This window comes from Anopheles ziemanni, chromosome X (assembly GCF_943734765.1).
Source record: "Anopheles ziemanni chromosome X, idAnoZiCoDA_A2_x.2, whole genome shotgun sequence".
NCBI lineage: Eukaryota > Metazoa > Arthropoda > Insecta > Diptera > Culicidae > Anopheles > Anopheles ziemanni.
The window spans coordinates 5,288,896-5,360,984 of record NC_080707.1 but is presented as its reverse complement, the minus strand read 5'-3'; positions in this window follow the sequence as shown (position 1 = coordinate 5,360,984).

Here is a 72,089-nt window from a genome sequence, read left to right as displayed (position 1 = left end):
CAACGTTTTAGATAGGTTCTTCTTCGTCATTTGGCCCTTTTTCCGGAAGCGTGTGCCGACCCCTGCTCGTGCAGGCCTAGGTGGTTTGTTTTTGCGCTACCGAAGGCTCTCGGTCCAACAGCGTTCAGGCTAAAAAACGCTGCCGGCGAACGTATCGGCGATTTATTTGCATCGTAAATTTCTCCATTCGTCACGGTTGACCGATTTGAGCATTTTTGGCATCTATTCTTGCCACCGGCCGAAAGAAGCGGTAGTCACTAACTTACCCGCGCACACGGAAACGCTTCCTCACTCTCTCTCTCTTACTCTCTCTCTGTTTTCTTCATAATGTCTTTCCCATCTGCAGGAACCGGTACGCCTCAATCCTTTCCGTTATCCTCCAGCGCACCGGCGGTTCGGCCGGTCGGGAGTTGGAATCCGTCCAGGCCTAGTTTAGCGAAACGGTGGCCATCAGCAGCTTCGAGCCAGCGAGGTGGAAACGCGGATCGACTAAATCTTCCAAGAATGGGCCCCGAAGGAAGCCTGCCGCCCGAGCGGTGACCTCTGGTGCGCTCACTGTGGTTGAGTGGTGCCAAGCGTCGGGTGCTGGCGTCAGCACCCCTCCCCCCTCCTCAGCAGCCCGCAAGAGTTCGCCCCGGTTGCCGATGCCAAGTGCAGCGAGGTGTGAAAGTTGATAATCGTAATAATGATCCCGCACAGCACCGCCACGTCTGGCATGGGGAGGAAGGCCGGGGGGGGGGGGGGCGATGTGTGTGACGGTGGCCCTTTTTTCCGACCTGCACCGCGAACTGGAGCGCCAGGCTGTGCGCCAGCTTTTCCTGTGCTTCGGCTTCTGTTGCATAAAGGTCTGGGCAGGGTCTTCCTTCTAGGTGGACCTCTGTCCGGTAGGTAGTATAGGGGGTAAAACACACATTCATAACTCTTCCCGGGTGTCGTGTCGATCTGTCGTCCCTCGTTGGTCGAGGAAAACGCGGGGGAGGGAGTGTAAAACCCCACGACCCACGGAGAGGTCGCCGAAGAAAACTCGCCGATGAGCGTGAACCCATGAGCTGAAATCGGGTTCCCGTCCTGGATCAAGGTCTTTTTTGTTTTATCGCCCCCTCAGCGTTACGGGAAAGCTCTCGCGCGTGGGGACATTACCATTAGTGATGAGCATAACCACTCTTTTTAGAGATTTGAATCAGAGTGAATAATCATAACGATGATTCGAATCTTTAAGTCACTCTTTTGTGATTTAAAACGTGTAAAATGATGTATTAACCTTCGAGGTGATTTGAAACCTTAACTGGGATTCGAATCCCAAAAGAATGAACGAGTGGGTAAAAGAGTCACTAGTCGCCATAGAGATTCGAATCCCAAGTTGTGATTCGAATCCCAATTTGTGATTCGAATCCCAGTTTGGGGATCACTATATGGGATTCGAACCCCAAGAATGAGAATAACAACTTCTCTTCTCAAACTTGAGAATAACAAAACTCTGAAGAGATTTGAATCAGAGTGAATAATCATAACGATGATTCGAATCTTTAAGTCACTCTTTTGTGATTTAAAACGTGTAAAATGATTTATTAACCTTCGAGGTGATTTGAAACCTTATCTGGGATTCGAATCCCAAAAGAATGAACGAGTGGGTAAAAGAGTCACTAGTCGCCATAGAAATTCGAATCCCAAGTTGTGATTCGAATCCCAAGTTGTGATTCGAATCCCAGTTTGGGGATCTCTATATGGGATTCGAACCCCATAAGAATGAACGAGTTGGTAAAAGAGTCGCTAGTCGCCCATGTAGTGATCCCAAACTTGGGATTCGAATCTCTATGGCGCACTAGCGACTCTTTTACCAACTCGTTCATTCTTTTGGGATTCGAATCCCAGTTAAGGATTCAAATCAAAGGGAGTCACAAAAACTATCTGTTAGGATTTAAATCGTTCATTCAATATTAAGATTCGAGTCACTCACTCATTCTCACTCAGAGCGCACATCACTAATTACCATTGGTGCAGCTTTTCCTCACACCGCACACACACACACACACGCACGGTTGGAAAAATTTACTTCCTGGTGCAAATATACACACCGTGGTGCAAACTGCATGCAGGAGAGTCGGGTTGGGGGACGAAGTACATGACAGGACGGTACATGACCACCGGCCCGCGTGTGTGTGGAGGGAGGTCTCGGAGGACTAGGGCAGGGTCGACCGACATCCGTTCGGTCCGCAAGCGCAGCACTTCTTGGGCCCATTCCTAGTGCTCGCTTGTTTCCTTCTGATTTGGGGCAAGTAACACGAAGCCGAATCGCTACCTAGCCTGAGCGCTGGCTACCCACAGACTGCTGTCCACTGTCCGGTTGCCTCGAAGGATTACCCCGGTCCCGGTCCCGGGTGCCCAAGACTCGGCCCTGCGAGCCGGAAAGTGTGAGTGGAGGGAAATTAATTACCCTGACCCTTGTCATAAGTCAATTTTAATTAAGGCAACAAAGACAAACCGGGACCTGAAGCATACGCGGCCTGCTGCCCCAAGTGCCGGAGAGGAATGGCCGCGCACACCCATCACCACCGGGGGTGAAAAAGAAGGTTAGCACGCAAAAAGGTACCGGTGAAAAACCGGGCCGGCAGCGAGAGGAACAAACACAGCTACCATATGTCATACATTACACGCGCCAGTCTTGGGCGACATCCAGGTCGCAAAAGGAGAAGCGATATGTTTTACAGCACGCGAAACCAATTCCGGCGGACCGGCGGACGTTGGTTGTTAAAACGGTTCATGTACCCCAAAAGCCATTCCTGAGGGTGATGACTGGCGCAACGCGCTAGTGGAGGTGATTTATAATCTCACCAAGCAACCGGTTCTCTGGTCCAGTTAAGAACTTGAACATAATGTTTATAAATGGTATTTATTGCCCTTTCACTGCATCAATCAGCCGTCAATATGATTGCTGTCACTCGGGGTCCACACTGCAGCGCGACGTCCCGTTTCAAAAGTAGCCCAGTTTCGGCAGAACAATCGCGCAAGCCAAGCGCGACAAAGGTAGGATAGTATGTGGAAATATGTATCACATTGGGGCGCAAACTCGGCTTAAATTTTCTAATTGAATTTTGAGGTAGTAATGCATGATATTTATTTAGCTGCGTATTTTATGCACCCTGAGTGAGTTTGGCGCTTCCACATTTGAAAAATCACTGAGAAAACAAACTTAAACAAACAACGACGATATTTTGGCCCGCCGTAGGAAGTATATATTTCCACATCATCTCCTACTTGTTGAAGAGCAGTTTGTTTACGTTTCGGCACCCGAAAAAACTTTGGTAAAAATATCAATTAAAACGGTGTTTGATAACTGAATTACATTTGTGAAGCCTAAAAATTAGTAGTACAACGAAAAATCCGATGTTTCGTAAAGAATATTGTTCGTTTTGTTCGCGTTTGTGTTTCGGCTTGTTAACGTTTTGTCCAGCTGTCGGTTTGTTTACGTTTCGAATTGACATTTGACAAGAGCTAGCGTGATGTCGCGTTTTTCGCTGTTTCTACACTAGCGCGATTTGTCGCGTTTCGTGACGGGACGTCGCGCTGTAGTGTGGACACCGAGAAAGAGAGTTAGATTTTGGTAACGCCCTAGTATTGTGAGAGTGATAATCGTAATAATAATCCACCTTACAACCGGTGAAAACATTCTGGCAGCATCTTAATGCACTTCCGAACCAGTTCCGGGCACATCCGCGAGCAGGAATCGACGGAAGCTAGGATCGCGTTTTTGGCAGAACCTTCGCAAAAAAAAAAACAATGCACATAAACTCCGTCCCCGCCAGCTCCCCATCCGAATCCCTGCCCTCTTTAATAATTCTTTATGAAGTGTCACGCGGCGCCGTGGAATGGTGCTTACCGCACCGGACCGGAAATGGAAAAAAACGGGGAGGTGAACCGGGTGGAAATAGTATGGAAAATGATGATGAAATTTCCCAACGATCCCCCCGTCGCATGATTGATGCCGGGAGGTTGCTGAGGGATATTTATCATTAGTGTTTGTTCCTACCGCTGGCAGCTTTTCTCCCTTTTGTGTTTTTTTTTTGTTTTAAGCAGCGAAGGTAGCGAGAAGCGGTTTGCGTCCCACCTCGGTTTCATGTCCGGTTCATTTTCTTTTCCATTTGCCGAACGTTCTGCCCCGTTCTCGTTCGGTGTTGGCGCGTACAGCTTTTCCTTCGACCAGCGACGACGAGGGGGAAAGGCGTGGGCAGGAAAATGGAACACGATAATGCTCCTCAACCATAGCATCACGTGAAGTGTAGCGGTAGGACTGTTACTTATGCCCCACGAGCAGCACGAACGACGGGAAGTGACAATCACAATAATCACGACCATGTCAGCAGCAGCAGCAGTGCTGAAGCATTTGGAAACACCGCCCGAAAACGAGAATAGAAGGTCGGTGTGTGTGTGTGTGTGTGTGTGTGCTTCCCAGGGGGATTTCGGTGGTCGTTCCGTCCATTACTCGCTGGCGAATGAGACCGGTTTCTAAGGGCGCCGGTATTCGGCCCACGGTGGAAGGAATGGATTGGTCCCGGAAAACCACTTGCTCCGACGCCACACAGCAAACCTGGTAGCGACGGTTTGGATACAGCCCTCCTCTGCCACACCTGCCCGCGAAGATTGCCCGACATTCCGCACGTCTGGGTGCTGGAAAGCCAGAAGAAACAATACTTCATCATCCAATTAAATATTTTTCAACTGGATTTATGATGTGCCATTTGTTTTCCACTCGCCCGGTGGACTGGTGTAGGATGTAGATAAATACACATTCTGTCCCTGGTTGGAATCCTGTGTACCACGGGTGACCCCTCCACCTCCACCCCAGGGGGGGGGACGGGTACTATGGCACACACGCAAGAAACACTCCGACTCGTTTGCAAAGTCCTCCGACTCCGGGAGATCCAGAGGGTGGTGTGGTGCATAAATTGAGCGGCTAGATTCGGCGAGTGGCGTGGGCAGACCGACGGCAAAAGGGTCCTTCCCATTGACCATCATCGTTCAAGTTATTCGAATCACGGAACTGAGACGCCGACCGCTTCCCGTGTCCATTACTAGCAGCTTATCACACGGTACAACTTTGCCTCGCAAACCTTCTGATAATCTGAAAATAACTACAAAACCGTGAACCACAGACAAGTAAAGCGTGAAGTTTCAAGGGTATCACTTTCGACAAGATTTGAACGGTTTCTGGAAGAGAAAAACCAACTTTCTAGTCTTCTAGTAGTTCTTACCTAGTCCGGTGGTCATATGATTGATTTGCGGTCACCCGGCAGCGGGATACTTCCCGGTTAGCAACCGATCGGCACGAATTCTATAATTTAAACATTTATGCCTTACGGTTAGGTCTTAAAATATTAATCTAATATTAAATACAAGTGTGCTACACATAATGTGCGCCACAAACACGTTTGTTAATCCGCTTCTAGTCGACTATGTGTGTGATTCAAAGTACAACAAAAGCTAAGTAAAAGTGAAAGTTATGGAAAAACTCAACCCGTAGAATAGATAAAACTGAACAGACACATAAAAGAATTACTAGGAACAGCATTCCCGATGAAAAAAGAATAAAATAACGGACAAAACTCTGGTCCCAGTTGAAGCATGAAGATAGCACGTAGCGACTCGCAGTTTATTAATGTTGACAATATTTTATGCAGCTTTCCAAAAAAAAATTCAAGTAGTTAAGTATCTAAGAGCAAAGAAAAAACAACACAGAAAAAGCAAAACTTCTGCAAAGCAAACAAACAGCAAACTTCTATGTAAAATATATGAATTACACAGATAAATGGTTGTAGATGTAAAAGATGAAAGTTTTTGGAACCTCAAATTAACATACTGAATGATTTTTTTAAAATTGTAAAAGTTATACAATAATTTGGGAAACACCCTCAAGTTTCTTCACTGATAATTTCAAATCGATTCGACTAAAAAGATATTTAGTCTTAAGTACAGAAAAACGGAATCTCCCATACAAAATGTATGGACTACCCTGGTAGTCCGGTTGAACGTTTGCGGGGTATCAACCGACGCAACGCAAATAAAAATTATTTAAATTCCTTGGAATTTTTTTCTCCTGTAGCAAAACGATAGAAAATGAGTTTTTCTAGGCATTCTAAAAATTTCATGCCGATACGTCTAGCCAATCAAAAGTTAGAACAAAACAAAACTCCAAAAACTACCCGGGCAAGGCGGTTGAACGGGTGACGGTTCATCGTCCTATGCGCCGAATCAACTGGATTGAATTAATCTTTCCGTACCCACTCATTTTGGCCAGACTGATGCCTTAAATGTCACGTTCGAAGCATTCAATTAAAAAGTATTAAAACGATGAAATGTAACTTAGAGTTGTTTGTAGGGATAAACATTCTCCGATGGACGCATCATATTTTTTTATATATATATATTCATAAACATAAGCACCGCAACAATGATTATATATATATATACATAAACATAAGCACCGCAACGATGACATGTAGTCATTCCAGAAGATTCCAGAGATGACATGTAGTCATTCCAGAAACAGGGGAAGTTACAAACCCGCTGTGTCATTGCGTGCCTAATGAGCTAAACCCGCGGGGTGCGTCTATGACGTGCATTTCAGCACTTTACACGCTTCACTGGGTATCGTTTCATAGCACCTAGGAATATGTGCATCAACAACTTAATGGTGTGAAAAGTCAAACCGTATTTATTAGCGTAGTCGAAGGCCTTTTTGAAATCGTAGAAGGCCTTGGCGACCAAAGATCTGCCTTTTCCGTCGCGTCCGTCGAGCCGAGCAGTTCGTTCGTTAATCACGGTTATATTAACAATTGTAAGTATATTAACACAAATTTTTAACCATCCTTTTTTATTTTAACCACAAATTTTTAACATGCTTTTTTTATACATTAGATACAGCAACATGAAACGAGTGGCGGAATTAAACCCAATGGGTAGAACACTAGCTAAACGTAAAGAAGCGGAGCGGCTAGCACTGGAAAAGGCGAAATTGGCCAAAGCGTGCGGATACAAGGCCAAACGGACCATAAAACTGGCTAGAGCCAAGCATTATCCTACGTTTGAAATGGTCTATAAAGATGTAAGTATAAGTGTAATCAAATAGCTCGACATCTTTTCTCCAACCGAGCACCGTGCACTGTTGGTAGTTGCGTATCCCAAAGCAACGCCCCCGTGTACTTCTCGCCCGGTTGAAAAGAAGATTGGTATGAACCACACTGGGTGATGTCCAGTCGCCCGGCAATTATTATTAGGGTAAATGATTAATTTTATTTTTTTGTTTTTTTTTCCTTTCCACCAGCCGAATTCAACATCGTACATCAAATATTGTGCAATATTAATGATGGCTTTAATTGCCATTTTTATTTATTGGCTGATTTATGTATACAAAAATTAAATAATGTATCCATAATTTCGTTAAATCAATAAACGAACCATAATAGAAAACTAGCTGATTAGCCCGATTTCGTCCAGGTAGAAAGAAATTCCAAACGAAAGAAATTTTTCATTCAGTATCTTGATTTAGCGTTTTGAGGATGGTGGTATTTTTCAGTATTACCTTTAGTCGACGAAATTCGCTATCTGATTGTGCTTCCACCTTGGTTCAACTATTTGAAGTTTATCGATTGAAGTAAGTACGAGAAATACCCTTGTTAAACCGTCACCGTAGTAATGTGGCATCATATTGTTTTACTTAATTTCGATCGTCCAGGTGATGAGTGTTAAAGGCAGGAAGGAGGCTTAAAATGTTGGACATTTTACTCTCGAAAAGTTGTCTTTCTTATGATTATGTTTATTATAAATTGATTGGACCTATTTTGTGAAATTGAGAATATTTGATACGTAGGACAAGATAGAAGAAGTCTGGGATGTCTGGTTTCATTTTATTGTATTATAAAATCTTATTCCATAATTGTTGATTCATTATTATTTTTCATCATTTTGAGGGATAGGGGTTCGGAAGGGAGACAGGGTAGGATGACATACGAAAGAACAAAAAATTAGCTACATTCCAACCATGTATGGTACAGATAGACTTATTAAATTTTGCGTTGCATACATGTGATACGAATTAACGCTTTTAGTTTTGAGCTTTGCTATTTTACTGCTATTTTATTTTTTGTTTTACTGAAGAGAAGGAGGGTAGAGGGAATCTGGGCTAATATCAAACGTTCAGAGTAAATCCATTTCATTTAGAGATCACAAATACTGCGAAATTGATACCCATATTGCATATTTACCATTTTTAACGTAGAGTGTAATATGGGAGCCCCCTTTTCCCCTTCCCCTAGAAAGATGAAATTTTAACCCATGCTATGTCCCTACGTAAGGAGCATGTGTACTAATTTTTGTGAAAATCCGGAACAATAATCGTTGAGCTAAAATTATTTTTCATTATTTTTAGTGGGTAGGTGTTCGGGAGGGGTAGGGAGGGATGGGGATATCAACAAACGAAGTTCAGATCATTTAACCTTGGAAAATTAGCTACCTTCCTGACAAGTTTGGTGCCAATCGGCCTGGTAGATTATGCGTGATGCGATCATATTCATGCATATATATACATATTTATATACAGACAACGGTGACTTTTATATATAAGAATTAATTTAAAAATTGTTAAACTATTCATTACAGCATTAAAAACCGTCATCATCTCGATTATTATTTTCTCGCCATCTTCTCGGAATTTTCTTCAGCGATACGCTTTCGGGCCATCTGTAAAAATTTCGCCAAAACTCAATCGATCTCTCGCCGTCCGCTAGCATTTCAAATATTTAACCACACTCAAAAACGCTGCAACACTTTTACCATAATTTGCGTTCGACCGCTAAACGAAGGGGGGGGGGGGGGGGGGGGGGGGGGGGGGGGGGGGGGGAAATCGTAAAACCACCGGCCGACTAAGGAAATCCTTAATCGCCTTATAAATTATTTAAGACTATAATCGAACGCTTGCCTTCCTGCGCAAAAAGGTGAGGTGAGTGTGCGAACGGACAAAAGGCGCTGAAAGTGTATTTAGAAGCGCGGGTGGAATGGGTGGAGGTTTTCGAAACGCATTAAATAAAAATGACCGAATGACAAAAAGGGGGTGGCAACGAGTGGGGTCTAAAGGACGACAGGAAGGTTGGAAATAAAATCGAGAAAGTGAAATGGCGTTTGGCCGTTTGCGAGAGATCCCCGATTCTCCTCGCCCGGGATGCTTGCTGTGCCACAACCGCCCTCCCCCTTTCCACCCTCCCCCCGGTCGTCGGCCCTAGTGGTGGTGGAAAATATCTTCGCCACAAAAGCCAGCGTTTTGCGGCGAGACGTGTGTGCGACGAGTGTTTTCCGGCCCGAAAATTCGAAACCGACTCCAGCCAGCCAGCAATAACGATAATCGATTAAATGAAATTGTTTCAATTGTGTGTACGGGGGTTCGGGTACGGGGGCCGGCAATAAAATGGCTTCACACTCCCCCCCCCCCCCGTTACCGTTCACACCGCCAAGCTGCTTTCTATTGAACCGCCCGGTTCGGTTCTGACCGCGGCCGGCGGGCGCCCCACTCGTCCATTTTCCGAAACAGTAACGGTTGCATAACATACATAAATGATCGTTCGCTTCCGTATCGGCTGGCTTTCCACCTTCGTGGCGTGGTTTTTTTGTTTTTCTCATGAATTGTTTTCTTTTAGATTTTACTTCTTCATCTCGCAAAGGTGTTTCGCGCGCGCTCGGTTCGGACAATATCCTGACGTGTCGTTTGCTCCACGGTTGCGGACATGCTTCCGGCATGTTTCCACCGACGCTCGCTCAGTCCCCCCGGAGAGCTATTAGTTTTGTAGCGAGCTGGTGCAATTTTTAAGTTGACCTGAGTTGCCCGAACAAGGTTAGACACATGACAAATGATAGCTAAGAAGACGGAAAAAGTAGAATAATATAGAAGATTTAAAAAAAAATTTGAAGAACTCCTTGCATCATTCCTAAAAGGTGAACGAGTTTTGGTTACCACCTAGCTCCGTAAGTCTTGTTGTATGCTAAATAATATAAAAATATAATTCCGAACTAAATAATCGTACATCAGTTTCCAATTTTCGTTACGCATATAAATATTAAACAAAGCGTATGTTTATCATTGCTGATAGGTACTTTGTTCATACTAATAAAATTAAAATGCTATTAATATTTGTTTATATTACAATAATTCATAGCCTAGTACACCGTTTCTATGGTTGATATAAACTTCCCAAGCCATTTATGCTATTTTTCAGGAGGTAAATGTAAATTTCCTTCTTCCTCTACATCACTTCTGTACATGTTATTATTGTTCTTGCACAACATACTTATCCTGCCAATACCAATGCCTGTAATTGTAACAATTTAATTATTGAAAGTTACTTATATGATTCCATTCCGTGATTTCCGCATTTTTTAATGCATTTCCTATTTTCATGTAAGAACTATTGATGGATCGTCTCTCAAAAACCATTCCCTCTCTCTTTTACGAAATTTTTTAAAAGTTAAATTTAACGCAACATACTGGAACGACAAGTACCTGGCGTCTCCATTGGAAGGAAAAGTTATTTTTCACCATTTTAAAACGTTGTGTAACATTTATTGAAAAAGCAAGCACCCAATTAATGTGGAATTTTCTGAAACAGTGCCGAGGCTAAGCTAAAAGTTTCGAGCAAAGTGCTAACGAAGTGAGAGATGCTAACGTTGAACACGAAGGAAGGCAGCGTACAAGGATGCTTCAAAAGTTTTCAGGTCTTCATTTACACCTTACCACGTGGCGCAGGTGATAGACACAGGCCGGATGGCGCCTGCTGGTCAAGCTGCCCGGTCCTCCGGCCGGGCCGTATGTAATCCGCCCTCGGCCCAACCGGCTGGCAGATGCTCAACGACCGGACCGACCCCTTGCCGACGGGGGGGGGGAGGAGGGAGCTGTGTGAGGGGTATATATTTGATTTTATTACGGCCATAAAATTGACTGCTTTTTCTCGGATCACGGGGCGGTTTTTTTTTTCTTCTTTTTTCTTGTCGCTTCCTTTCATCGCCCCCAAAAACCGAACCGTCGCCCGACGTTTTTCATGTTTCTTTTCCTTTCGCCGCTTCCCATTCCTACGTTCCGTTATCTGTCTTTCGTCCACCTGCACCGGTGGTTCGACTTTTAACTGCCACACCACCAGCTATCGGGGAACCCGATGATGGTGGTGGTGACAATGACATTTTAACGGTGCAGGGAAGATGCGGCACCAGGTTGGAAGAAAAAAACGAACCCCCGTAAGCTTTCCCTTCTTCTCTCCGAAGTCTTTCGAGCCACGCTTTGTACCCTTTTTCCCTTTTTACCTTAACACACATGCACACCTTCTTAAACGACTCCGAAAAAGTAAAAACACTTTGGAGAAGGTCACACAAACCATTTGTGGGGAGGCGATTGGGAGGGTTCTGCTGGGATGAGGGAGGGGGGGAGAGGGCACGAGATTACCCAACCGAAACCGGTGCTCACGTTCCCCCTCCCCCAAAACGCTAGGCCGAGGGCGCCGACGATGACAATGATGAAAATTGAGCGGAAATTGACGGGCAGTAACAATTTTTCGGAAATTACACTGTCAAATGGCGATAAAAGCATTCCGCGCCCCGGGTCCAGAGGTTGGGAGGGGGAGGGGGGCGAGGCAAGGAGGGGTTAAAAAGAAAGCTCGTCCCCGCAAGCCAGTTATCGTTTAATGCGCCCCCCCCCCCTCCCCTTTTCCCGGGGGGATTTGATTTCGAACACAAGAAAAGCAAGGGATGGAAAAAGGAAAAGATGAAACCATCCACTTCGCTCGTCATGCGGTACAGCGACGGGTGAATATGACTGATGCGCCCCCCCCCCCCCCCCCCCCCCCCCCCCTGCCTGACGGTAGGCTTTCCACCGATAAAAGAGAGGGAAAACCTCGCTTGGGGTTTTACGGGATTTTATTTGGAGGAAAACTGATTTCGCCAAGATCATACGCGGGGGACAATAAAATAAAACGGTAAATAGAATCGAATAGAAAATGCGGCCCCTGCGTTTGTACGAAACGAACGAGGAGTAGTGGAGGAGGAAAGGTGGAAAAACAGATGCTTCCGGTCGGAGAGAAAAGGCACCGATCAAAACTAACTGCGCGGGATAATGGGTGTCCTTAGCAATATCTTTTTTCGGAGGGTTGGTTACATGTTTTTTTGTAACCGTTTTTTCGGAGGGTTGGTTACATGTTTTTTTGTAACCGTTTTTGTTTTTTTTTTTGTTTTGGGAAATAAAAGTGGATGTAAATAATTCTGCGGAAGGAATTAGTAATCTCTGCAGAAAAAGATTGGCATTAGGGTGAAACACGGAACGATTGTTAAGACATTCGGTATCTCCCTGGAAGCAAGCAGAGTACCTACAAATAAACCAAACCACCCAGTACGGTCTCCAACTTTGAGTATTGCGTATCTAAATCCATTTTTACGATTAATGTATGTGCGTATCTCAGTTTCACTGATCTACACGCGCACGAAAGCGGGACCACACTATTTTATGGTGCAAGCGAAAACCGTCGGCTTACTTCGACAGCAGTCAATCCAATGATTGATGGCTGGGAAATTTAATTGGGAGCAATAAATTGTATTAGTGCGAACTAGAGTAGGCCCAAACCGGTCCGACGCGAGAGGGGGGGGGGGGGAGGGTTTTGGCGACAAACCGAACCCATTCATCACACAGACGCAATTCGATCGGGGGGGAGAAAGCCAATTCCGAACGTGGGGGAAGTGTGGCAATGGTTTCCCACGGTGGAAAACTGGCTGGCGGGTTCGGTTTTGGGGGGCACCGGTTTGCCCGTCAGGTGGCTGTCACTCACGACCGTTGATAGGCGCGGTCCGGGTAAAACCCCGTGCCGTAACCCGACGCTTTTCCACACGATTCGATTCGGAATTCGACCAACCTCAGCGCGGCTAACCTCCATTCCCGGGGCGGGGGGGGAGGGTTTGGGGCAAAACACCGTGAAAAATCGGTGTCAATATGTTGCAGCAGCAGCAGCAGGCCGTTCCGCCAGCCGTTCTAATTAGTTACTTCTAACGGCACGCAACCGCCCCTAAAGTATTTTGTTTTGAAGTTCATTCGAGTTTTCATTCAACCGACAATAATTAATTTTGCATTCAATAACACAACCGAAAGTTTATCCTGTGAGTACGGGGGCGTTTTTTCACACCACAACAATCAACACATTATTTGATACTGGTGTACTGAAAAATGGAAGATGTGATATTTTGAAATAAGAAAACAACAACAGTATCTACGTAGTTGGATAGAAATGTGAGTAAAAATATATTTGAATAAGAAAATAATAACCATTCGAAAGAAGTATAAGTAAAAATAAACTAAACTAAGAAAACAATAACCATTGGAAGGAAATATAAATAAAAATAAATTAAAGTAAGAAAACAATGAGTTAAAATAAATTAGAATGAGAAAACAATTACGCACCTGCGTAGTTGGCGCAACAACTACAATGTAGAATAAAGTAGAATAAGAAAACAATAACGTATCTATGTTCTACTTTTTAACGGAAAAATTTAACGCATGTTTTGTAAATGATTTCAATTCACGGTTGTTGATGATTTAATAAAACAAAACAAAAAGCAGTACGGGCGTTCAATAAAACAAAACGAAGGGTTGTATTACCCATTTGAAGGGTTTCTTTGTATTGCGTTCGCAATGGAAAACCGGCCCATTGATGTGGGAGGTAAAGCGGAGTAATTGTAATTGAGTGTGATGCAATGTGCCCAGGCAATCGGAAGTGTACTTCATGATAAATTTTTGGCCAGAGCTCAGCGAACTGCCCAAAAATTGGAGTGCATGACAAAAAAAAACGCGGGTCTTGTGTTTCTCGTGTTGTTTCGAAGCTGTAATACAGGCGCACATCTGAGTGGCGCGTGGTGGCTAACAACGTCCACATCGGAAACTGGCCATTCGGTGTGCGAGCTCGACCGTCGGCTAAATTGGAGCCCACCACCAGGAGGAAGGAGGGTGGAGATGTAATACGAAGGCTGCAGTTATAGGCTTGCGCCTCGGTCGAAGCCGACACGGCGGTGCGTGCAATTATCCGAATCGTGTCTAATTGGCTTGTTCTCGTGCGATCGGGACGAGAGGGGGGGGGGGGGGGGGGGGGGGGGGGGGAGGGAAGGTCTCATGTTTCCTTGCCCGAGCCAGCGGCATGACACGCTTCCCTGGCTGCGTGAGTGGTACTGGAATGAAATGAATTTTATATGCTCTGATTGGCGCCATTCAGCGGCGATCGACGAGTACGAGGCAGGCCTTTTCAGTCGATACCCGCTTTGTTTTTAGTAGCACCACGCTGGAAGGTATTGGCATAGTGTGTGGAAAACAAAAACGTTATATTATGTTACCCAGGGTGCCACACATTTCCAACCTTACACGCAAATAACATATGATTCTTTTATGTCAATCACTATTTCTTAACAGAATAAACATCATTAAACCAATTCTAACCCCTTTTTCTACTAGTTTCATCTTTCTGAATGTCGATAGAAATACTGAAATGAAACTGTTATATCCTACAATTTAACTCCTTGTACATCCATGAGCTAATTTTACTTGGAATGCACTAGATTGAGTGTTCTGCCTAACATTTATACCGGTTAGTTGAGTTTCTTGTCTTCACAACCATATCGTTAAGTAATACCTTACGGTAACGTCTACAGGATTCCAAGATCTTATTCTTATGTCATTAAATCAAAGAGTTCAAAAACTCTCTGAGTTGAAATCAGGGTTGATTAAAATATGTAATATCAAAGCCAGCCTATGTTTTGTATTTTAACATATACCTCTTCGACGTTTGCATGTTTTTCTTTACACCACCGATGCACCTCGACTATATCAGATGCTTTTCATTATTAACAGCTTATATATGCAAACCTGTTCTGGTTGGTTGTGACTTAAAACTACGGTTTTACGAAATTCAAGGACATTTATCCTGCGTAAAAGCATGATTCTAATTGGAAACTCTAAACGGAAACGGGACTCGAACTAACCCTCTTTAACTAAACAAAATTGAAAAGATTACTGTACAGAATGCTGAGCCTAACTAAACCAAAATAATTAACTGATGACATGAATGAGAGCTTTTCATGATAAACATCAGAACCGCCTTAAGAAATTTGCTTTGGATACGTTTGTGACTTTTAGCAATTTGACCAAACAGGGCAAAGGCTTAAGTAGCGCTTTATATAATAAAAGTTTGTTTATGAGGTATAATTAATATTTTTCGTTAAAAAGCAATATAGACATTTGAATTTTCTATCGAGTTTAACGCAAAGAATGTTAATGTGGTTTTTAAAGGTTATCCTCTTTTCTAGGAAAAGCTGTCTTGTTTCCATATATATGTCTGGGCATCTTTCCTCAATCGAACGTAAAGCATTACCCTCATCGACGTTTTCCAAACAACTACTTCGCGGCCGGTAAGTGATCAGCAAACGCGTTCTATTTGCTCGCCGAATCGTCGCAAAACAAGGCGTGTTGCCTTTAACTGGCCGAAGCATAACAATCCGATGAAGCGGAGGCAAACATTGGGCCGATTTGATATTAGATCCACCTCTTGCAAGGGCCGGACTAAGGCCGCCGGTGTGTGAGACCGGGCCGGCAACAGTTGCTGGTGAAAATTACGCCCTGCGACCCGTTCGGCGAGTGGAGAGATAGTTTTCACCCCATTTCCCGACGCCATCGTCGCCAGTTTTCATCCCCTCGTTCATGATCGGTTGATTTTCCGCCCCGGGGAGAGAGAGCGACTCGGGGCGGGATTTCATTTTGCTTTCCACTTTTTCTTCCCGCCCGTTGGTTGTTGCTTGATGTGTGTGTGTGCGGTTGTGGGGTTTCTGTATGTTTCGGTTTTTTTCCGACTCTTTGTTTCTCTATATTGAACCATAATTTGTTGACAGGAGCAGCGCGCTCCGGCGACGCCCGGTGCCAACGTGCCCAGTGAGCCGAACGATGAGCATCATAAAGTCGATTAATTTAAACTTTCCGCGCGTTAAATCATCCCCTTGGCAACCCGCAACGCGGCAACCAGCAAGCAGCCAGCCAGCTACTGCTGCTGGCGGGCGAAGCCGGGGTCGGGGTCCTGGCTGCGGCGGCACTCCGAGAAGAATTTTCCTGTCAGCTAGCCAAACTGCAGCTTCCGTAGATCGCCATTTCCAATGGCTACCCCGTTCGCCCACCACCCGAGGCCCTTGCCGACGGCGTGGCTTGCAACTATATCGTCAAACTACGAATCCCGCCACCCGGACCGATGTCTCGGGCGATCGTCGGCAGTCGAGCAGCAAATCCCATGTTGCAGCTCAACGAAACGTGAGAATTTAATAACGCATGAAAACCGCAAGCAACGGATGGACCAAGCGGGAACGGGGTTGAGACGGCGGGGCGGGCCCCGGGGCTAGGGGGACTTACGATGGTAGAATTGAAAAATATGGTACACAAACAATTTTTTTTTGCAATGAGTGAAAAGCGTACCGGATCGTTGTACAATTTCATAACCTCCCGCCCGCCCTTTTTGCCCCACCCTTTACTTTTGGAGTGAGTGGGTGGGTGGTGAGGATGCGGGGATTTGGGCTACCTTGCCGTGCTTGAAATATAACCTTTCCTTAGCCGGTCGCCAACGGTCGGTGTCTTGGAAGTGTGTCGACGACACGGGATCGTCTCGTTTTCCTACAACAAAAAAAAAAAACAAGAAAAAAATAGAATAAAAACACCAAATCGGCAGCATTAAAACGAAATCCCAACCGAAAGAAAGGCACGAATGAAGAAATTGGCAGCACAAGAAAAGCAGTGAAAAGAAAAGGGCACACGCTACTACTAATGAATCCCGCGCTCGCCTGACGGTTGGTTTTTGGCTTGAAGTTTGCGGAAGCTTCCAAGGTTGGAAGGGCGAGTCCAGGGTAGGAGGGTACACTCCGTGGCATGCCCGGTGGCCGATAGTTTGCGAACTATGCTGCTCTAAATTGATTGGTGATGATGTGGCGCTCGTGCACCGCAAGGAGGGTAAATGGTATCACACTCCATTTAAGCACCAGTTAGTGGAATTTCAATATAAAAGAATTGTGAAAATGTAGAGCTACAACCATTTTAAAAAAAACCTTCTACATATTTTATAATTGAAACTACTTTCGCCCGCAGTAGAGTGACATATTTTCGATTACGTTTACTTTTGTACGCGTAGACTACTTTTAAAACAATTTTTAAAATATAGTGTCTAATGTCAATTAGGTAGAAGTTTTGTGGGCTCAACTGTGTGTTTATCTGTATCAGTTCATGTATCAACAACCTATTGATTGATTGAGATGATATAATATCTTTGCTGTACTTCTTCATGAATAATATAAATTTGATCATAAATCTAATACATCTGAACCTTTTTTACAAAAGCTTTTTTAAGTGATTAATACTGCATGGAATAATCCATCTTTTACTCGATGGTAAATTAATTGAGTCTACTTATAATAACAATATGCGAAAAAAAAACTAAGGTTAGTTAACACAGTTTTGAAAACCCACATCAGCTCAGAGCGGTAGATGCACTTACCGGCATGTGGTACAGAGAAGAAAGTAGAATGCTCTTACAGCCTTCCCAAATCGGACGGGAGAGACGAACCGGTTCTTCAAAACGTCAGAGTCCCATGACTGATACGGATTGCTGAAAGAAAGTAATTTTATGTAAATGAATTTTCCCTTTTTTTATGTATATTTTACATGTTTTCCCACTATAGCCGATCAGATTTCTACTCAAACTCAAGGTATAAAGGGTTGGGACACGCTGGCAAAGCAATTAACATAGGCTCTCAAATGAAAACCAGAACCACCGGTGGTACCACTAGCCAATGGCCAATGGATCGGAACAATAGTGAACAAAAAATATATGTAACAAAAGAAAATAGCTCACACACCTGGTGGTTTTTCGCAAACGGTGCAGAATTGCAATCCACATCGGTTTGCATTCTTCGGGCGAGCAGGATTCTTGCGCTCCAGCAAGCCGTTCAAATTAGAGACCTTTGAAAGGGCGGAACGGGCCCTTTCCAACGGGTTGATGAAAGACACGGCCACCTGAGGGGGAGGCAAGAAGAAACCGGGTGTGCAAAAGTATGACGTACCCCTTTTCGGGCCGGGACTGCGGGCTGAACCGGGCGCGGTGAAAAGGAAATTCGATAAGAAAATAACATAAATTTCCTACGTCAGTTCACTAGACTAATGTATTACGACATCCATATTTTCCGTTTTCTTCCACCGTCGGCGTCCACCTTCCGCCAAGCGCAGGCCCTACTCTTACACCTCTGCGCAGGATCTGGTTTCGATCTTGATACGCGCCATACATCCCTACCGTGCGCCGACGTTCCTTTCCAGCAGTGTTCGCTTTTTCCCCGGTCTCGAAACCGGTTTGTAATGGTCGGCAGGGTTCCGTCACTTGCGCTCCGCGCTGCAATTGCAGTTTTTAGCTACCGCTTCCGGTTGAGAAAAAAAAACGGGGAAAATAGTGCCGCTCGATTGAACCCGCAAAAGGTTAGCCTTGTCCACCGCCGTGGCGATGTAATTCCGAGCTTATCATTTCGCTTGGACATGGCACTGGCGTGCCCGCTGCTCGCCACCGAGCCTCCCGTAATGGGCTTGCGTGTGCAAAATATTGTCCCGGTGTGTATGTATGAGAGAAAGAGTTTGTGTGCCACTGCTAAATATGTCCATCCGGCAAAGGCCAGCATGCGATGCGAGCACTTATCACCGGGCGTTTGCCTGATCGGAAACAACTACCGTTTCCCACGCGGACTCCACCGCCCGTCAACACATCCGATCGACCACTGCACACCAGACTCCCGAGCCCGGGGTCGTGAGGTTTTGCCATTCTTTCGTGAGAAAACATCTACCGGTCCGGGGTAAATCTCAAGCGCAAGAGCCTGGAAGGAAATGTTTCTTTTTAATTTCAACCGAAACATCGCACGCAAGGAAATGCATGGCTCCGAAGCTACGGAAACGGATCCCGTGTCCCAGTAAAAGCTTGCTTACTTGCTTCACACCACACACGATATTTAAACTTTTATGAGCTGCCTTCGAAGATGACCACCAGCGAACGAACAGAGACACCTCCTAAAAACGATACTCACACTTTCCTTTTCTAAACAGCGTCCATCAATTTCAATGTTAGAAATTCAGCTTTCTCACATCCGTCACTCGATTGTAGGAGAATTGTAGTGCTATTTTTCATGGCTTAGAGCATTTATCGACTGTAAACCTGGAATAGATCGAATACAATTATTTTCACATAGTTATTCAGAAACCTACTCTAAGTGAAAATGCAATAATTACAGGACATTGATATCAATCTATTTTTCAAGCACTAAGTAAACTATGAAGTGTTGCTATGGGTTACGTGACCATCAAAAGTAATTCATTGCTATGACTCAACTGGAAAATTCCGTTCTACGACAATGGCGTCTATGTGGTGGCTTGAAACTCAGTAACGCGTGTAAAGTGCTGAAATAGACGTCATAAACGCACTCCGTCACTAAACTCCTGCAGTTTAGCTCATTAGGCACGCAATGACACAGTGGGATTGTTTACATTTTTTCATGCCCATTTTTACCTCATTTTCCGAACTTAAAATAGTGCTAATTTCCTTTTGAAACAAACTACACGGAAGAAAAAAGTGAAGAAACAATCAAAGTGCCAAGAGTGGAACGAGAAAGTCTACCTCCCCGGGAGAAAAGAAGGAAATTCCCGACTTTCACTAAAAGCCCCAAAGTTTTCGGTGCGCGTCAAAATAGTGTTGCGCTAGAAAGCGAAACGGGAACGACGACCGACACGGCGAGGCCAAGAGAAAAAGCAACCGATAGTCGATGTGCCCGGAGTGATGGGAAAAATGCAATTTATTTGGAATTATTAACGGGTCAAAGCGTAATGCAATTCATACATATAAATTTCGGGGCCACAGCAAAAAAAAAAACAGACTACTTGCCAGCGGGTCGATGATCCGCTAACTCTGGTTGTAAGATCCGGCTGGAAGATCGATAGGATAGGCCCTTGGCAACAGAGGTTAAACGAAACGGGCGACGACCGTCGTAACCGGCCGGCACGAAGTGCTTTGGATGGCGCAGCTAAAAGAAGCGATCGAATCAGATTAAATGAACACTAGCTCGAATCGATTGACTGTAGGTGCGAATTAGCTCACTAGAGAGTGCTTCCGCATCCGGTAAGGATTCACAAAAGGTTCACTGGTACCATGTGGCTGTGTGTGTGTGTGTGTGTAGGTGTGCTTTGCCATGGAGCCCACCGAGGGACTGCGTTTGCTCTCTTCCAGAGGCACACATCCGGCCGAGCTAGATTGCCAATCAGCGCAATCATTCTTCTACCACGGCTACGCTGTCTCGCCCGTTTAACTGTTTATTGTGAACCGAAACTCCCGGCCGGACACTTCAATATACAACCGTTCAAGTAAGTTTTTATTATGTAATACAAAATTGTATAACGTTTTCTGGCAAATATATTTGTTTACTCTGAATGGCCTTTGTAGAATTATAAAAGAAGTGTTTTTTACATTAGGTAAACAATCCCTAATTTTGGTTTCGTTTCAGCTTGGTTCGAGATTTCGACGACCGGATGTTGATTTCCATCGTGCAGAACACATAAGCAGCCAACTCCAACGCGTCGAAGGATGAATTGTCTTGCCGGCAACATTCCAGTGGAAAGCCGACATTGAAACCGCGCGTTTACTACGAGCTCCCGAGGCGCACGTCGCATGCCGTGACGATAGTTTGTGACGGTTCGTTGGATGATAAAAGGATTCGAATAGCTTCCTATCTCGGTGTCAACACTCACACACATTGGCATACATAGCGCCTCATTTCGGTGACACGCTTTGGAGTAAGATGGGCCGCAAAACGCCGGAGAGATCTAGCGAGTTGAGCAACTCCGGGTTTTGTCAGAAACGACGATGACTTGGAAGGCGAAAAACGATCTAGAAAGCAGGACGGAACCCGCAAAACCCGTAGCGAAATGCCACACTGACCGACGCCGGGATATGATTGGAAATTCCCTTGCCAACCCACGACGCTCCCGCAAAGGTTCCGGAAAAGGTGGAGCCGATGTTTTATTCATCCACGTTCAATTTCCACACCCAATCAAACCGCAGGCAAGTAACCAAACATGAACCACCGAAAGTGGGTCCGAATGGAGCGGATGGTGGTCTTCTCGCTGGTGGTAAGGAAGGGAACGGGCATACTATAGCAACTGAAGACTGGAAAGTGGGCAGCGGTTCGATGAAAAAAAAAGAAACTTTCAAAGTTGGCGAACGTGGGTCAAATGGTTTGTTGTAAAAGTGATTTTGAGTCCCGATGCCCCCCGTTACCTTGACTCCACGCCGTCCTTCATGTCGTCCTTCATCCGGTCTAGGCTGGCCCCTAAATGGGAGCGATGGTTGGTGTAATAGAAAAAAAAACACAACCAAAATAAAACATTCACTAGCGTATCCACGAACCTCACCGACTATTGATTTGAACCGATTACCGATCAAAGCACTGTTACCCTGCCAAACCGATTATGGGCGGGACAGCCAACGAGGGCAAGGGGGTGGATTTCATTTTAAACTCGGTCGGTTCTGGTACCCGCGCATCCTGCTGGCTAGCTTTCGACCGCGCGAGGAAATAAATGAGAAAAACCGGCAAAACCGGCCCACGGAAATTAGAACGAACGTGGCAGCCGTATTTAGATAGCTCTCGTTCACGGTTTCGGTCTGTGTCAGCTGCCCGCCCGCCCGCCCGGGTTTTGTATTTGTGGCATTCAAACGGAACACATCTAATGAATTTCCATTTTCCAACCAGGGACCGTTATTGGATCCTTTCCTGTAGAATAATTTATTTCTTGTTTCAACCCTTAATACCGCCAAAATTGAAAACATCAAACAGTTCTTTGCAACGCAGTGGACTTGTATGCCACGCCCGGTGGTTTATGTTGGCAAACATTACATCGAGCAAAAAATGCACGCGCTTCAACAATAATTTCTATGTACGTAAACACATAATCTTATGTTTGAAAAGAATGATCTTTTTCAATGGCGTACAGTGTTAACTTTTGTAAAGGTACAATTCTTTTATGGACATGAAAAACCAAAATTTGCGTAATGCATCAGGATTTTTTATAGCACTTTATTTCATATGCAACTCAAGTTGATTAAAGTGAAGATACTAACACTGCTTTTTACTTCTGATTTGCTTCTACAGCTGTGCAACATTTCTTTCCATTGGATCGGGTGGCTTAGGATGGAGTTGTTTTTGGTCTAATCTGGTGGCCGGATGCCTTGGGGCTAAATGTTCTCAGGTAGTAAGCAACCAGGGTTATGTTGCCGATGCTGATGATGATGATGATGGTGATGGTGAGAACGAGCCCTAATCGAATGATGTAAGTCTTTAGGACGGCAAACAAACTGTTTGGAATCGAAATTTGTAGTATAACTTTGTTTCTGTTTTCAGTCGCACACCTTCCAATGCTTCACCGGACCGGGTTGTTTACTATTCAAACTGGATCGAACCCGATTTACAACGGAGCGAAGGTTAAAGAATGCCGTTCGCAAAAGATCTTCCAGCGTCTCTTCGGGAGCATTGGTGCTGCTGCACAAACAACAACGTTTGCGTATCCGGTCGCGGGGCGAGCTGCTTACAACAAGTACGTACGTGCATGGCCTACAAGTGTGTGCCATGTGTATGACTTTGTGCATGGGTACAAACACCGCGGGCGTTATTATTAGTTTAAACAATGTCAGCATTGCAAATGTAATTAAACATTCATGGGGGGAGGGCCGTTCGCGAAATCGTGAATGCAAATCGTTCTCGCCCTTAACGGGCAACACCAACCTCGCCCACGGACACGGTACACGTAACCCGGAAGCCAGTCCCCGCCAGGCGTTTCACGGTGCTCGCTGCCTCGTTATTATTTTGCCGCCAACAATATGCCACCCAAGCACGAACACACAGAGGTCCTTCCTCCTTCCCGAGCGAAAGGTGAATTGAATGAGGAGTGCCGGCACACACAACCGGCACTTACACACACACACGCACACACACCACAGGATGCTTTTGATGACGTCTAATTGAGGGGAGCATTAGCACAACTAGAACAGCTTTATTGAGCGCCACTCAGAAGCTTAATTAAACCGAAATAATGGCGATGCAATGCGTGGCTGGAAATTGGACGCTGCATAATATAAGGGATCCGTACAACGGCCAGAACACCATCAAACGCAAGTAGTGGCGGCACAAATGAGCCGAAGCAGGAGCGAAGGGCGGAGCAGCCTCGGTTTTGGAACAGGGGAGATGTAATTCTTCTCGTAAAGCCATTAATTATGACGTTAGTGTTTTGTCAATATCAAAACCTTTTTTCTACATCGTTTTCGAAGATATTTTCCCACCGATCGTGGACTAAATGGGGTTCAAATCCAAGCCTGTGGTGCGGCAAACCAAGGTAAACATCAGCAAATACAACCACTTTCGGGTGAAAACACTTCATGAGAGCGAAATGAGATGTGGCAGGCAAACGTTCTGAGTTGCCGTTTCTTCCAACTAAGAGTAATGAATTTTCTTACTCATGCTGACATCCCGTAATGCACCCCGGATGGTAATGTTCCTCGACTGGCAAGACTTTTTGCTTACGAGAAATTACGCAATGCCATTCCGTGCCCCGCTCGCACGGCCGCTTTTTTGTGCTGACAAAAGCCCCCCCCAGTGCCGGTTTTGGCCTGTGTAAACACTATGAAGTGCCTGCACCGCTTGACATAATCGGCGCCTGCGATACGAATCGGTGGCAAAAAAGCGCGATTGCACGCTGCAAAAGAAGCGGAGAAACGAACGGATGTAAGCAGTGTGGCAGCATGGCGCATGTGACTGGGGGAAAAAGGAAACACATCTTGCCTCCCCGTCCTTCTCCCCGCCAAAGGTGGGGACATTTTCGGGTTTGCCTTTTTGTAATGCAATCATAATGCTTTATGCCTGATACTCTTGAACCTCATTTATATCATTTTAATGACGGGGCCGTATAGCCGCAAGGAAGGCAACGTGCACCTTTCTGCCATGCTGAGCTGCAATAGACCGCTTTCCCGAAACTAGAGAATGTGTGAAAAGACATAGAGAGCGAGAAGGAGAAGGCAATGATCAACATTCCAACGTAACACATGCCCCGCCTGCTGGCAGCGTCTGCCGAAAGCGGAAGAAATGTATTCCGGAGGCCACGACGGAAAGATGGAAATGCACTGCACCCTTTCTGCCATTCTGGGGCTCGCACCATCTCTACCGGATGCTGGCCGAGGGTGGGCGGGGGGTGCTGCTGAATGGATCACAGAAAATGAAAAATAAATAAAACGTTGTGAAGTGGCGACGACGTCCGTCGTAAGAGCCAACTAGTGCCTGCCACCCGTGCATCGTCTGGCTCGAAGGCTGGAAGGACCGAAAGTTGCAAGCCAAAGTGATGCCGATTGCGCCATTGCCGAAAGTACTGCCTGCGCCCGGGATTCATGCATCCGCCATCCGACTCTCTCTCCCCGGTTTCCGGTGCCGCCCGCCCTCCATCCTGCCAAATATTGCACTCCACAGCAGGGGCCAGCCATCGCACACACGGGTTTTTCCTCTACTCTCCGTGTACTGAAAGCATGTAATACATATTTTACGAGTTTTTTTCTTTTTGTAGAAAGTTGGCCGGAAATTCCACCTTCCCACCCGCTCGAGTTCGCAAAAAGGGCCGCAATACACCGTTTATCATCTTTCGAGCGCAACGCAGACCTGCTTTACTCTCGCCGAATCCAGCCCAGGATGGCGTTCGTCGAACCCACTGCATTTTTTAAAACTCCCCCCCTTTTCATTAAAACCGAAGGAGGAACCCCTGCGTGTGTGTGTGTGTGCCTTCTTTCTGCCATCGAAATACCAACGTCAGTGACGTCAGGACGTGGATCGTGCAGGAAGTTTGGACTAAAACAAACAAAGAAAGCAAGACTAGGATAGCGCCTGGAATGGAGCTATATTTATCTGTGATAAAGTATGATAACAATTAAAACCAATTTAACTATGAAAAGAGCGTGGAGTGCAGATTTAAGACGGCAGCGAAATGAGCTTCTTCAGAGTTCAGAGGTGCTTGGGAAACTTTGTACAGTGTTATTAACCCCTTCACATTCCTGCCAAGTTGAGAAAATGGCTCAAAAAATTGTGACACTGTTTGTTTTTTACATTTTTGTATAGTTTTTGCCCTAGAACTCAACAAAAAATATATTGTCTCAAAAATTTTGGGATTTTATTGCTTAAATGATGGTCTGTCAGGTTCTGTCTGTGAAACTGTGAAGGGGTTAACTGGTTCCTTTGGCATGGGTTGGCTTTTTTTTATAAATTTGTAATGTGTTAGAATTTTATTTGAGCACTTTAAATGTCTGTGAGTATGCAAAAATATGATAAATTGAAAAGAATTTCTCTACGCAGAATGTTTCTATGTGACCCCTTCAAAACAATTCGTACTGTTTACAACGAAGTTTCATTTCCTCTACGATTGAAGTTTTCAACAAACTGTCTATCAAACTTAGCTACATGTGAAGAGTTTGTATTTAACAAGTTTTAAATTACAAGGTTAATATTTACACTCAGTTAGAACAAAGTTAAATGTTTTAGAAAATGTCTTTATAACTGTGCGTCGTTCTAAACAGGCGGAAAGCCTTCCACGGACTGTAAAGATTCCGCTAAATGTTCCTGTTATACGTTCGCCCGTCGCTGTGATTCGCAAACGACAGTTACTTCCGTTCGGGCGCAAACGGTAACACTTTATAGATTAATGATTATGCCTTTTATTGACAGCCGGGGTAGCGGTACGTACGTACGTACCGGCCTCAGTGTCAGCAGTACGACGATGTACGGTTGTTCCCGGCCACGAGCCCCGGCCACGAAGTGCTCCAAAACCTCTAACCAACGAAATTAAAATGGAAAGCAAAACTGACCGGACGGCCATGGCAGGGGAGGGGCAAAGCAAAGCCGCCGTGGAAATCATCATTCGCGTGTGACAAGGTAGTTGTCCAGGGCCCGGGAAAACTTCCCCTATCCCCGATCTCGTCGACCGTGGCGGGTAAAAACGAGCACCACGATGACGATGGCGACCTTTGGGATTTCCGGCCACTTTCCACCGGGGCTCTGCACACACACACACGCACGCACACACATAGCGGTGGGTAGGCCGGCATTCCCGGGTGAGACCCGGGACAGTTTGCGGCGATTGAACATGATAATGCTCTTAAATTCGGCACCAGAAGCGGCAGCTCATCGCTCGTCCGCTGTCACCAACGAGGAGAGGGGTGGGGGGGGAGGAAGGGGGGTGGTACCGCACTGCCATGGGAGTAGCAATTTTTGGCACCGGCAGCACATTTTCCCGGACAAGTCCCCCCCTTGTTGTGCCCCGGTACGCCATGTTTCTGAGGTGACGTTTATGCTTTTCTTCGCATCGTGCATTTGTTTTACCCCCCGGGGTTTTGTTTTTATTTTTCCGCGTGCTTTGGGAAAAGGGAGTGACACGCGGTGTGTGGGGGGGGATTGGGGTCACGGGAAAACGCGACTACACGGCCCCTGCATTAGCTGACCACAATCCATCGGGTCTAACGGTTGTCGGCCAGATGAGCTGCAATTGTTTTTCCGGTTCGGTTTGTCCTTTTTGTTTTTTTTTTCTTGAGGGGGTGGGGGGGGGGGGGGGGGAACGCACCGCTTTGCGCGGACATGACATGCGAACCGTTTCGGGGTCCTTGGTCTCGATTTTCCGCTCCGCACCATCGGTGGGAAACATTTTCATTACCTACCGAACTCGGAAAATCGGTGAAACACTGACGAAAGGAACTCTCCACGATTTCCAGTGGCCGAAGGAAAGTGAGAACGCACAGTTTGTCACAAAAGTTTGACTGGAGCTGATTGATGAGCCGGGTGGGAAGCCCTAGTAATTGGCCCGAGAGAGGCACCGTGGCACTTTCCGTGGTGACTTTTCCAGTGATTCGTTTCGGGTTTTGTTCTGTTTTTAGAAGAGCAATAAAACACACACATAATCCGCTGGAACTCATTGTTGAATCGATCACCTCCGCTTCGAGTTGTGCGATGGTCTAGTAGGCAAAAGGCTAAGTTTGGGACCTCCCCTCGTCCTTCCCTCCTTCTCGCAGGTAATTCTATCCGGAAAATCGATTACCTACGCTCACTCGCCTAAAAAGCTTGGCGCGTACGATTAACTTCCTTTGCCCGTCCGGGGGAGGTTTTTGCAAGCGGATGCAAATGATTGCACAATTATTACAAACTTCTTGGCTTGATGTTTATGGATACTGATTAGTTTGCTCGCGTGAACGTCGCGCTGCACAGGCTGCCGAGACCTTCCGAGAAGGTCAGCGGTGCCAAACCCAAGCAAGTAGCAATATATAGGGGAAACTTGTACCGCAAACATTCTAAATAAAATATAAACAATGATAACACCTTACACCTGTTTTAACTTAGAGTTGATTCTCGTTCCATTTTTTGTGGAATCGCGAGCAGGATGACTGAATCGCGTCCGAATACTGTTGAATCGTCAGCAAATTTTGACGGCCAGTATATTTCTGCCCAAGGTCTGTAGAAGAATGAGGTCTGCTGATACGATGGTATAGCAAAACCTGCCGAACTACCGCATAATCAACAAACTGACCTTCCTAAAAGCAATATTTGTTACAATATTAAAAAATATAAATGTAAAATACTCAACCGGTTAACGGCGAATTTAAATTTCGAACGGTTAACCGTGAGTACAAGAAGCTGGGAAAAGGAATGTGCTCTTAACATATCTTTAAATGGAGCTTTGAAAAACAAAACAAGAAATTTACTTAGAAAGGGAAGGGAATCCGGGTTGGCCACCGCTGGCTGACGGATGTACCTACAACCCGTGTAAGTCCGCTCCATTTTGCGCACTTCCGCCCCGGTTCGGAGTGAAGCAGGAGTGGTGTACCCAACCCATATGCCGCTGCATGCGTATTTGTTGCCTTCCTGCCTTTTAATTTTCTTCGCAACGCTAACACGCCCTGGGACGCCCAGCCTCTCGACCCAACGATGGGTTGGTATCCCGCCCGCAAAAGGAGTGTTTTATTAGCATTCATTAGATTCCCTGGTCCCCGGGAGGGAGCACCGAGATTTATTTCTTAAGGCAGCACCCCGCCGGGGAGCTCCGCGTTTGCGGCTTTGGTGCTAGAATTTCAATTAAACAACCCCCTAGCCGGTGTGTGTGTGCCAAGATGATGCCGGCTGCAGAACTGCACTCCGTTGCGCCTGCAGTCCGTGCAGAGTTAGGTTTTCTTTTTTTCCACTTTGATTTAGCCGTATGAGATTTATACCTTGTACGGCAAATTCATTTGTGAAAACCTCACGTTTACATCGAGCCGGGTTACGGTGTTGGTAGCACCATATTATTAATTAATTTAACTCGCTCGCTTCATGCAAAATGGTGAATGTTTTTCTGCATCAATTCCTGGAGCAATGCGCTGATAAATAGATGAACTTTTCTCTCGGATACAAACACAGATCCAGTACACAAATAAATGAACAATAAAAGGGAAAACTAATGGATGAAAGGCCGGGTTCTTGTGGTGAGTGAAAATTGCTATATTAATAACATAGGGAATTGCGAGCCTCAAAATCAACCAGCTGCAAATTCCCCGATGCAAGCAGCCCGATTCCTAAAATTGGCCTACGAGATTCGCCTATTGTTGGCAGAGTCCGTCGAAATCGGCCCAGCTGGAACCGTGCCTGTTCACTCATTGCATTACCATCGGCTCGAGCAATCGAGCGACCAACTTTATCCAGAACAATATCGTAATAATTTGCGAGCCGAATGGTTAAACTAATCCTTTAGCTTCATTAGAGTGTGGCTCGCCGTGCGTTTTTCCGAGAAAGAACGTGAACCCGACCATCCCAAACCCCACAACTCTGTTTCGCTGTTTGCGTCGAATGGTGAACGCGGTCGCACGGTCTTGATCTTATCAGCAAGCAGCTCGGTGGGTAAACATGCGCCCTCCCCCGCCCTTCAGCCTTCAGACACAATCGATCCCGAAATCCGGGAAGTTTTAGGCAACTCCTCCCTCGTCACGAGATCCCCCCCCCCCCCCCTTTGGCTTCGACAACCAAGGGGGTGAGGACAACATTGCGAGGCAAACGGGTGGGATTTCGACGACGATGACGACGAGGACGAGAACAATCCACTCGCATCCTCGCACGCTAAGCACTCACGCAAAGCTCGGCTGGCTGAAGGTTCCCGGCACGCCGAACGGGTCGAAGCGGCACACAAACACAGGCCGGACCGGCCGGGCTAGAGATAATTTATTGGAGCATAAAATTTACATATTTCAAAATATTGACTGCCCCATAAATTGGTCGCTGATTAATTGAATATTGATTATTTCCCGATCCCCGACGAAGCGGGACGACGTCGACGATGGCCGGCTCGCTGTTCTCGGCGTGCCCCGAAAAACTATTCCGAAAAGGCCCCGGTGAAAGCCCCCGCCCCGGGTGCCCCGGGTTTCCACAAACCCAAAGCCCCGGACGATGCGGAGCGCAGCGGAGCGTAACCAGCAAATCTAAACAGCAACCGAATCGCGTGGGTAGTGGGAAAGGGAGTCGGGGTTAGCGGGGGGGGGGGGGGGGGGGGGGGGAGAGCGATTGAGAAGAGGGTTGACCGCTGCGGGCGCACGGTGGCACTTGTCCGGTCGTCTAACCGTCCTAGCGTTTGTTGATCGATGGCCGACAGCTACGCTACGAACGGCAGCGAACCACACACACACACACACACAAAGGCACTCACAAACACACGTACATATTTTTGCTTGACCCTGTTTAGCGGCCACTACGTTGACTTCTGCCAGAACTGGTGCGTCTGCAAACGGAAGCATCTACAGTGTGTAACAAAACCGTGAAAAGTCGATGTGTCAAAGGTAGGAAAGGGAACGGAAATATTACATACGGGAAAGTCAATGAAAACGATCTTACAAGTACTAAAATTAAAACAAAACAAGTAAAATGCTAAATACAAAATCAGAATGGAAAATCGAACAAACTAACAAAAGGAACAAACATACAAGCAAGTAAACAAAACGTACACAGTACAAAGGATAAACAAACGTTCGAGTAGGACAGTAAACGTTGTACAAAGAAAAGACAAAACATATCGTAATGAAATGAACGAAAGAACACGTAAAACGTCCTAGATAGTTATTTCAATCGTAGGGCATGGTTTATTTTATTTTTGTTATAACATTTTCTACTTTTTCATTCAGTAAGGGAATCCTTTTTCCGTTTTTTGTTTAGTTTTATTCCAACTGTTGTTTTTTTTAATTTTAAACATTGTTTCATGAATATTTTAATTTTATGTTCGTTGTTTGATATTCTTTAGTGTTTTTCTTGTTTCAAATTAACTGCTTGTTTTAAAAAATTAAAGCCAATTATTTTGGGTATGGGAACGTTGGGGCCAATATTTGCTACAGCTCCGCTGAGCACTGTATTTCTATACTTGCCAGTTCGGCGGAACAAGAACACACCTACCCCGATTAGTTTGTCACGACCTTCAAACTCGGTCCAGCACTCCGTGACAGCACCTCGGCACAGACCGGGGCTGGCCGGACAGCACATCGCAAGCGGATTGCGTACGCGTCCGTTTAGCCGGAAGTGGAAAACGAAACAACGTCCCGAACGTCCCGAGGATGGAAACGGTACCGGACGATACGAAACAATTAGATCCCGAGCTCGGGACAAGGCGACCAAGCGCCCGTGCACCCACTCGAAAACATACTCCCCCCTCCCTCTCGCACCCACCACAAACACACACACACACACACACACACAAACAGTGCACGCAACACAAATGATTTAGTGCCGTCGAGATGAGTCGGAATTTCATTATTGGAACTGTCCGGTTCGATGTTTTTGCTTTGATTTGCAGAAGCGCAGCGAAATATGACGAGCGGGGAATGTTCCGGGGTTCCCGCACGGTTAGCTTCCTCCCCAATCTCGCCCATCACCACCCCACCCCTCTCTCACTGGGGTTCATCTCGATTGATTACGGCAGGTTGACGGCAGCGGGCAGCAACACCGCTTGCTGCCGTCGTGCGAGCTGATGAGAGAGTAATCATCGGTGCAATCTTCAAGTGTTTAGGGCCCTGGAAAAGGGATTATAAACGCTGCTCGGTGCTCCTGCCTGATGATGCTCTGCTGGAAATAAATTAATCGTATGATGAAACTGCAAGCGCCACTTGAACCATCGTAAGAGGAGACTTACAGAGAAGCAGCACTTTTTAGTGACGACGTTTACCCGTTTTTCGCTCATTCAGTTTATTTTCATTTGTTATCAATCTCGCCTAATTTTTAGCTTTCTCAATTCTCCTCCAAAGATCTTGTTCTTACTGCCAAATTCTCTTTATTAAAGTAACGGCTGTGGTAGAAATTGTTTCCATAAACACTTTCTTAAGTTTATAACATTGAGCTACAGTTTATGAACTTTTAAACTTGTAATTGGTAAAAAGTTAAAAGTAAAATTAAATCTTATGCAATATATCTTTTTACAACTTGTAGGAATGGTAGGAAAAGAACAGTTTGAAACTGTGAAAGTAAATCAGAACAAATTATCAGAACAGGAAAGGAAAGCGCCACGGATCAGTGATTTAAACTGAGCAAAACAGGAAAAAGCGTAAGGTGCAGAACCTGCAAAAGACCAATAACAATGTTTCTGTGTCTGTGAGAACCATAAGAGGAGACTTACAGGGAAGCAGCACTTTTTAGTGACGACGTTTACCCGTTTTTCGCTCATTCATTTTATTTTCATTTGTTATCAATCTCTCCTCAATTTAAGTTTTCTCAATTCTCCCCCAAAGATCTTGTTCTTACTGCCAAATTCTCTTTATTAAAATCAGGGCTGTGGTAGAAATTGTTTCCATAAACACTTTCTTAAGTTTATAACATTGAGCTACAGTTTATGAACTTTTAAACTTGTAACTGGTAAAAAGTGAAAAGTAAAATTAAATCTTATGAAATGTATATTTTTATAACTTGTTGGTATGATAGAAAAAGAACAGTTTGAAACTGTGAAAGTAAATCAGAACATATTACCAGAACAGGAAAGGAAAGCGCCACGGATCAGTGATTTAAACTGAGCAAAACAGGAAAAAGCGTAAGGTGCAGAGCCTCCTAAAGACCAATAACAATGTTTCTGCGTCCGTGCACCTGTTTCCTGCGTCACCTGTCGAAAACGTCCGTCAGTGTGTGTGTGTGCCACTGCAAACAAATCATTAGTTACCGCACGCCAGGTAGACTGCGCCCGGTTCGTCGCCCATCAATCGTTGCTGGCCGCAAAATCGGTTCATTGTCGTGCTGTCAGCTCCCCCCCTCCCCCTCTCCGTCCAGTTTGCCAGTCCATCAATGTCCAAAATCGAACGCTGGTCCACACACATCTCGACACCGCTCCACAAATGACAATAATGACCATTTGGACGATTAGCACACCTTCGCCGAGCTGCCATGTTACCCCTCCGCTCCTCTCCGCCGGCAGCCTGTGCACCCGATCGGATATATTGGCATAGATTTCGGGCCTTGTGCCCTCACGCTGGCCCCAAAAAGGGCCCAAAACATTCACGTACGATTCCACAACACAAACAAAAACACATTCGCAGAAGACGGCGAAGAAAGGATCCAAACTCCGTTCCTGCACAAGATCGGAAAATGGCCCCTCGAAGGTGAAGGAAAGGGTCTTCTTCCCTCGCCGTACCTTACGTGGAAGAATGTATCCGTGTGTGTGTGTGTGTGTGGGGCTGGTCAGTAGGGATCCTTTGTGAGTGCTCACGTTCTTCGCTTCCGGCATTTCTTAGGTATCGCTTGCTGCAAAGTTGCCCGCTGCCAGTTTCTCTTCGACAGGAGGAGAAGAAAAAAAAAAAGCACCCAACACGAATCGATCTTCCTTCATACACTTCCATTGTCCCTTCTTTCGTTCGTTTTTTTTTTTTACTTTTGCCTCTAAGAAACATCGTACTTCTTTCCTTTCCCGTTGTAATATCGAAAGGAAGTTTTTTTCTTTTTCTGTTCCACCTATTTTGAGCTCCGATTTCGATCCTACCACACTTCTTCCTTTTCTCTTCGGCCTTCGTACTTGCCTGTACCCTTCCTTTTTCGGTACCAAATGTAATGCTTTCCTCCCCGTTTCCTCCACGTACACCGGGTTCGGAAAAAGGGTTCCGGGGGGTTGGGTTCCTTTTTTGCAGTTCACCTGCTTCGCTAACCGATCACACAGTGAAACCACTCCCGTGGTCCAGCTGGACAGATGTCTTCCTTTTACCAGTGCCATAAAAAAAATCACGGGAAGGCAAGTCATAATGTTTCCTTTTCAATGTGCTAATTTTCAGTAAATCAAATCGACAGCCAGGAGGGAGCGTCCGGCACGGCTTGTGTCCGTTCCGAGAGCAATTACCTATCCGCCTGTCCTGTGCACGAGGCGCTGTGCAACCGAACTGTATGGGCGAGTTCCTTTACGCTCTATTATTGGAAACCTAACCTGCACAAAACCTCCTCCGGGCGTTCCGTTTGAAGGAAACCTAAAGAGTGCCGCTGAAGATCTTTCCGTATCTTCAACCGGCGTTCTTTGGCTATTGTTATTTCTTCTAAAGCGGGGCGAGCGAGAGGCAAAACGATAATGAAGAGGAAGAAAAAAGCTAGAACAACAACACGAGAGGCTGGTTGGGAAACGGTTCCGGCTATTTGGTCACTTCGCTGCGACGTCTGGGGACACGAGGTGAGGGCGAGGAGTACACCGGTACGCTCCATTAAGCCAGTTCCGGTTCTGTGCCGGCCCCTCTCCGGTCGGCCAACATCGCCGCCTATCCCGTTATCTGTCTATTTATATATATTTATATATATACATATATATATATATATATATATATATATATATATATCTGTTTTCCCATTTCTGTATCGCTCGAATCGGTCCGGACCTCCGACAGGAAGTGAAATAATAACCGCTCGGAAACGGGCACCAAACGGTCTCGTAAAAAGAAGAAGCGATGGCGGAAAACGGAACCCCCTCCAGCGGCTGCATCCTCCAAATGGAGTATCAAACTGGCCTCGCGGAGTGCCGGAATCAAACTGTAATCCAATGATAATGAAGAGTACCAAGCTTAACCGTGGGGGAAGAAAAGCAAGCACCAGTAGAGAGAAATCAACGGTAGGTGCACCGAGGTGAACGTAATGAAATAACCCCACCCTCCGTTTCCATTTGTAGCGAAGGTTTTTCCAAGCTGCTCGACGGGAGGAAGGGAAACAGCTCCATCCGGAGGGACATTCCCCCCGGGCGGTACGTGGCCGGGCGACAAATCTTAGCTGAAGAAGGAAAGGCATCTTTTGACGTCCACGCAAATGGTTTCACCTACTCGAGAAGGATTCCCTTTTCCTTCAAACTCAACCCTTCGCTCTTTGCTTTTCCCTGCCTGTTGGTCGGGAAAACTGTCCGTTTTCGAAGGGAACAAATCATTCAAAGCGGATACTTCATCATCGAGTGAACCCTTTATTCTTTCATCTAGAGAGCCCTTCCTAAACCGGAAGTATATATGAAGTGGCCTTTTTTTTATCGCGTCTTGTCTAGTTTGCTCATGTCCCATCGGTTACTAAGTTCAGTTATTGTTTGTCTCTATACCAATTTCCTCCTAGATTCCCTCTTTAGAAGAGTTTTACTAGACGAATTTTTACTTTGTTTACTATCAATTGATGTCTTTCGTTATTTATGTTTGTCAGAAGTTCTCTTTTCTATTCTACGAATATACCTAATGCATCAAGAAGTCTAGAATAGTGACTAAACGTAGTCCAAGTTTATAAAAATCCATAAAAAAAACTACTAGAATCAACGAATTGGGTCAAACTGACTCTTGAATATGACGTTGTAGATAGTTTAAGCTGTTCTTAAAAGAATACCACAAAGTATACACTTGAATAGATTGAACTATTTGATGTACGTCGAACTAGCAAAAGATATGTTCGTACAAAACAAACCAGCCAAAATGAATCCGAAGGAATGGAAATTAACTAAACACCGGTTATTTCTTCTATTTTGTTTCCACTGCACGTGTCAAAAGAGTTGAAAATGCAGGGAAACCCGGCAATGGCAGCTCACATATAATTGGTTTTTGCACATCGCTGCTTCTCCTTCCCGAACCAAGTGGCCAAGCGGCCAAGTGGCTGTAAACTGCATGCACATCCCAAAATGGATCCACCATTTGACAGCGAAGGTCCGGACGGGTTTTGTCGAAATTGATTTTTCGATTCCGCCATAACATTGGCATCCAAGTTAGTGCCAGGTTAGGCTGTGCTTGGCTATATGGAGCCCACCAACCGTACCTGCGTGTATCTTCTAGCGGGGGAAAACAATCAATTAGTTCATCGAAACCCGGCTGACCTCGTCCCGTTTCGGTATTGATACGGAAAATATGGCCTTCCGGGTGGGAAATGAAAAATAAATAAATAAATGACCGGAGGATTTTCGGACGTATCCGTGTATTGGTTTGTAAGCCCCATGCAAAGCAGCAAACGGAACACCCGAACCATGTAAACATCGCTTAACAAACGGGGGCGAGAGAGAGAGACAGAGAGAGAGAGTGGACGTCAATCTGTTTTTGGAGGTGCTGGATTAGAAAATGGTTCTGGTCGACTTCGTCGGACTTAAAACTGACCAACTGAGGCTCCGGATGGGGATATAGAAATAACAGTCGAAACCGGGACAAACAGTAAAAGAAAAAACCCAATTGGGAAAACATCGAAGGGGAACAAAGGTTACGGATCAAACGGTTCAATCGTACGAGAGAAGATCGCGTCGCGTCAGAAAGGAACGAGCTGTAATTAAATAACTGTTTGATTAAAATCAACCTACCTGCACACCGACAGCGAAGGAAAAGCAGGAAAAAAAGGCCAGTGGAAAGCGCGTCCCGGCTAGCCCGGTCTCATTAATAAATTCCGGAAAACGCGGGCAAGGACTCACGTGCTCCGCTCCGACCGCCGGCCCCTCGCTCAGAGCCAATCTTCTGCCTGAGCTCACCTCTGGCGGGACATCGACTTATGCGTTCGAACCCCCGCACCGGGGAAACCGATACGCTCCGGTTCCTGCCGTGCCGTTCGGACCCCGCACGTTTGATCCCCTGCAAGTCATGCGATAAAATTTCCACACTGATTAATTGAACATCAAACGGTCTGCAATCGACGACGAACGACGACGACGACGTTTGGACTGAAGGAGAAAATAGGCCTCTTTGTACAGAACTAGCCGGTCGGAACCATTCTAGCCAACAAACAAGGCGTGCGTGTGTGCGTGTGTGTGCTTGTGCGACGGAGATTGAGTCGAAGTGTTTGATTGAAGAACACCGCATCGGGCACGTCGTTTGTTGTCCACGGTTGCAAAACCAATGTCTCCTTCGTAGCAGAAACGGTAAAGTCAGGCATCCGAACGGTGGTTTCGTATCCCAACCCCATTCGCCCGAACGCCTTACATAATTCGCCTCGTTAATCTCAATTTACTAAACTATTTCTAATAACGTAATTGACAATAGATCTGTCAAACCTTTTGACAGCGAGCGGTATGTAAACAGCGTAAACAAAATAATGCAAAAGAACACAAAAAAACTCAACACGATTATTCGACTGGAAAGTAACTTAACACGTTGACTGCCATGTCACCCAAAAGTGGGTGACAGCAAAAATCAGTTCTAAAAAGTTTTTGACCCATAAATAAATGAAAATGCAACATAAAAGCTATAGTAATATTTTATATAAATTCTTTGGGAATCTAAGTTTTTGCTTAGCCTTCAAAAATCGTTGGTTTAATAAATATTATAAACAAATTATATTAATAAAGATTGTACTAAAAAAGTGTGCTAAAAACGCTTGGCATTCAACGTGTCAACGTTGCGTACCAAGCGTTTTAGCATAATTTTTAGTACAATTTTTTAATTACAATTTTTTTATAATATTTGTTAAATATTTGTGTTTTCGAAGGCCAAGCAAAAACTTAACTTCCCAAAATATTTGTATAAAATATTACAATAATTTTTATGTTGGATGTATTTTCATTTATTTATGGGACAAAAACTTTTTAGAACTAAAACTGCTGTCACCCATATTTGGGTGACGCGGTACGGAACGTGTTAAAGGGGACTTTCAGGTGTTTGAAAATTGCAACTGTTGACTGTCTTAGTGTGTAATGGATCATACGAAACTATCTATATAACTCTTTATACTACAATTCAATCAAAAGCCATTAGAAAGGTGCTAGTTTTTATAGCGACTATCCTGAAATTGCGTCAAAAGAATCCTTTTTGGCATTTTATTAAACAACGGAAGTCGTTTCCTACGTGTTTCAAAACGTTGACTGATGTTAGACAGGCCAAGCTTTGTTCAGTTGAGCTAGCTTAAAATGATTGAAACGGGTGTGTTTTTATATTAATAATGTGAATTGTGTTTCTTGCTCGCAATCTTTGCCATTGGTATTTAACAATTCCACCTGTTGACTGTCTCAGTTTCTAAGAGATTATATAAAACTATCTATATATAACTCTTTGTACTACAATTCAATCAAAAGCCGGAAAAAGGGGGTTAGTTTTTATAGCAACTGTTCTGAAATTGGATCCAAAGATTCATTTTTAATATTTATTTAAAGCATTGACAACATGAACTGAATGAAGTTTTTCAAAACTTTGACAGATGTTATACAAGTAAAGCTTTGTTTATTTGAGCTAGCTTAAAATGATTGAAACGGGTGTGTTTTTATATTGACAATTCCAACTGTTGAGTTTCTAAGAGATTATATAAAACTATCTATATATAACTCTTTGTACTACAATTTAATCAAAAGTCGGTAAAGAAGGTATAAGTTTTTATAGCAACTGTCCTGGATCCAAATATTCATTTTTGATATTTATTTAAAGCATTGACAACATGAACTGAATGAAGTTTTTCAAAACGTTGACAGATGTTTGACAGGCAAAGCTTTGTTTCTTTAAGCTAGCTTAAAATGATTGAAACGGTTGTTTTTTTTATATTAATAATGTGAATTGTGTTTCTTGCTTGCATTGTTTGCCCATATAAGGTTATCAGCTGCATGTTTGCAAAAGTTTTTCGTGCAACTGAACCGTGAAGAACTCGCTTTTGCCGGTCGGTAACAATTATCCTTTTGCGTGGTGCGATTTGTTATTCGCCAACTCAGCCTTTCCTCCCGAGGGTAGTGCAACGCTGCTGGCGTACGATCGTGTTCATGTGTGTGTGTGTGAGTGTATTTAAACCGTGCCATTAAAATCGCTCCTTAGCGCATGTGCCAGCGGGCGCCGAGCAGCGATTTATTTAGCCACTTGCTACCGCTTTGCTCATCAGATCGAATTAAATCATGGGCTTCACGGGACGGGACGGGACGTGGCTCTGATCCGAAGCCAAAAGCCACCCCCAGGTTGTCAGCTCGCTCGGCGATAAGCCGCCAACCGAGCGCTGCAGCACCTTCGCACACACCCATAAAGAGGGAACCCTAGGCGAAGTACTTTGCGGTGAGAAAGGCAGTAATAGCCGTCGAGTGCTTGCATAAAGCTTGGAGCAGCAAAGCCCTTGACAGGGCGAAGGCGAAGCCGAGCGGCGGCGGCGGCATGTGATTAGCGACAAAATCTTGATTTGCGAGCTCCACTACATCCTTCTCCTTCTTCTCCCCCCGAAAGCTCGAGCATACACGAGCACACACTCCATTATCTGCCGCACACATCTTGCCGCCACTCATCGCAAGGCGACGGAAGGAATTGAGATTGATTGCATCTAATTAATGGCGCACTTTGTACGTGTCACCTCGATGAGCCGGCGCGACGCGCAAAACACGCATTAAATGTCACACCACCTGCACCACACACACAAACACACACACACACACACGCATTCAAGCACGAGATACGTCCCCGGGAGCTATCCTTCCTCTCCCACCAGAAGCCATAAATGCGGACGGTTTTCCCACCGGAAAAACCGGTGCGCGAGCTGTTTCATCCTAACGTGCGGGATTTTCCTTTCGCCCTGCCAGAGCCTCCCCCCCCCCCTTCCCCCTCCGCTCCCTTGGCAGGAGCGTAAAGCCGCAGGATGGAATAGATTTTCCAACGTTGACGCGCGAGGATCCGCTATCAATTTTCCGTCATCCAGCGAAGCTTTTCCGCGGCTTTGAGTGCCCAGTGCGTTTCGGGCAAGGGGAGGGGTCTGTCTACTCTGGAGGGTGTAATTATGGCAACTAAACCAATAGTATTTTGTTGCAAGGATTATTCAAATTTTACACCTTCTTTCCTTCGTTCGAGATGGCTTTATTAAGGTGAGATATGTAAATCTTACGCTGAGATACGCAACGATGCTGAGCACTGATTGATGAACAAGCACAGTCTACAAAGTCACTCCAATTTTGTATTGTTTTGACAATTTTTAAAGCACTGAACACTAGCAAATCTGTCGTTTCTTATTTACTGTGCTGAAACATAAGCAAACGACTGTTTAAAGTTATATTACCATATTCTTTCCATACAAATTTAATAAACGAGTAGTTCTAAAAACACACCAAAACATCCAGAACCATAAACTGGAGTGAAACGGTCGTAAATGTTGGCCTAAAATTAGATAATAAACCAATAATATCGCCCTCATTTCCAAAACAAATTACTGATACAAAACAACAATAAAGTTGACCACTACAAATATATCAACAAGAGCTCAATCTTTTCGATACATACATGAACCAATTCGTAACTTAGTTACATAACTACATAAACTAGTAGCTGTCATCCTGCAAAAGAAAATCTCTACGCATGTAAATATTTTTATCAAAATAAAGCTTCAATTTCTTTTCAAACTAGAGGAAAAGTTGATGTGGAGACCCACACAACACATATGCATGTAAATCGAATATCAATTTGAAATAATCGTACTTCTATGCAATATGATTGAATCGTAAATGATGCTAAAATAATGCCTATACGTACAAAAGTGGAGGCGCTAACCGTACATTGTTCAAAATGTATATGTTTAGTCGTATATTTTCTAAGTCGGCATCATATACGACTTACGATATACATCAGCCGGACATTGCTCGTTTATCTATACGTATGCATAAAGAAAATCGTATTACATTCTTAATCGGCATCATATGGAACAAAGAATATACATTGCTCGTACATTGTCTGTGCTTACTGCGATTCCGATTCGAAAAATGCTAATATGTGATTCAATTTCTTCAACTTAATACGACTTCGTGTTGTGTGGGGAATAATTTCTCGCAGAGTAGTGAAGAGAACTACTGCGAAATCTATCGACACGTATTACCCCTCGCGTTTTCCGCCCTTCTTGCTCGTTGCACCTTTGCATGTGTTGCCGTAAAGATATTCCGTTTCGTTCGGGTTTCGAAAACAAACCATCGCAAGCCGTAATCCGTCGATTACGGTTTATAACTTTCGTTTCAAATCTTTTGGCCTGAATCTTGGGAGTCGCTCGATGGCCACATCATGGTCTCATAGCAGCCCTCGATCCACGCGAGAGACCTTTCCCCGATTTCCCTGAGCCGCCCGGAATGGGATGAAATGGGCAGATTATGTTGTACAAAATTAAGAAACATTTGCATTTTAAGTTTGCGCTTTTCTCGAGCACAATCGAAATAATTACCACCGAGGGTGGAAGAGGGTTGGGAGAGAGGGGTCTTGGGTCTCCATGTTGGATCAAATGGGTGCCCGAAACCACGTTCACATACACACACATACACACACACAGACTTACATGCACCCCGTTTGAGCTTAGCGAGATTGTCCAGCCGGCCCAGGGGTCGGTGTGGGCATGGATGGGAGGGGAGGAAGGACCCATTTCCCTTTTCGGGAAGGGCCCCGAGACAGATGTTCCGAGCGAGTTTATTTAAACGGATGACGATGGTTGAGCGAGCCCGGAACGATTTGAATGGCGATTTGTTGTTGCTGAAGAGGCAGAAAAGCGTTGCTGCATTTGTAGTCGTAGTGTAACACTGTAGCGAATATAGCTGGCTGGATGAACGTCGCATCAGATCGGGGCTTGCGTGAGGGGGTAACGTAACCCCTTTCGGTACTTTTATCACGAAAAGGCGAAAAAGCAGCTGGACGATGACGACATTTTTCATGCACTACTTTGTCCCAATTCAGCTGTTATTTGTGTTTGACTTGTTCGTAACGCAATGAAGCCTTTTTCGAAACATTTTTCCAGTTGTAAATGCAACGAATAAACAATATTTACTTGTGCTTGTTCTACGTAATGTTCTTATAGCTCAGCACTTGTTCAAGAGTTATTCTGTCTAACTGTTTTGTCTTTTATTGTTTTAGTTTGATCACAACTAAGATTTTCTAAATTGATAAAGACACTTTATCACGTTGGTTCACAAATGTTTTTGACCCATAAATAAATGAAAATGCAACATAAAAACGATAATAATATTAAAAATAAGTTCTTTGGGAAGCTAAGTCTTTGCTTAGGCTTCGAAATCAGGCGGTTTAACAAATATTACAAACAAATTTTATTAGAAAAGATTTTACCAAAGAAGTGTTCTAAAAACGCTTGGCAGGTAACGTGTTATATCGACTTCATAATTGCTTGCTTAGGTAACACGTTGACTGCCAAGCGTTTTTAGCACACCTTTTTAGTACAATCTTTTTTAATATAATTTGTTTGTAACATTCATTAAACCAACGACTTTTGAAGGGTAAACAAAACCTTAGCTTCCCAAAGAATTGATATAAAATAAAACTATAATCTTTATGTTGCAATTTCATTTATTTATGGGTCAAAAACTTTTTATAACTGAGTTTTGCTGTCACCCACTTTTGGGTGACATGGCAGTCAACGTGTTAAAGCGTAAAGTTTATAACAGCACTTACATTGTGAGCAACTTTAGAATGCTATAAACCACAAAATAAAGACATGTTGTTTCGAAAGACAAAAATAAATAAAAACAAAACAATGTAGTGCAGACAAAACAATACGATAATTTCATTCAGGTTATAACTCAACTCTATTTCATAACCATCACTCTGATAACAATTCGCTGAGAGTGGAGTTTTTAATGGCAATGATTTCAAGCGGAAAAGAAGCGGTATTTAAGATAATGCTGCAATAAACTTAGCTCTTTTTTTATCGCGTGCACGTCGCACATTGAGGAATACATTTTCCACCTGCATTTTCTTCGTCAAGCGCCTTCGGTGAGGTTGGTGTTTTCATATTCATTTGTCAATGGCGCCCGCCTAATTGTGGACGGGCTGTCGATCGCACAGCAACAACAGCAATGGCGTTAACCAAAATAAAGGAAAACCACCTCCCCCCCGCGTGATCTATCTCCACCGATGGGCTCGGATTTGGTGCACGTTTGCCCGCGTGAAAAACTCTCCCTTCCAGCCGGGGGTTTATGTGGCCGGAAAACGCACCGAAATGGAAGAAAAAAACCAAACGTTACATTCTAGCGTGATCCCCATCGTTTCCCATGGCCATCATCACCATCACTATTAGCGCCCCCCCATCCGCGCAATTTTCCGACCCCCACTTTACGGCATTCCTTTGGTTCTAGTGGATCGGTGGCGAAAAGGGGAGGAGGGGGGGGGGGGGTGGACGATTTTTCTCGCGCTGCCGAAAACGGCTGAACTTCGCGCACTTCCCGCGCCCAGCCCCGGGAGCTGAAATGATTGAATTTTATGAAGCAGAAAGTTAATTACTGAAAAGCGGATGAGACGGCTTTCCCGCCACGATTCGTTTTCCTTCCCTTCCCCCATCAACGCTTTTCTATGTGTGTGTGTTTGGGTGTTGCTTTTTTCTCATAACTTTCCAGTCCGTATCTCTATCTGCGCGGCCTTTTATCTCCTCCATCACTCACCGTGATGTTCGCTTTCGCCACCAGCTCGCTTTTGTCTCTTTCCCGAAGTGAAAACGTTTTCCGGGGAGCAACGGGGGGGGGGGGGGGGGAAGGTTTACTGCGGCGGGTGGAGGAGGAGGAGGAGGAGGAGGAACGGAAAAGAATTTTATTGCACCATCAAGGGTGGGAGGGAGCCGTGCACCGTGCGTTCCAGTTCGGGAAAGTCCTGGAAAACTCCAGAAGGAACGAGTGTTTTCCCGAGTGCAACGTACGAATAGTTCCAAAAGTAAGGGCGAAGAGTGCAGTTCGAGTTCCTGAAAACCCGGGCCAATCAATTTCGTGCACATGCAATTGAAACGGATGTGTGGTGCGTTTTAAAAACACGGTTGAAAAGTCGAATGGAGGCGCCTGGTGTCTCACGCCGAACCGCCGGGAAAAGTTGGCCGATCAGATCGCCCGATAAATCTCGAGCGAGATGTTCTCACCCGCCGCTCGGTGATGAAAGCACTTCCGCCCCCGGGGGCGTCGGAAGTGGAAAAGTTTTCCGCGCGCTGCCCGCCGGATTGCTACACTTTTCCTAATGGCGAATCACGGCGAAAAAGCGGACGACGGGTTCCGTGCCGTAGCGGCTTACTTTGGCTGCGTGGGGGGTGCGCCGTTCGGCCTTGCCAGATCGCATTGCATCAACTCCCCCGAAGGGCACTTTTCCGGCTCGAAAGGGGAGCCGAAGAATCGCGATCGCGAATTGATCGGTAATTGGTGTTTGGGAGGATGGGCACGGGGTGGCATGTCGAAGATGGAGGGGAGGGTTGGCACGAAGTTTAACTTTTGGACGTAAAAGTTGTCGGCCACCCTCTCTCCCTCCTACCCCTAGGGGAAGGGGCGCACTTCAGGAACAATTCATTCTCTTCGAACGCCACTGTAAAAAGGGTAGCTAAGGGAAAGGGGTGGAAAAGGGAAGGAGGGGGGGGGGGGGGGGATAAAGAATGGATAATTACTATTTTATGAAGACGAACAAAAGCTTTTCTGGCAGTACTGGCGTGATGATATGCGCCCAAAGGCGATGCTATGCCATTCCCGGGCCGTCGCCATTGCTTTCCTCAAACGACGACAACCCTTCAACCACCCTCTCCCTTTTCCTCCGATCCATCCAGGACACTAGTTCTGCCCCCCCCCCCCCTCCCTCTACCACCCCCTCTTTTCCTCCAAAGTCGAAAATTTTGATGGAAAATTTATTCAACCATTATTGATACAATTTCAATTTTCCCCAAGACTCGCTCTATTTGTAGCGCACAGCGTAGCAACGCCACGGGTGCCCCCCCCCCCCCTCACCCACCTCCAACAGCGATCCATTTCCATCCGACTAGAACGGCCTTCCAACCCCGAAAGCCCCCACCCCCAACTCCATTTCCCCGAGATCCCGATAGCGCCCGATCTGGAACTCTTCTTCCGCCACTCACTCACCGACACCGCCGAGGGGGAAGGGGAGTGGCAACGAGGGGGGGAGTTGGAAAGTTTTAAGCCAATCGGAAATTGCAAATTGACTTCTAGCCGTTCCATTTTCATTGTTTGAAACTCGCGAAAATTAGTAGGATGTTGAATTTTCGGAAATGTGTGTGTGTGTGTGTGTGTGTGTGCAACCTGAAGCTAGAGTAAAGGGGAAAGAGATACAGCCCCCTTCCCGTGCCTTCCTCGGGAGGCAAAATGGCATCCACTGGTTAACAGAGTGAATAAAGCACTCGGAAAATCCCGATCGAACGGGAACGGGTTGCGTTTGTGGTAGAAGCGGAGTTGTTTTATGCACCCAAAAGTGGATCACTCAATTCTAATGCCCGGCCCCGGTTTGGACATTATCCACACGAGAGAGAGGGGGCACGTGTTGTTCAATTCGATAGTATTTCCCATGGAAGTACTTTGTTTGTTTTCGAAGAAAATTTGAATTGAAAACAAACAAACCGATGGTTTACATGCACCTCTGTGCGCTTGTGCCGGTGAAAAGTACATTCGCAGTAACTTTTAGTAACTGCAAAAAAGGTAACGAATGGGCATTCCAACACCAACACGTTTCATCGTAGCTTTGAAACCAATTCACAAACACATAACGATCGAAATGGAAAATAAAAGATAATCCATTTTAATTGAAATCCACAATTAATTGATGAGCTGACAATGAAGCTATTTGACCAGCGTTATTATCAGAAGCACAATAAATGCCCGCTACATATGAGTTTTGCGGAAAAAATGTCCCATACTTTCCACTTCGTTTTTTTCTGCTTCTCCTATTTGCATTTTAATAACGCATTCAAAATGTGTTCATATTAAAAATAATTGATGCCAGCTTTCAATCATTGCGTTCGTTATATGATTGGTTTCCGGAATTACCTTGTTAAACGCACCAACTCTACTGCCCAGGAGTATGCAACGAATTAACAAAACCGACGAATCTTGAAAGCGTGCAGTTTTATATGGTAGAAATTATTTTCATTACTAGAGTTTGCAAAAAGGGGTTATTCTCGGTGCTAACTCTACTAGTTTTAGCTAGAACTGGACAGATTTTTCTTTGTTATGTAATATTCACCCCCACTTCAGCACATTGAGAATAGATTTTGAACATGCCAAGGATTCGTTGAAGGAAACAAACAACTACAACTGCAATCACACTTACCATTCCTCGATTTTCGCTCAACGAATGAGAAGCGCACAGTGTGTATTGTTCTCCCAGGAGACACCCGGGCACACGACGATTAGGCGACCGGGCACGAACGAGCGTCAAGCTGGAATTAATCCCTGCTTCATTAAATGGAGCCGGACGGACGGGAGTGGAGTCCCGGAGTCTATCCACTCCAGTGCAGCTTTGCGCCTTCGCGTCTTAAAGACGAACGCTTGACTCCAAACATTTGATAGCGGGGTTTGTTGCTCTATTCACCCTTTGATCGTTTTTGTGTTCGTCTTGGTTAAAGCATATTTTCCGTGCTCGGTAGTTATTTTCTTCAAACCCGATCAATTTTCATTCGGCTTGGCATTAATTATTACATATTTCCATTACATACAAACTCTTTAAATAAAGTAGAATTGGATTTGACTGAATCTTTTATCCATTTTAGTGGAAACATCAAAAACGAAAACCGCTACAATGTGAAGCATTTTGTAAACAAGTAAACAAAGTTACTTGAAATGAAAAATGGAGAAATATTATTTTATCCGGTATGCATACTTACCAACAAACCGAGAAAGAGAATGTAACCCATGAATGTTGAGTTGAATCAGTCGAAGAGTTCGATAAACATTCCGTTACTCCGAACAAGGTCGTAGGGGAAGGTGGGGCAAGACGCGCCGGTGGGGCAAGATGCCCCGGCCTGTTTTACGCTGAATTAAGCCATTTAAAAATAATTTAAGTAATAGAATATGTTCATCAACGTATCTACTACAGCCTATGTAAATTTCACTGCACGAAATAACCATTTCAAAAAGAAAACGAGAAAAAACCAAATTGACTCTAAATGATCTAATATTTTGTCACTTTTATGTAAGGTATGGCATGCTTTGATATTATATTTTTTAAACACCGAGGCCTTCTTTTACTACCTGATAATGGTATTTAACGAATACCGAAGAAAAACTGTTTTAAAATTCTCAAAATTTTGAATAAATTACATAAAACGGACGATCCTCAGAGTGGGGCAAGATGCGCCGGCCTAGGTGGGGCAAGACGCCCTAGCATTCCAAATGTAAACAATGGGGCAGGACGCACCATTAAAACAAGAGCAAGTCGCACGGTGCCTCCATTATCAACGCATTGTTGATTTAAATAAGTCTTATATTAAACATGCCATGTGAGTTTCATAAGAAACGAATAGTTTTTAGTTCTTCATATGATATTTGTGTTAATTTTTTATGATGTTCAACTGTGTTTTCAAACCACAGGATTCATCTGGATTACAAAACGTCAAATTGTGACTCTGTCAGTATTGCTACCTGCAAGGTTGATGTAAATGTAAAGGTTGTACTAAGGCGGTTTGTATAAAAGGCCAAAAACAGATCCGTGAAAATATTCAATAATTATTCGGAATTCAGCAACGAATTTATACCCAAACTGTCTTTTGAATGGTACACCCCAAAATTCAATCCAATGTGGGTTACATGGGCTCAGTATCGGACTGTTTACTAGTGCCTCTGCATAGACTAACCTTTCAACAAGCAACCTTGGTCCATCTCCTGTCTGTTTTAGGCCATCTTGCCCCATGTTTACGTAGTGGCGCGTCCTGCCCCACCGGCTGGGCCATCTTGCCCCACTATTGTCAACGGAGCTAAAAATTGAAAGGCCCTTCGAAAATCTTATTTAATATGAAATTGACTAGTTTGATATAGTGTTTGATATTTTTCATACATAAACAAGATGTTTATTTTTCTAAATATGAAAATTAGAGACTTTTTAATGAAAGGAATGGAAGAAAATAATGTTTTTCGCTTAAGGGGCGCGTCCTGCCCCACCTTACCTTACATGTTGACGTTAACAAAATGAAGCATCCTTTGCAGTTTGGAAAGAGTTTGCCCAGTAGAAGAAATAACTTTTCAATTATGACTTCTGCAATACATGAAAATTGTGTGTGTGTGTGTGTGTGTGAAAGTGACTTATCATGTGCCCAGGTTTCTTTGATTGTGTTAGAAACACACGAAACTATTTATTCAGCTTCATCAATAGAAGAAGGACTAGAGAAGGTCGAAGGTGGAGCCCTTATGGACCCGCTAGCGAGCTAACTTCACATCGGTACGAACGTAAGTACTTCCCCCCCCCCCGGTCCCGCATAGGCTTTCCTTCACCTTCCTTCCCCCCGACAGTGCCACAAAATAAATAAATTTGTAGCAAGGAGGAAAACGATCGCTGGGAGCAGCCGAAATTCGCCACCGGGAAAAGCGTAGCAGAAATGTGTGCGGCGGGGGGGGGGGGGCAGGAAAATGTTTCGGAAATGGAAAACACATGCCCTCCCCCTTCCCCCCCCCCCCTTTTCCTTTTCCCCTCCTTTGAAGCACGGGCAGGTTTCTTCTAGCTTTCCATCAGCAGCAGGTTGGAAAACCGGATGGCTTTTCGGTAAAGAACACTCCCGAGGAAAGCGGGGTTGGTTGGTTGGTTGTGTGGAAATCCCGGGGAAAAGTGAGTGAAGCGGCGAGATAATAATTCTTTGAAACTGTAATCAATGAAATATTTAAGGTTTCATTTCTCTCGTTGAACCGTTTGTGCTCCTTTGTGCGAGCAACCGGCGGCGAGTTTAAATTTCCACGCTGCCCCCCCCCCCCCCCACCCCCCCCCCCCCCCCTAGGTTCCTCCCCGCCGCTACGACCACTGCGGGAAGCGTCTCGAGGGGTCAATCCCCCGTCGGCGCGACGCAAACGGAACGCCACCCCGGTACGCGGGCGGGATGAGGTTTGTAAATTTTTAAACTTGATTAAGACAAACCCCAACCCCTGACGCGCGGGGGGGGGGGGGGGGCAGGCAGGGCAGTTTCCGTACGTCGTCCGCCTGTCAACCTTTTCCCTAGCCCGGGGTGTGTCCCGCCCATGGTTGCAAACGCGTCGGCAGCGTGCGTGTTCGAAGGTCCATCGTCTGGGGCAACTCGAACTCCGAAAGCTGACCACAAAGTTACGAGAACGTAAAAGTTTTTCCCAACCCCGCCGCACGATAATCGGTTGCCATACTCTCGAATGCTTCGGCCGTAATTGGGACGGAACTCTAGAACCTAGAAAACCGGTTCGCCGACGGTATGGAGTTTTACAACCCGCCTGAGCCGTGCGAACTTTCACGAAGAGCAACACTCAACTCGCTCCGGCATGTAGGGCATGTTACGATAAATTTCAGCTGAAAGCCTCATGTCAATCCACTTTACCGATTCTTCTCACGTTGGGGCAAGATCTTGAGTTACAGTAGTTACCTTTAAATGTAAGGACTCCAATCTTTCACTTCTACCAATCAATTTCTCCCTCCCGATTGATACCAGAGAACAAATACCGATTAGAAAACACAAATTAAGCAAAACAACGTCTGAGAGTGAAATAATTTACTACTCCTAAAGTACCAGACGTTTACATTTGAAGGTTAACATGGACGTAAATACGTTCTTTCCTTGCTGTCAAACGTCACATCATTCGTTTGTTTATGTTTTGCAATTTGCTAATAGTTGCAGCATTTGTTCGAAACCATTATGTTGTTGTTTATTGTTGAAAATACAAAAACTACGCTAAAAAACCATGTAATTTCGATAAATAAGTGATTAAAGCGCGATCGAATGAACTACTGGTTCGTTTGTTTACGTTTTGACATGATTAAACTCAGATCTCACTCAGGTCTTCGTTCCTCGTACCCTTTACGTTTTGTACGCCCTATTGAATATGCAATTAAACAATGTTTTGTGTGTTTCAAGAGCTTTAAATTAACTAAGTATTGGAAATTGGTACGAAAAGTTGCAAAAACGATTTAACAAACTGTAAACATTTAGCAACCCGAATTACACAAAGTGTGAATATTTAAAATCTATATAAGAAAAAGTCTTGTTACTACATTGTCACACCAAATTCCGTGGAAAAGAATGGAAAATCAAGCTTCAACAGTTTTTTGTTAGCAGGAGGGTGAAGTGAAAAGCCAAAATAAAACAGTAGTTTCATGGCGAGATAACCGATCTTGCCGTTTGTTTTTTAGTGCTGTGTTGCTTCATCAAACAGGGATGCTCTTTGTTTTTTTTTAATCCATTCCAATAATGTTTACACTGCCTTTTGCAACGCCGTTACCACGCCGAACCCGAATCCCGCTGGAGCGAAGACACCTGGGCCCGGTTTTTCGAGCGGCTTAAGAGATTTCCCTCCACCCGGTCTGCGGAAACCGACCGAGGCCAGGTGGAAGCGTCGTGGTAATTAACTGGCGTTCTCGACAGAAAAAAAAAAAACAAAAAAACATCTTCCCGCGAAAGAGTTCCCGGGTAAACTCACGCCCCGTACTCACGCAATCCCTCGGCACACAAAAGTTCGTGCCATCGCGTGGAAAGCAGCATTGCCGGGAAAAACTTGCTCCCACCCACCTCTTGTCTTTATCTTTCCATTTTGCACCGGGGAGAGAGAGGGGGTGTTAGAGAGGTGTAGGTGTGCGTGTAGGCGGCCACGTTTTTGCATCCGGCCACTCGCACAGCTTCTAATCAAACAAAGCCCGGGTTGATTCAGCTGGCTTAGTTTTCTCGAGCAACGAAAACGGAAAACGGAAAAATCTAAGCCGCATCCTGCCGCAACGATCACAGCCAATTCTACCTGAAAGGTACCATCAATATGCTTGGTTCGATGACGAGAGTACGCTTCCGATACAGTAGCTCCCATAACACTTGTTACACGAAGCAAGAAAAATCTTCATTTGTTTAGTTCATCGTTGGTTTCTATTTTCTTTGCTGCTTTGTAAGGTAAACCCTGTAAACGATATATTTCATTAAGTTATCCTTTTTGCTTACAATGTTTTCTCAGTTTCCTGTTTATTCTATCGTTCACATAGTTGTTTGCTTTCTTTCTTTTTCTAAAGCGTTACTCATCATCCGTTGGAATGCATTCCAATTTCAATATTTCACATGTGTGTGTGGAAGCTACTTAGGATAGGTTTAGCTCTACTTTCGGTTGCACGTGTGTCCTCAAAAGCCTCCGATAACGAGACGACCTGGCGAGAGAAGAATTTCCAGCAGAACGTATTTCACCCCTTTTCGAAGTAGAATTTACTCATTCACAAAAAAAAGAACTCCCCTCGGCAGGTTCCTGCCCAGCTTCCTTTTTTCCCCCTCTATCTTTTGCTCAAACAAACCTGCCAAAAAAAAACCCCCGAAAGGAGTGCGCTGGCACCAAATGAACCCGAAATCGGGCATCATCATCGAGGGATATCGGCTCAATATGGGGCAAAATTGATATTTTACATTGCAAACGAGCACCGGCCCCGGACCCGAAAACCCGATCCCTTCGGAAGGTAGGTAGGGATGAAAAGGAGTTTTCTTTTTTTTTTTGCTGTTGGAGCAAGGTTTGTGACCTGCCGAAAAGAAAATGGACTCCCCGATCGTCTCATGCCCCGTGCATAAACTTCTTCAGGTTTCCGTTTCATGCAACCGCCGTTCTTTCTCTCGCCGTATGGTTGAAGGTGTGTGTGTGTGTACGTAGGTTCAATTCTTTATTAATTTACCCTTCAACATTCGAGGCCGAATATTTGCATTCAATGCGACCGATTTTTGTCAACTCTCAGCAACGTCCGAACCCGAGAAAGGGTGGCGAGAGTGGAAGTTGATAATTTAAATTGCCCCTACCTTGAAGTTGATGGCGATGGGAGAGAGGAAGTGGGGGGGGGGGGGGGGGGTTTGGGGCAAGCATAAAAAATAAAATGGAGGGACGCCAGAGAGAAAGCGTCATCGGAATCCGTGAGGAAAACTCCGGTCCCTTGCTGGGGGTGTGGGGATGGAAACCGGACCCCCTTCCTTCACCCTTCCTTTTCCACCAACCATCTGCAATCCCGGCCGGGTGCTGGAAACCGAAATACGTTTAATGTATTCGACCTCATGTCAAAAAGATTTATTCAAAACCAATACAGCAACGGTTTTTTGAGGGACGATCCTGTCACGGCGAGGGAGACTTTTTCTTTTTTTTTCTTCCCCCTGCCGGCACTGTTTACCAAAAGGGAAGGGGGATGTGGGAAAACCCGAAAAAAAAAAATGAGACCGAAACCGTCCTTGTGACACCGAATGGACGCTATCTTCGTCAATCGGACGATCCTTCCAGGATTTTCTTTTTTCTTCTCTTTCGAGGGTTTTGCTAGCGGTTTGTGAGGATGCTTTTCCACATCAACCACCCTCCATATCGCAGATCGCGGCTTCAAGCACGCGGAAATGTGGCTGGAAGATGGGTATAATTGATTTGGTTTTCCATTCCGCCTTTTGTTTCGTTGTTTCTGTCAAATTTTTATTTTCATTGAGACATTTGCTTTAACTTCTTCTCAACACATTATTTATTTTACTTCTTTTTACCTACAAACACACAAAGGAAGTCTACACTTATAAAATGTTGGAAACGAAGAAGAGTAAGAGTAGTTTGCGTAAGAAAACACGCGCCCGAAACCCTTGTTCCGGGTCCATTTTCTTAAAACCACTCAGAGGCAAAAATGTTGTCGCTTAAAAGCAACGATCCATGGAATGTAGTGAAATGGAAAAAGCTTCGCAGCAAATTTCATCCAGCATGTTGTAAAATGTGGCCTCCCTCCCCCCCCCCCTCCCTTCCCCCCCCCCCCCCCCCCCCCCCACTGGATCGCAATAGAAGGCCCTTACTAAACACTTGCCCCAATAATAGGCCGAGCGCGCCCGGTTTTTTTTTTTTTTTTTGCAAAATCTTCTTTGTGTCAACCGCGCCACATTTCCCGCACTGGACACTAGGGAAATGGATGTTGGCGAAGTATAATGCCTAGCCCCCCCCCCCCCCCCCCCCCTCCCCACCCTCTCGCCGGGAAAAACGCACTGGCACGCCGAACGACGAAGAAAGACGAAGAGCACTCGGACAAAATAAAAAGGGAGAAAAGGGAACAGGGGGCGGGGGGAGGAATTTCACCCAGACAGAACGTGAAAAAAGTTGAACCCGATGAACCGAAAAACTGCTTGTAATACCCGGATTTGATATTTGTTCCCTATCAATCGAATGATTAATGACCGGTTTGCCTTTTGCCGAGCGGATGTCCGCGGCGAACGGTCCTGTTGAGGAGCGGGGGGGGGGGGGGGGGGGGGGACGCTCAGCGAAGGATTGCGGCAGTCTAGCGCCGCCAAGAAGGTTGGGCTTTCCCCCCCACCCCAAAAGGCATGAAAATTAAGCACCATGAAGGGAGGGATCAAAAAAGCGAAATCCTCGCCTCGGTTCCTTTGGCGAATATATGAAAGAAGAAAGCGGAAAATAAAGCCGGAAAACCGGGGGGAGCAAAAATCGGGTCGCACTAGGTTTTATTTACCGATTGAACAAGCATGCGGACAAAAAAACACGGGCGCAATAAAGCTCCCCTGACCGATGGATAAATCGAATCAGGTTTGTTAATTCTGCCGGCAAACGGAGGCATTTACACTGCCGAAGCATAGAAATGCCAGCGCATGGTGTGCAATTAGGTCACCGCGAGGCGCATAGTTACGCACCACAGGCACACACACACACACACTGCAAATCAAATCGCACCACGGTCCACAACGAACGGACGGTGCATCCTTTCCGCGCCAGATGGAAACCGAACACCGGGGCGCCCGGCAACATCGCAACATTGGAAAAAGCGGCCGAAACGTAACAAAAGCAAAAAAATCCAAGCACATACACTTAACCGGCCCGGATCGGTTCACTTTTGTCTCGTACATACGTATGCTCAGTAAATATCGGAGCGGAAACGAAACGCGCGTTTGTTGATGGTTTCAATTAAGCCACCGTTGTTCGAGGGAAAATGTGAAAAACCCCCCTCGGAAAAGCTCCCCTTGTTGCCGGGTAGCGCGATCTGACTTTGCGACAAAGAGGGCGGGTAACAAAAAAAAGAATTTCCCAACCCAAGCACAATCGCGCTGAAGAGTTGCGCGCGGAAAAGAAGCTCAGCTGGCGTGAAATATTATCCCCTTTTCAATTCATTTTCCCGCCCGTAAGAGCGCTCTTCGGTGCGGCTCTTAACGCTCCCCCCCCTCCCCCTCCCACCGCTTTTTTGTGCGCCCGATTTTCCCCGCCCGTACTCCATGTGTCGGTTTCCTTCGTCACTGTGTTTCGCCAGTCATTGATACTCTCCTTGTTTGTTTCTTTATTTGTGCGTGTGTGTGTGTGTGTGTGTGTGTGTGGGTGGGGATTGGTGTTTTAGTTCACTTCGGCAGTCCAGCGGCAATCGACTTTTCCCGCGGTTGCATCGCACAATGGGCTATCGTCGGGATAAAACGACAACTTTGTATTGGCGCACAAAATGAAACGACCACAAAATATGTGGTTTTATATAAGAATATTAGTAGTTTTGTCGTTCCCAGTTCTGTAAAATAGCTTACAGGGGTTCGATCCATGCTATGGAATGTTCCAATAGGTAAATTTAAGGTAGAGAGAACATTTTAAACGCACAGGGGATATTTTCAACCGGTTGAGAGAACTTTGCAATCATATAGGGGAATGTGTCAGACAGCTAGGGGAATCGTGTAAACTCATCGGGAAGCTTGGCAACCGTTTAGGGGAGCAAGTTGTCAACCTGCCCGCCCCTCCCTCTCTGAAACATTCCCCTATATGATTGCAAAGTTCTATCAACCGATTGAAAAAACGCCCTATGCTTTTGAAATATTCTATCTACCTATTGAAACATTCCATTATATTGATGGAAACCCTGTATTTTAAGTCAATATGCGTTTAAACTATTGGGTAAAACATTTATTCTTTATTTAAAAGGTTAGTCTTTGAGCTGAACACCTTTATTTTTCCGTTTTATGGATCTGAATGTTTAAGCAAGTAATGATCATGAAACATTGATTATTATTATTTCATCATTTATCTCAAACTCTTTATCAATCTCATAATAGTTTGTTATCAAGTGAGTGAAGCTGCTTACACAAATACGGATGAGAATTAGCCGGCGTACCATTTTATCGTACTTAATGTAAAAAGTTTATAGTTCAAACCCCATCAAAATGTTATTGATTATGACTTTGTATTTACTTTCTAGTTATCATGTAACTTAATAACACTAAATGGTATTTTAATAGGAAAGGGACAAAATATTAAACCTTTATCCCAGCGTTTGGCGCGTACTGGAACCACCGTGCACCGTGCGGTAAACGGTTGATTTGGTTTTATCCATGTTCCGTGTTTTTCCGTTTTTCCACCGCGCGTTACTGGCCGGGGTCCGAAGGCGGCGAGTGATTTTTGTGAGCTTATAAGAGCCCTCTTCGCCATCATCATTCAGCGTGAGTGATTTTGACGGTTTTGCGCCAGTTTGTTTCGGAGGGAGAAAAGGGAAGGGCAGCAAACGGAAGCGGGTGGCGATTGATTTCAGCTCGGGACCTGGCCACCGAACCACTTGACGGTATCGAGTAACGCGCGCGTCCTAGGGTCGAGTGTGTGCGATTCTGCGATTGGGCACTCCACCGACGAAGCGCCGAGGAGGTTAAGTAGATGATGTTCGTGGAAAACGGGCCAAGCTCGCTCATTCTGACACTTACCGAGGAGCCCCTTGTTTTGCCTCAACAGGAACATATCGACGATTTTCTTGTAATGGAGGTAACTACTAGCAGATAAAACATTCTTTTACTATTTTTATAACGTAATTTTCTGCTTGTTATATAAAACTTCTATTTCACTATAAAAAGAGATTGTTGAAAAATTCAATTTTAACCGCAATTTCCTGCTACTTTATTTGCTCTAAAACCGTTTGCGCTCCTTCTGTTGGACTTATTGATAGTCGTTCGCGATCATGTTGGTTAACAAAGTTTACAGGGGTGTTCCCAGCAGCTTAAAAAACTTGCCTATCTTTTCACAACTATGCTTATAACTATTTATAGTTTGCTAATTTGTTGACATTACATGTCCAAGCTCAAGTACGGTCACTTATTGTTTTATAACTGTCTCACTAAAGGTTGATCAATGAAGAAGATCCAGTTGTTTGTTTTGATTTTGCATTGTTTTCGTTTTTATATTGTGTTACTATTTCGTGATGATGATTTCCAGTATGTTGAAATTCATACCTTTATTTGTTGACAATTGTGTAATGCCATACAAAAAGGGACTTTGTTACAATACAGCTATTATATTTTAAAGCATTTCTTGCATTAATTAATTACATTGCTCGTTCGTTGTTGCAAGTGAATCGAACACTTCAAATATGTCCCGCAAAATTGCTCGGAAACTCTCAGCCGAGGAAAACTCTCGCCGGCCGAGGAAATGCAGCATTAACCAGTCGGAGCGTTTGTCGCGACACCGTTAATCAAAAACCCGACGACGAGCACACCATTTATCAAGCGCCCAAGCACAGTAAAACACTCCTTAAAAATAACTTTTCCGTTTGGTGTTGGCGTACGCCGCTCCTTATCACGCAAGCTGTCTCAAGGTGGACGGGTCGTCGCGGTGGTGGTGGTGGTGGTGGTGGGGAAAGAGGGTTTAATCGAAAACGAGTGCATTTTAAGTGCAATCATCGACCGCCGCCATCCCGTCGGAATGACAAATCGAATCTGAAGGGGGGGCCGCGTTCATATCGACTCGGCGCGATTTTTCCCTTTCCGTACGAGCTCCTTTTCCCCGGGAGAGGGAGAGGGGGAGGGGGAGGGAGGGGGGGGGGGAAAAGGTTGTGAAGTGCAGGTGCGATAGAGCACGGCCCTTATTTGAGGCGACGGCGAGGATATTTCCCCGATCGTGATGACGAGAATATGTTGGAAACAATGAAGGAAGAAAGGCACGCGGCATCCTTGACGCAGGAGCGCCGTAAAGGGTATGTGTGTAAGTGCGGTGGAGAGTGTGGAGAAGAGGGGAAGGGGTGGGGGGTATTATTTGAGAGAAAAAGGCTTCGTGAAAAAGCAGCAGCAAGCAGTAATGTGCACTTGCAGAAAAGGAAAGGAAAAGTAAAGCGTAAACGTGAAAAAGAGGGAATTTCCATACGGTCGTGTGTGTATGTGGGTTCCTTTTTTTTGCGTTTCCCTTCCCCTGTGCGAAACATAAGACCAAAGGGAGACTAGCTTAGCGGTGGAGGAAAATGAGGAAGAAAGATTTTCAACATCAATTCCATTACCATATTCAATGAGCGTCGATTTCAGCCAATGTCACTTTCGACATTTTCCGGTAGTCCGTGTGTGTGTGTGCCCTGCCTCCGTAGGCTAATGTGGGTGTGTGAAGATCCCCCCTCCCCCGTCCCCATCTCCCACCCTTTTGCTTCACTTTATTTTTCCCTACCGTTTTTTTATCTCTTCTTTTTTTCTCTATTTTTTCCTAGTATTTTATCCGCACTCTGTCACGCTTTTTCTCTCCCTCTGTCTCTCTCTTTTTCCCTGGTACTGTTTATGGTTTTTTTTTCTCCTCCCGATCGTGCCCTGTCTTCGCCGCCCATCGCCGGTGGTGCGGTATATTACAGAACACTTGACTTTCCAACCCCCAAAACGGTGGCGTCGTTTGTTTCGCGAAACATGAAAGCTACACGATAAGCACGATTTTCCCGACCGACCCCAGCAGCCGCGCTGTTCCGCGAATCGGCGGTAATGGATATAGTTGGACTATACTACACCAACCCCCTAGCCGGAAGGAATTTTCCCGCCCGCTTTGCTTGCGTTTTTTATTTTCTTTTTTTTTTATAAATCACTGCATCACTCCTGAAGAAAACGGTTTTGTTTTGTTTTGTTTTTTTTTTTTGGGTTGGTTTTGCATAACGCCGGCGTGAAGAAAAACAAGGAACGTACACAAAACACACACACACACACGGACGGTGCGCAAGGATAACATCACCCAGCGACCGAGTACTCCTTGCCAACCGCTTACATAACGGATTACTCATTCGCTATTCTAAATCCTTCCACCGAACCGTCTTCGGTGCTCGGTAAAAAAAAAGAACCGAGGCCCACGTGACCAAAGAATCGGTAATTCAATATGTCGTATGACCCACCGCACGTTCGAACACCCCCCCATCCCAATTCGAAATTGGATCCTTTGCATATACCGTCGGTGACCGGTTTTTCCGGATGTCAGTTCATCTCGTTGTGCGGGAAAAAAGGAACAAGAACGGTGGGGGGGGGGGGGGGGGAGGCCCGAGTGTGGGATGCACACACGAGTCGGATCGAATTACGGACACTTCCGGCACGATCGGCAAATTGATTCCATCCCGCGCAAGCCGGCGAAGCCTTTCATCAAAAAAAAAAAAAGGTACTCGCCAAAAGTAGGCTCAGTTTTCCGGTCGCCGGGGTTTTCCTTCCGATTCGATTGATGTTTTGTTTCGGTTGCGTAAGAACGTACATTTATTTTATTTGTCCGACACGAACGCAACGCGTTCTTTTTTTTTAGTTAAATACGCAGCGAAAACTTGAATGTGTCGTTTTTTCAACGGTCAACCTTAAACGTCAACAGCATATTTCAACAAATTGACAGTTGACTTTTTCATTTCCATTAGCTTAAGATTTCCTTTTCTAGAACACTTTTTTTCAATTTCTATTTGCTCACTTACATGTGCAAAAGCGTCAAGCACGTCTGTTCTTTATTGAGGTTCGTCAACTACTGACTCTCCGTTTTTTTCAGATTCTTCGTACCATAACACTTACAATGCTTAGTGTCATAAGGCATGTTTATTTATTGATTAAAGTTGTCCCAGTTGGCCTACGTAACATTTTAAACTTAAAGATAGCCTACACTAAGCTTGTTACATTAGTTATTCCCTGACCATGGCTATGTTAAGAAATCTCTTAAAACTGTCCGTACGTTGCTAACTGGAGAACTAAAATCTGCTAGGTCTCCTAAATCGTTATAGACGCGGATGAGTGGATCGTGACCTCCAAATACGGTTCCTCGAAAACCAAGTCTAAACAAGGCTCTAAGCCTTAGCTCTCGCGTCACCTTATATTGAATTGTGAACAAAAAGACATTGAGTCATGTACCGTCTGTTTACCAAAGTCTCCCAAACCAAACAGAAGACATCGCGTCTGGTAGGAGGGACAGAGGGATATAACTGATCCTAGTTTAGAGTTGAAATAATTACTTCTTATATGTTTTTCATTATCTGTTCACTCATCTAGGAGTACTCCAGTGTATACCAGCATGGAGAAAAGAGGCCGAACACATTCAAAAGATGTAATCCAACCGCGTCGGAATGGTGGCAGCAGAGATCGCTGGGGTTACATGCGTTCATCAAGAGTTATGCACCCCCACAGCCTTGCTGGGATGATGGAGAGTTCGAGTTCGGTTCCTCGATGCCGTGGATATTGAGGCTAGAGCACATCCCTTTGTCGTGCTGGGGTAGCTCCCTGTCAGAACTGGCTGATCAACTCGGCCTGGTCAAACTAAACCGAGGTAGTAGAGCAACATTTGTTGGCAATGGCGTGGGAACAGAGAGCCATCGCCCAGCCCTACCATTAGTACCATAGAGGATTTGTCAGCACAACCATTGTGTGTTGCGATATTGTGGGTTGTGCTCGACAGGTACAGGTACAGTACAGCGACCATCGTTATAAATGTTTTCTCTACACTCACTCACTCTTCTGTTTTTCTGTACACTCTACAACTACAGCGGAAGCAGGAACAGTATGCAGGCATTAGATGGAAGCAACACCAGCTCCATCCCGAGGCACTTTGCAATGCGCCGAAGCTGCGCGCACCACCGTCACCGTCATGTAGAGATAAGCCTGTTGAGAGATGCTTTCGCAGCGGCAGAGGACCAAGTGCTCGCTACCAGGGGCCGAGTTGTAAGGAAACGTTGGCTCGTGTCATCAAAGCTAGCAACGACCGAAGCTTTGATGACTAGGGAAGATGTGTACGGTTATCTTCTCGATCCTTAATACTTGGCCCCCCCCTGTGAAACACAATGTTCGACGACGTGCTGTCCATCGACATTCCTGCCGGGGTAGAACTGGTTGCCTTCCGCAGACGACCTTGTGTTTATGGCACCAGGCACGACACCAGCGGTGGCATCGATGCTGGCAGAACAGGCGGAAAGAACTACACCAACATTCCGGTCAACATCCACGACGTGCCTCTTCTTGTGGTCCACATACGGTACAACTTGATGTGGTTAAAGCACGTCAAGTATGCCGCCGGTAAAGCTGATGCGACTACTTAGTGGCCCGAAGAGTAAAAACCGACGTCTTCTGGTATCGGTAGTCGACAGTATCCTCCGATGCACATCACCTATCAGGTGCGAGGGCCTAGAGCCGTGTAAAGATCCAACCCCTGCTGGAAAGAGCCCAGAAGAAGGTCGTCATCGCAGCAGCGTTCGCCTTATGGTCGATCTCATACGACACCACTGTCATTATAGCTGGAGTAGTACCAATCTCTCCGCTAGTGGAGAGCAGGAGCGCCTTACCACACACCAAGGATGGTTCCGAATTCGGGACAACAGCGGAAGCTTCGGAAACCGCTTCATAATATCCGCAATTGGCACGGGAGGAAACATGGAGAGGTGAATTTTCATCTGTACCAGGTTAGTTAGTTATTTACTTTTTCTTCTACATTCTTAATGTTTTTAATGTTAAATTTCTATATCTTGACTGTTTTCGATAAATGGTTTTCTGAGAAATCTAACCACAGTATTTTGGCAACATGATAAAGGAATCATTTTCATACAAAAAGCATATCAAAGAACGAAAACGAGGGGAAAACAGCATCTGCAAGATTCGGAAAAAGGTACAATGTTAAATTCATCTCTCGTATCAATAAATAAACGGTAATGTGTCAGCCCTTGTTAGCGCTGAGTGACATGTGGGTTAATAAAAAGCTTCTCCGTTTTTTTTTTTTCGTGCCGACAACGACGCGGGTAAACCCTTTTTTGTACCCTCTCTCTCTCTCTCGGTCTTCCTCTATCGTCCGGAGAAAAAGGAATTGAAAATTGAGGATAATTAAAAGTACCCAGCCGGGGCGTCCCGGTGCCCGGTTATGTTCATCTACATTCTTTTCTTTGTTTTTTTTTTCTTTTAATGTTTTTTTTCTCGTTTCGTTTTGTCACATCCATGCTTCCTGCCCTTTTTGCGTGTGTGTGTGTGTGTGTTTTCCATCCAAGCTAAGCTTTCCCGGAGCGAGCTGACCGAACGAACCGAGCTCTCGGGCGCTGAAGGAGGAAGCGTGTGGCGATGGTGATTTGGTAATTTGTTCGTGATTAAAAGGATATGGCCAACCGTTCCGTGGAGGGCGGGGGGGTTGGGGAGGGTTTTCGTTTTTTAATGCTTTTTGATGATGTTCTGTTTGCTCCTTGCGCTGCATTTCGCTCACGCCAGCCTGGCCGAAAGAGTTCAAACACCGGTTGTAATTGTTTAAATCCACCCATCCTTTTACAGCCATTCGCACGCTTCTTTGCCCCCGCCACACCTGCCGACACTTCGGGTGGACCTTATCTCCAATCGTTGTCACGGTGCAGGTTCCTTTCCAATCGCAACCGAATAATTTCGCACGACATCAGCGTACCCCGGGGCGGCTTAATTAGAGGGAAGTGGAGAAAGAGAGAAAAAACCCCGAAGGAAGTGGATCGATTATCCTCAGCAGGGATTATATCAGTTTATTGGAGCATCGGTACAGCTTTCCACTTCCTAACCTCGTTGATCGCATTTTGAGCTTGTGCTTCAGGAAATTAAATTGTAGATGAAAGGGAAAACTGCGCTACATTACGCCGTGATGTATGCAACTGTCTAGCAATAACGCTCCATTTTTCAAAACAATCTTCTGGAGTTCAATCGACAGTTAAACACGTTGACTGCCAAGCGTTTTTAGCACACTTTTTTAGTACCATCTTTTTTAATAAAATTTGTTTACAACATTCAATAAACCGACAGTTTTTGATGGCTAAACAAAAACGTAGCTTCACAAAGAATTGATATTAAATATTCCTATAATTTTTAAGTAACATTTTCATTTATTTGTGGGACAACAACTTTTTAGAACTAATGACAGCTGGCTATCAAAAATGAAAGCCATGGCAGTCAACGTGCTACGACGGACTGCCAAGCGTTTTTAGCACACTTTTTTAGAACTATCTTTTTTCATTTCATTTGTTTATAACATTTATTAAACCAACAAGTATTGAAGGCTAAGCTGAAACAAAGCTTCCCAAAGAATTGATATAAAATATTACTATTAAGTTATGTTGCATTTTCATTTATTTATGGGTCAAAAACTTTTTAGAACTGAGTCTCGCTGTCACCCACTTTTGGGTGACACGGCAGTTAACGTTGTTTTGGCAGCAGGGAAAATCCTGGCCCCAAATCGAACGGCAGACACCCGGCGGAAGAAGTGGTTCCAATTGGAAATTAATTCGTAGCGGACGAGACTCCATTAATTTCTCTTTTGTCTAGCAGCTGTCGAACGGATGGAATGGAAGCGGCGGAGGGATATCGAGGGAGATTTTCCAGCCCCATCGGCAGGCCATTGCTACGGCCTAATTGTCACCCTAGCGTGCCGGAAAACTCTACTCCACCCGCCCCCGCGGCGTGGCTGTGTAATGGGGAATTTTACGCCAGCTGCGTATCGGAAGGTGACGGTAGCTGTACTGCAGGCGCCACCGTGTACGTCACACAAGAGTTAGGACGAGCATTTGGCCCGCTTTTCCGAGCGCAAATTTCGTTGTCGAATTGTCTCCGTGGCAATAAACTGCACCCAACTGTCGAGTTCGGTTCGAGTTTAAGATAACTAATGTCGAAAATCCTAGTCGCTTCAGAGGCTTTGGCTTGCAAAAACAGGCCCTACTGGGCCAAGAAAGTTGACCGACCCGGAATGAAGGAGCCCCCCCCCCCCCTTCCACACCTTCATATCATACACCCGGTCCACTCTTTGCCACTACTTTTCCTGGACGAACTTCCCACACCACCAAAGTCGCTCTTCAGAAGGCTGATGGCAGCCCTTCCCCTTCCTCCAGAGGTCGAAGGACGAATTGTTTACGCTGCTGGCGAAGTGCTTATTGATTATTTGATCGACAGATGTTGCCAGAGGGGAGGTGATGGTGGCAGGTGCCACCGAAACTCGATACGGTATCGAAGCATTCCGAGAAGCGGCTGCTAAAAAACAGTGCGATCCACGGCATCGTTATCCTGCCGAAGAACAAACGATGCCTCGGATTGGAAGGGATTTCGAGTTATGAGAGGGGGTTGGGGTGCGTCAAGCGCACGGTTTTGCAGTGCGAAAGTGTTGAGCTATAATCTCCTACAGCCACCACCAAATATCACCCGGTCCAATTCAGAGAAGCTTAAATATTGCATCAACACAAGCACTCCATAGTCTCAGGCTTTCATTCTAGGTTTCTTCAAGGTGTGGACTTTTCTGTGTCATAAAATGAGCAATAAAAACTCATTCGTGTCATGTTTTTGTATTTGAAACCTCACCTCAAATTTCAAGATGTTTACATCAGGAGAGTTTCTTATTGTAAGTGTTAATAAAATTACTCTTGCTTCTAATCACTAATTTCTTATTTTAAGAACGTATTTTCTATATCTTTTTATCTTACCTTTGAACAGATTTAGTTAGATTGCGATATCGATTAGCTTAAAGACGGAAAAGCTCTCCTTCATTACCTCCCAATCGGACGGACGTGTATGAGGAAAATACGAATACGGCGACCATCAAAACCATCTCATCGCGATAAGAATAATAAAGCCGTTTTCCCCAAACGCTCGTATAACCGATGCCAAGCCGGCCCTCTCCGGTTCGGCAAAGGGGGAGAATATTGTTCCGCAGGGTTTTCTCGCCCTTTCCCCTTCGGCCCGTTGCGGCCGACAACGATGTATCAAATATGATTCTACCAAGAACCGGATCGTTGTTGATTCGGCCCAGTAAATCGTTTCATGCGATGGTCTGTCGACACTTCAAGTCAATGTGGTCCGATACGGGTGGATGTGTGTGTGTGTGGGTTGGTTCGGTCTGCCAATGAATTTTTCGAAAAGGCAGGACAGTTTTCTACTTCGATCTTCCGACTGTTTGTATGCCAATTTCCTGTCAATAAACTAAGTTGCTGTTTGTTTTGCAGCTTTACGTTCGTCACTGAAAGCAGCAGAAAGGTTGCCTGCAGGGACTGGTTTTGCGCTATTATTGTCAAAGTTGATCCGCGGTGCGAACGGTGATTAAATAACGATTCCATTCCTTCACACCGGAAGGCAAAGTGCAACCGATTGTCACCCCCATCCAGCTTCATCTCCTTCCCGCGGGATAGATGGAAATCACGGTTGGGTGGGAAAACTTACAGCCGAGCCAAGAGCAATCGCACCACACTGCAACAACGCGTCCGCCGTTTGTCAACACCTGCAGCCGCTGGGAAGTTTTCCAAACCGTCCGATCGCTTTCCCGCGTCGCGGTGTCTGTTTTATTTACTTTTTTTTATCGTTTTGTTTTCTTTCGGCCCTGAGTGCTGCAGCCTGCGTGCATAATTTACTCGAAATCATTCGATGGAAATTAAATCCCCCCTCCCCCCCCCCCTCCCCACGCCTTTCAGTTCAGGCGAAAGGGGAGGCAAATAAATTATACGATCCGCTGCGCGGTGGCCAACTTTTGCCGCGTGGAGAAACTTTTCCTCCTTGCGAAAAGGGAAAAGCTGTGATAAACAATTGATGATGATTTGTTAGGTTTTTGTTTTTTTTCCCATCGTTAGCCATCTGATGTTATTCTGTTTTCTACTGTATAGCCATTTTATTGATTCTTAAATCAGTTCCTCTCTGTCCGGTATTGTGACGGTTAATTCTAAGTAGAAAAAGAGACAGATCGTGACAATTTTACCCGCAGCATCCATCTCATTTCCTCCACCATCCACTAAATGTTTCGAAAAGAAGAAAATGGGGCGACTAAAAAGGTTGCTAACAAAATATTTCTGCTATCAAATGGTACTGCTTATTCTCGATCATCTTTGATGGAGGCGCCTGGTGCTTGATCGTTGAGCTTGATGGAGGCGCCTGGTGCTTGATCATCGAGCTTGATGGAGGCGCCTCATGCACCCACAATGGTTGTTTCTCGCCTTTTCCCACTACATTATTATTAAAACACACGCTTCCACAAATAAATAAAAGGATTCAGATCATCAGAAAATTAGATTTTAATATTTCGACAATTTCAATTAGAAATAATTCTCACCACAACAAATCGAAACAAGATGCACAAATCATGATTCCACCTCTCTACTGTAATTAAGCAAGAGCTAGATCTAGGTGTACCTTCAAACGATCCCAGATTAGAGATCAAAATCGGATTGAGCCCAGCCTTCGATCCATATCTCATGACTAAAACCTACCGCACACCTGCGAAGAAACGGAGGAGTTTTGCGTACTGCATCAACGGGTTTCCCTGGTATATTATTGTGAAAGCAACACCGATCGGAAGTGTGTGGCAGTAGTGCGCTATGTAGATGCATTGCAAACACCGCAGCACGCGACCGCATGGTTCTCTTCCAGTATGGTTGGGAGCAAACCAAAGAGGTATCATAAATACGCTACGGCTGGCGCTAGATAAACCCACTCTCGCACGTTTGCCACCTCTTTAACGGACTAAGTGAGGGGAGGGGGGAGGAGGGTAAAGCTATCCTGCGCGAGACTCGACGGAAGTGGTAATGCTTGCGGAAAGAGCTCAAGGAGCGAAAACTTTGATTGCTTACATTAAGCCAACAAGGTGGTGCAGAGGAGTTGACACACCACGTGCACGGCGTAACGTTGCGTACGGTGTCGTACTTCCTCCTCCCCCCCCCCCCTCCTCCCCCTCCCATGAAAAGCACCAGGTTGGGGCAACCTTCACACACCGAAGACGCCGTCTGTAGTCTGCTTCGGGCATGAATACGATTTGCCTTTCCCGGTAGCAACCCACGGTCACCCTGGCGGAAGCAGAAAACTTACCCAAAACCGGCATAAAGTTACCCCCCCCCCTCCCCCCTCCCCCCCTCTCACCTCCTCGTTTACAATCTCACAACTCCAAACGAGGAGGACGAGGCCAGAATCGGTTGGTGGAAAACACCAGGAGCCTCGCATCGGGGACATAGAGTGAAGGCGCAACATTTCTTACCGTGCACTACCCTTGATTCTCCTCCCCCCCTCACCACCAATTTGCCAGGGGGTTCGCTTCTGCTACCCCGGGTTAATTTATTGTACGGGAAACTTAAACAAAACGAGCTGAAAACTCCACACCTATGGAGGCCGACGTACCGAGGAGGGGTTCGGCTACGTCTGGCTTGGGGACTTTGTTGAAGCTATGTGTGTATGTGTGTGTGTTTTTGAGTGCAAGTGTCGCAGGGGCCCACCTTTTGGGTGGGGAAAATCCCGAAGATCCAGGTGGAAAGCTCTGAATATGATCCATTTAGTACAGCACGAGGAGTGGGCCCATCCTTTCCTGCTGTAATGCGACAAAAACACGTCGGGGTGAATAATGCAAGATACCGCTGCTTGTGCCCCCGTTCGCCCTTCGGTAGTCTGGCTGTTTTTATTTTTATTTTATATTTTGTTTTTAATGGTTGCGTTGGCTTGGATCACCTAATCTGTGCCACTATAGATGCAGCACGGCTCGCGTGCCTAGTTTTTCAACACACATTCACATTGGAGAAGGGTACTGAAGAGGAGAGGTTAGGTGGGTGGGAGGGAAATGTGGTTGTTGGACAGTCCTGTTCACCGAGCCTTTTTCTCTATGATGTCTCACTTTACTGGCGTGAAGTGCGTGACGATTGATTTCCATTTCCTCTCGGTGCCGGATGTTAAACACACTTTTCCACACTTTTTTACTGGCCTTCCCACCCAACATTTCTTCAAGAAGATGAGCTACGTGAACCAACTTTCCAGTGGATTTTTCCTTAGAAATAATAAAACACAAATGGGAATGAAAGAAAAACGCACAGAAGATAAAATGCTGGAGGGGAATAACTTGGCGCTGTTGAGGCAGGAGGATGACATGGAGTATTGGAATGGATAGTCCCTGGCTCCCTCCCTTATTTCCCCTGGCGATGGTGGTGGTAGGAAAACCATTGAAAGCGCGAGCGCTCCCTTCTGGTGAAAAGTTTGGTTGGAGCGTGTAAATAGGGAATTTCGCTCTAATTTGCGATTCCACCGTATGCCCCCCTCCCCTTCCCCATGCCCCACACAAAACCTCTTCTTTACCAACTTCCCGGAGTATCCGTATCCGGTTTCGCCTAGTTTTTGTGCCCGGCGCTCGAGGTTTGGGTTCGCCCTCGAGAGGAATATCTTTCCCGTTCGCGTTCGCGAAGCTTCTTGCGCGATCTTTCACTTCCGGTTGCTTCCTGGGGGGAGGGGGGGGGGGGGTGGAGGAGGGGAGAGCGAGGATAAAAGCGTATCCCTCCACCACCGACAGGGACTGCAGTTAGGTAAGGCGAACATCGACATAAACATCAACGATAACCGTCTGACGTGAAACCCGTGGGTTAGATATACCTGGTCGGAGTTTGGAAGCTCGGCTCCGCTTCCGCTTGTTATTATCGGCACGTGAGGGTAGGTGCAGGGGGGAGGGGGGGGGGTGAGGAGAGAGGCCTTACAAGGCGCGTACCCCGGTTTGCCGCATGAATGTGCCACACCGCCAGCGTCTGCCCGCCGTGTGATACTTTAGATGCGTGGCTGGTTAATGGAGCAAATTGCCGGCGGATATTGGAACGATTACTGCACGTCCCGAGCTCGAAGTGAAGCCGCACAATCTCAACAGGGGTGAAGAATAAGGCAAACGAACACGGCGGTGTTGGTACAATGAACATTCTTAATTTTTTTTACAAGCGCAAGAGACGCTTTGTGCGGCTTTTAACTTTTTCTTCCCTTTATCTCTTCGCTAGTTTAGGTGGGAAGACGGTTAAAATGCACCAACCGAATTCTACAATTCACAAGTATTTGTATGTTAACTTGTTCTTATATGTTCATGTAACAAAGATCTTACATCAATTTTACGGTCATATTTAAAAAAAATAATTGTAAAGGCAAAATCAAACAAATTGAGGCTGACTTTTTTACCTTTCACTACTGACACAAGTGTTTTAAAATCGATTATTTTATTTCATCGATAGTGAAGGGAGCTGGAACAATAATCCTTGAAATCATTCTTGTAAGGACGGAAAATAAAATATCCTAAAGCACGATGCTTGATTTTTTTTATTCCACTCTTCGATTAGGTCGTGTAACCCCCCTCCCGGCAAAGCTTCAGGTAGCTGTCAAAATGTAAACAAACAAACGAATGTAAACAAATGCAGCCGGTTTGATGATTGTTTGCTAATTAATTATCGAAATTTCATGGTCAGTGTCGTGTACAAGGTTGAACCAGGAGTATAGAACGTCGAGAGTTCAAAATTCTTAGTGTGTACAGTGGTGTTTTCACTCAGTGTTTCCCCACCGGACGAATTGCATCACGCTTGTTACCAAGTATGACACAAACATCGGGCCGCGCACCGGAGAAGGTATCAGTATCTGCTCGGAGCACTACATTCACGCATAGCTTAACCATTCCCGTATTGCATCCACAGGGTTGTCGGTTCCGCGAAGAAAATGCCGTCATTGTTGTGCAAAAAACAAGGAAAGCTAGCGCAGAAAGTTCTTACTGACCCCAATGGCATTGAGCCGTTTCGGAAAAAGAAACAAATGCAGCTTGAGGGAGAAAGGGTGGAAAGAGTCAATCTGCGCCGTGTCTCTCCCCTCCCCTCTCTGGTTAACGGTACCATAACAATGTGCACCATCATGACTGTTGCATGCGAGTAACGACCATGTTTCAATCAGGAGGTTGGCTAATGCTGCCCGTTCCGTTTGCGGACGCCGGTGAACGATGGTGATGACAGCCGGGAATTGGGCAAATGCTTGCATTAAGCACACACCCACACACAAACAAGGGTAGAAGGTGGTCGTTGAATAATCTCTGACGAGCCAATTTCCATCGGAAGTTTCGCCGACTGTTGACACTCCGACCCGAAACCCCCCCCCATTGCCGTTGGGGTTGGAAGCCTTGCGTCGGAAGGTGCGACAGTTACGACTTCTGAAATAGCTGCAGACGTCCACTTTTCCCAGGCGAGCGGGGATACCTTGGGCCCTGAGCATGTGATCACGTGCTGGCACACATTGTGAGCAGCCGATGCAGCTGAGTGCGTTGCGGTAACCGGACTCCGGGTTTCAAAAGCGGCGAAGGAGTCGCTGTCCGTGTCCGACCTGGGGATGCTACTGTGTTGTTTGTTGTTTGGGGATGAATTTGCTGCAGACACACTCACACTGCTTTCCTTTCTCGTTATGTAAAGGTTTACTTTGGCTCTGGTCAGTCGCTTGCAAGACGGTATGGAGCTATCCGAGCAGGGACGGTTTCACGTACCGGTTCCAAAAGCATCCCCTCATAAGCCCTCCACTTCGAATCCATTCGTTGTCGATAATATGGACGACAGTTTACCTTGTTTGGATAAGTTAAGGAACCCCGTCTCTGCATTTTCAGTCCAGATGGCATTTCCAAAGAGACATAGAGTATGCTGAGGAAGTCTTCAAAATTATATCAACACCAAAAGAACACACGGAGCAAGCGAGCGGGGTTGAAGGTAGGGAGTCAGCGAACAACATCAATTTCAAGCCAAATCTGGTCGGTAAAAGGGTTTTTATTAACTCATTGTAGCAAGTTATAATGCTCTGGTAACTTTTGTTTCACTTTAAACCTCTACATTCACACTCAATTTTTTAAACCGACTTCGTTAGTACCACTCCACCACGCAGTACTTCTGGGAGTCCATTCCTTCAAACTGGTTTCGGATACAAATCCCGGAGCTAATTAAAAGATGTTGAAATATTAATACAAAGATATCTGCGTTCTTTTTTTTTTCATTCCAGCTTCACACGATTCCGTGCTCTAAATTACACCCGTCGCTAGGGTTTGTGTGTAGTGTAGAATGTGAACACCAGGACAGCCACGATGTTTCAAAGAGTCATTTCAAGGATTTGCCTTTCCAATTTACTGAGCGCAAATTATATTAAACCATCCCGAATCGATTTTTCTACGAATTACAGTATTACAGCATTAAATGAAAATACACAAGGTAAATGAGTTGACTTGGGTATTTTAGTGTGAAAAGAGTCCCGTAGTATCACCGGAGCACGAATGGGAAAAGGATTGGCGTGCTCACCAACGCGGTAAGGCGATAAATTTGATACCATACCCGATCCGGATTCCGCGTATTCATATCCCCAAGGAGTTGCGAACGCACCGGCTCCCGGTTTTAACACGGAGCTTCGCTCCATTTTACGGCACGAAGCGGACCAGGTAGAATGCAGAAAACCTCCGACAACGCGGGACCATGGCCATGAGATGGTTGGGAGAGCCGTGAAGTGAGTCGTTTTGTTGCTAGATTTTCGTCCAGCGAGGGAAGGAATCGTCGTCGTCGTCGTCGGCAAGGAGGAAGACATTATGCGTAACATGTTCAGGGGTAAAAATCTACTGCAGCGATTACGCTTTCCCCGTTCAGGACGCCAGTAAGCATGAGTTTATGATAGCCGGTGATGATCCTGTGGTGCGCTGGAAATAGCAGAGAAGCGTGTGCATGGTCGGTGAGTATACAAATCGGTTAACTGCGTAAATAGGTTTTTCCAGTAGGAGGAAGCATATGAGAAGCGTAATCCTCACCTCACCGTCCGTCCTTCTTCCTCACTCCCTCCTCCTTCGCTCCAGCAACGCCAACCGCAGCGGCACTGCTGCACAAATTTCGTTGAAAGTTGGCAAACCAGTACGTGCCTACCATGTTCGAACGTTCGGAGGGGGGTTTTTTGTCGAGGTCGTGAACCGCAAACCACAGGCCCGCTACCCCTGAAGCCGTAGGGCTGGTGTTCCCGGGGATTGCGGCTACACGAAGCTGCCGATAACATCACTCCAAAACTACAGTCGGTATCCCTTTCGTGTTTGGGGTGGTATGTACTTTTTCGGGAGGTGGGTTTCGATCAGTGCTTCGGCTCGAACTGTTACACAACGCCGTTACTCTACGCTGACGTCTGGAGCGAGCTGCACGTGCCACGGTAACTCCTCGTTCCGGAACATCCCGTAGGAAGATAACCAAACTTACGAATCATATCATAATCGATACGGTAAGTTCAGCTATTTCCCCCCGGCTTAGCGTCGTTAGGGCGGTAAATGGACAGGGTGAGTGCTTAAGGTAATCGTCATATGATCCTATTCCAGAGACACTCCTTCCGAGGGCCAGCTCAATGGGTTAAGTAACAAATGATGTCCACTCATTGGAAGACAATGGAAGTCGAGTCGAGCAAGGAGTTTTTCCTCGGGAGCGCCCAAAAAAAAAAAAAAAGAAGAAAGCACACTCACACACACACCGACACAGACCCACCTACCCGGTGTCATCCATCAACGTCCTCTCCAGTGTCGGGGGCGGCAGCGAAATGGGCGACAGGTACGTAATGATAAATGACGGCCTACTCTTGGCACCGTTGCTTTATTACCGACCCACCCACTCCCCGCCCCTTCCTCCGCCCGCCGCGTCCATCCCGGCGAGGTGCGCATTGCGGACCTCGGAAAGACGAGAGTTTTGGGCCACGCGCGCGCGAAAAACTCATCCAAACGTGCGTTACAACCAATTACTGCGCCCGCCAGCCCGAGCGACATCCGGCAATCAACTCCATCCGATGTTAATTTTGCGCTTCTTTCTTTTTCTCCCCCACCTAGCAGTTCGCATGGAAAGACGCTGGATACTCGGCCGACCGAATGAAGGATATTTATTAGCTCTCGACGCGATGGCGGCACTACTATTTGGAGGACATACACCCACACGCACACTCTTTCACCGGACACCGACCTCGTGCGATATGCGATTTTCCTACCGGTGGAACGATGTAGTTTTCGTATTTCGGCTTGAAGGTGGCGACGAACACAATGAACGAACCAGTTGTTCACGAGAAGAAGTCCGATGAACCGTAAGCAATGTACAATTGAACTCCGAGAAGGTTCCCGTTATTATTCTTCTCCATACAAACCGCATCTTTGCGTAGCTGGGAAAGGGAAATCTGTAATACATCTGGGCCCGCTAAGGATGAAAATTGAATGAACATGTGTGCAGCAACGTATTCCGGCAAAATAGATTGAGGCTGCACCTAAAATTACTCCTCTAAAGACACATGAATCGCACCGAAGAAAGCTAATCTCGTGCATGCAACAGATCGTCAGCCGCTCGGGGATTGTTTGTTCGTCGATGTTCAATCATGCCCGGGAAGAGTGCCATTACAGCTAGGCAGGCAAACAACTGGAACGGTGCGGAATATGCATATTGTTGGCAAAATTGATTGTGCAAACCTCTTTACGGCCACGGACAATCCTTGGGCGGGCCACTATCCGATCCCAATCGGATTACCACACTCGTGCGCTTGCATAACCCCCCCCTCCACCCTTCCCAAAACACACCCGGGGAGGAAGCTTTTCCGATGTAAATCCTAAGCGCCCGGTTCGGCACGTTTCCCCGGGAGCCCTTAATTTATTCCACACCTGCACACGCGGTCCGAAGCGTGTTAATTGCCGTAATTACAAT